Source organism: Oncorhynchus kisutch, linkage group LG15, assembly GCF_002021735.2.
Source record: "Oncorhynchus kisutch isolate 150728-3 linkage group LG15, Okis_V2, whole genome shotgun sequence".
Taxonomy (NCBI): domain Eukaryota; kingdom Metazoa; phylum Chordata; class Actinopteri; order Salmoniformes; family Salmonidae; genus Oncorhynchus; species Oncorhynchus kisutch.
Genome location: NC_034188.2, coordinates 8,572,118 through 8,641,151, shown reverse-complemented (window position 1 = coordinate 8,641,151; position 69,034 = coordinate 8,572,118). Strand labels below are relative to the sequence as shown.

The 69,034-nt window shown below is 44.5% G+C and overlaps 4 protein-coding genes across 19 annotated transcripts in view; all 4 read left to right on the top strand.

Annotated features, from left to right (window-relative positions):
* LOC109878028 (transforming growth factor-beta-induced protein ig-h3-like) overlaps nt 1-966 on the top strand; it is a 24,749-nt gene extending 23,783 nt beyond the window's left edge. The window contains 2 exon segments of the mRNA XM_031789586.1: nt 82-109; nt 192-966. Of these exon segments, the coding sequence (XP_031645446.1) occupies nt 82-109; nt 192-253 (90 nt within the window). The 3' untranslated portion in view covers nt 254-966.
* Nucleotides 967-8,898: 7,932 nt separating this feature from the next.
* LOC109878031 (mothers against decapentaplegic homolog 5) lies at nt 8,899-33,911 on the top strand. Of its 13 annotated transcripts, none has more exons than XM_031789576.1 (10): nt 8,899-9,083; nt 13,392-13,721; nt 13,936-14,133; nt 22,637-22,852; nt 23,576-23,848; nt 25,299-25,421; nt 28,568-28,669; nt 31,896-32,117; nt 32,469-32,725; nt 32,999-33,911. In XM_031789576.1, the coding sequence occupies exons 3-10, from the start codon at nt 13,947-13,949 to the stop codon at nt 33,140-33,142; spliced, it is 1,524 nt and encodes a 507-aa protein (XP_031645436.1). In that variant the 5' UTR covers nt 8,899-9,083; nt 13,392-13,721; nt 13,936-13,946; the 3' UTR covers nt 33,143-33,911. The 13 variants fall into 13 exon arrangements, with proteins under 13 accessions (XP_031645436.1, XP_031645438.1, XP_031645439.1 ...); XM_031789573.1 differs by having other exon boundaries at nt 8,948-9,083; nt 23,576-23,854; XM_031789577.1 differs by having other exon boundaries at nt 8,952-9,083; nt 13,392-13,482.
* Nucleotides 33,912-34,691: 780 nt separating this feature from the next.
* Nucleotides 34,692-47,464, top strand: LOC109878035 (E3 ubiquitin-protein ligase synoviolin). Of its 4 annotated transcripts, XM_031789570.1 has the most exons (17): nt 34,768-34,816; nt 34,945-35,018; nt 35,615-35,760; nt 35,862-35,954; nt 36,274-36,426; nt 36,596-36,644; nt 37,197-37,300; nt 37,456-37,582; nt 39,195-39,294; nt 39,463-39,528; nt 39,693-39,809; nt 40,434-40,594; nt 44,126-44,275; nt 44,518-44,655; nt 44,852-45,035; nt 45,123-45,226; nt 45,459-47,464. In XM_031789570.1, the coding sequence occupies exons 3-17, from the start codon at nt 35,629-35,631 to the stop codon at nt 45,641-45,643; spliced, it is 1,863 nt and encodes a 620-aa protein (XP_031645430.1). In that variant the 5' UTR covers nt 34,768-34,816; nt 34,945-35,018; nt 35,615-35,628; the 3' UTR covers nt 45,644-47,464. The 4 variants fall into 4 exon arrangements, with proteins under 4 accessions (XP_031645431.1, XP_031645429.1, XP_031645430.1 ...); XM_031789571.1 differs by lacking the exon at nt 34,945-35,018 and having other exon boundaries at nt 34,692-34,816; nt 45,459-46,884; XM_031789569.1 differs by having other exon boundaries at nt 34,755-35,018.
* Nucleotides 47,465-59,842: 12,378 nt separating this feature from the next.
* Nucleotides 59,843-69,034, top strand: part of LOC109878036 (glutathione peroxidase 3-like) — a 12,533-nt gene continuing 3,341 nt past the window's right edge. Inside the window, exons 1-4 of the mRNA XM_031789568.1 lie at nt 59,843-60,007; nt 65,058-65,208; nt 66,818-66,935; nt 68,089-68,188. Coding sequence (XP_031645428.1) covers nt 59,918-60,007; nt 65,058-65,208; nt 66,818-66,935; nt 68,089-68,188 — 459 coding nt within the window. The 5' untranslated portion in view covers nt 59,843-59,917. The remainder of the gene's footprint in view (nt 60,008-65,057; nt 65,209-66,817; nt 66,936-68,088; nt 68,189-69,034) is intronic.

Here is a 69,034-nt window from a genome sequence, read left to right as displayed (position 1 = left end):
TAAATCCGCAGCTATGTGAATGTTCATTATCTTGTATTTGTAAATGTATATCTAAATATTGTTGTATTCCTTTCTTCACAGACGGACTCAAGAATCGGAGTAAAAAATGGTAACTACTCTCTGATCTATATCTCTCAGTGTCTTTTGTTGAACTGGTGTTAAATGTTGTTATGATCTTTGTTTTGTTTCAGATGATCTCTTCCAGAAGGTCAGGAAAAGTCTCTCCAGCAGGACGATGAGTCGCGTCCAGTAAAAACACATTTAAGAGGAGAGAAAAAACAACATAATTTCCTACAGTACGTCAACACAAAATCACGGGGGTTGTTACTTTTGTTTATGGAAAATATTCTTATTTGGAACTCTAAAAGGGAGTCTTATCGATCTAATTTAGTCAAAGAGGATCAATAATAACCCAGCATTAGATGAACACAGAGATGGGATATCTCCTAGTGGAATGTGTTATATAATTGCTTTCATTTACCAAAAACCGAAGATTAGAATTGAAATAGAATTAACTTTGTCTGTTTTCTTTCATGTAAAAATTGTCAATCCCCCCCCCCCAAAAAAAACAGCAACTAGCTATGACTACATATACTGTAGTTTCATCAGTGTTTTGAATGTTCACACGTGACTTCTGTTTTTAAATGTAAACGCAGAGCAGATTTTTTGTTGTTGAGAAATGTATACTGTATTTTGTTTTGATATGATAGATGTAGCATGTTTTGCATGTTTAAGCTGGAACGGAAAAGCTATTCGTGCAACACGCAAATTAAGGTTGAAGTCATGGCCTCTTGAGTTCTGATTCTCTTTCACTTTTTGTTGTTGTCATTAAACCTAATGAAAACAATAATGCACCCACAGTCAAGTCACATGCTTTCCATGTGTAACATACTGTAGCAATATATTTTTGTGTGGAAACCAAAGAGCAATGGTCGCACATTTCAAAAATAAAATGTTCATTTTGTAGCCCCGGAATTTGTTTGAATTTCTTAAAACTTCTATCCATGACAACACGTCAGTGTTTCAAGATATCCATGACAACACGTCAGTGTTTCAAGATATTGGGACAGCAATTGTGTATATTATATCATATTATCTGTGTTCCAAATGGCATCCTATTCCCTTTATAGTGTACTACAAGGGCTCTGGTCAAAGGCAGTGTACTGTATAGGGAATAGGGTGCCGTTTTTTGGGTTCCAAATGGCATCCTATTCCCTTTATAGTGTACTACAAGGGCTCTGGTCAAAGGCAGTGTACTGTATAGGGAATAGGGTGCAGTTTGGGACATAGCCTATCCAATGTCTGAGAACAATGTCTTCCTTCGGTTTGAATTAAACTAACTCCTGCTGAAAACCGCCCTCACAGATCCTTCAGTAGAACAAAGTCAACACCTCAGGGTACTGGAACTGAAAATGACATTTTTTTTCTCATCCATGTGATTGTGATATCAATAATACTTGAATCCAAGACCAATACTTTCAATCCACCACTCACTAACATTGACTTTAATGTTAAGGTATAACATCTTTTTGAAGTTTATGTATTTTCTCTGGAGGGAGAAACGGAAGAATTGTTATCTGTCAAGAAATTAGAACATAGGAACCCTTACTGTGAGTTCCGGTTTCTTGGTTGAGCCTCAGGAGAGGGACTGTGTATAAGAATGTTGTAAGGTAGAGCGAGAGAGAGAGAGATATATGTGTGCAATAGCCAGCTCCCAGTTGGCAGGCCTCCCGGCAAATGATCCGGAACAATGAATGAAACATTCCAAAGTGTTTTACACTCTGGAGCAGACACTACCAAGCTGTTGGAGCTACAGGGGGCAGAGAGACCACTGGCTAGGAGCCCTGGTCAGGAACTGAAGGCCACTGACTGGTCTGGATGCCAAGAAACAATTTAACAAGTCTAAATATTGTGAGACAAATTATGGAGGTCACGGCACTTATTAGAGTTCTGGAATTCCTACCGGATTCTGGAACTCTCTCTAATGTCAGAGTTCTGATTTGATAAGAGACTTGTTGCTCAAGGTAACAGATGGAGCAAAGAATGTCAGGAAGAGTCGTTGTTGTTACATCCTTACTATTACATCAGTAACTAAACATGTAGAGACTTAATGTTGTTGCTGGATGTCATGTAGTTTATTACATGCTACTAGTAGCCTACAGTATATTGTTTCAGCAAGACATGGTAGATTGGCACACCATTCTAAATGCAAAAGTCATGCAAGTTCAGAGGGTTTTCTATGTCAATGTACCCATTGTTTAAGTTCAATCCTCTGTTTCAGTCCTTCTTTACCTAAACTGTGCCCTCCTGGACCATGAGGAAGTCAGCCTAGCGCCCGTTATTCCCCTGTAATATGGAACACATGTGGTACTATTACAAACACATTGGCTTTAGTACTGCTTTCACCTCATGTATTCCTCTACTGGTCCTGTTCCCGTGGCTTTGACACTTCTTCGAGACACCCAGCCATAACATTATCATCCCTGAAGACAGCTGTTACCCTTACTAGGGGAGGAAAGACAGGTAGCTTACTAAGCCTAAGAGCTTTGTTCTTCCTATATTAAAGTTGTAATTCCAACAGTGATTACTCATCTCTGACAGAGCAGGATGTTTCACCGACATCAGCGAAGAGGGTGTCTTGACCTAACATTCACCAGTTGTACCTACATATCTCTCTATACACTGGTCCAAAATCTGTTTGTGCTCTATTTCCAACTCCTAAAGGTCATTTTGATGACCATTTTGATGATCATAAAAGTTGGCAAGAGAGCACAAACAGATCCTTGTTATAATAAGATCCTGTCATTCTCTCTGTATTGATAGAGGCAGATGTTTCTCACCGGAACAGAAGGCCTTCAGCCCCTGTACAATGGTTGACCTGTGGTCCATCTGTTACCCCCCTGATACACCCCTATTAACATGACCAGGCTTGACCTACAGTGCCCACTTATGTCAAGAGGAGAACACCCAAGATGCAGCCGGCAATTTGGGGAACAGATCGAATGGGTATTGTATCTCCTGCGTTACATGTGAGAGCTGTCAATAAAGATCTACAAACCAATTAATTTCCTTTCATCAAAGGGAGAGTATCTGTCTATGGGTGATTTGTAGAGTATGGAGCTTATAGGCTAAAAGCAGAGCCTATGGGCTAAGTAAATAGATGAGGACTTAAGAGTAAACTGTAGGCCTATTTTAAACCTTGAATGGAAGAATCGAACTTAAAGGAGTGATAAAGGAGATGAGTGAAAACAACAAGGCAAAATAGGTTTTCTGTTCATCAGGTCTTGAAATACAGTATCACCATGTCCCTTCCATCTGTTATTGACATTGCTGTGTACTTACATTCTGATCCAGGAACGCCTTCCCTCGCAGTTCTGTTTCCGCCTGTTGAAATTCTAGACCCGTTGTAGGGGGTTGGTTTCCTCCGTCTCCCCAAGAGCATTGCCCGGACTGCTTTTCATTCTGAGGAGACAGTGGATACATGGTTCTCCCATAGGTTACTGCTGTAACATTGTTCTTGTCTTATGTCTCTCTTTATTTTATTTTATTTAACCTTTATTTAACTAGGCAAGTCAGTTTAGAACATTTTATTTGATTTACAACGACGGACTACACCGGCCAAACCCGGACGACGCTGGGCCAATTGTGCGCCGCCTTACGAGACTCCCAATCACGATCGGTTGTGATACAGCCTGGAGTGTGGTGTTGTCTCTCAAATCAAATCTAACTTTATTTGTCACATGCGACAAATACAAAATGTGTAGACCTTACCGTGAAATGCTTTACTTACAAGCTATTAACTAACAGTGCAGAGTTAAGAAGAGTTAAGAAAATATTTACCAAATGATCGAAAGTAAAAAATTATAAAAAAGTAACACAATGACATAACAATTACGAGGCTATATACAGGACACACATCTCATTGTCCTGATGTGTGTTTTGTCCTTGGGGGGCTGGGAGTACATTTAAAATATATATATAATTATTTTTTGTATTCCCAGCCCCCCTCCCCGCAGTGAGTAAAGACCTTTAAAAACAGGTTGACATTCACAAGGCCAGATGGAATACCAAGGCACAGTACTCAGAGCATGCGCTGACCTGGGATGATGGCAAGTGTCTTCACTAACATTTACAACCTATCCCTGACCCGGTACTTGTTTTAAGCAGACCGCCATAGTCCCCGTGCCCAAGAACACCAACAGTCATTTAGGCTGGTTATCGCCAGCAGTCATTTGTTCTTAACTGACTTGCCTAGTTAAATAAAGGTTCAATCAAAAATAATTAACTGTCCATTATCTGATTAAAACATCAATTCATCTATATACTTGGTTTTTATAACTTCAATATTCCAATGTTTTTATTTTATTTATTTAACTAGAAAATTCATATTCCAACGTCTAATATACTGCTGTCTGCCTTCTCCTTCCTCCCTGTCTTTCTGTCTGCCTGCCTCCTCCTTCCTGTCTGTCTGCCGCTGCCTGTCGGCCTGCTCCTTCCTGTCTGTCGGTCTGCTCCTTCCTGTCTGTCTTTCAGCCTGTCTCATCAAAAAAAGAACTTGCTACGTGTGAAGGAAGACTGCCCACTAGTGGCGGATCCTTCCAGTTGCATCTTTTGGAGCGGCTGTAGCCACTGTCTTAATGATGAACATACGCCGATTGGACGTGTCGAATCAGACAAACCACAACCCAACAAACACAGACGAGCGGCGCACACTTCACCACCTCTGCTTTTTGGTCGGTGGTTGTTCCGTTGCGTTTGTTGTGAGTGTGTGTAAGCGGTTTCACGTGATTCTAACTTGTCCACACATGACTTCATAATTTCATTCTAAAATGGAAAGACAAGTGCCATAGAAAAGGTAGCAGCTGGAAAACGTGTTTGTCGCGGGAACACAAGTAATTCATTTGGTAGGGAGAGCAACATTACTGCGGGACACACTTTCCATTGGTAGCCTCTCTCTCGTGAAGTGAACCCCAGACAGACTGGAGCCAACTTGTGTGACGTACCAGAGCCGAAGCACAACCCTAGAATTCAAAGCTTGAAACATTGTTACAATGTAGCCTAGCTAAACTATATACTCTTACAATGAATGGAGCCTATTGTATGTATGTATAAAATATATAGTCAAACATGAAAAGCAATGCAATTCACAATTTATTCTAGCTAGCCCTATTCTTGAATAAAAATCTATTGCTTCCTCATTTTTATCAACTCAAATGTTATTTGTCACATCCTTCGTAAACAAGAGGTGTAGACCAGTGTTTCACCAATTAGGGGTACTAGGAACCCTGGTGTGTACATGGCCTATCCACAGGGGGTACTTGATGAGACTCATGAGACCATAGGTCTACTGGTAAAATGCACACGAGGGGCTACTCCGGGGTTACTCTGGGTAGAGAAAAATGTACTTAGTCGTACATCAACCGAAAATGGTTGGGAACCACTAGTGTAGACTTATATTGAAATGATTATTACAGGTCCTTTTCCAACAAATTAAAGATACAAAAAATACATTTAAATAGTGACACAAGGAATAAATACACAGTGAATAACGAGTAAAAATGTGCACAGGTAAGAGGTAATTGAGGTAGCTACCATATGTATCAGTGGAGGCTGACTGGAGGACGGGCTCATTGTAATGTCTGGAATGGAATAAACTGAATGGAGTCAAACACATTATACATATGGAAAGTGTTCCATTGATTCCATTCCAGACATTACAATGAGCCCGTCCTCCGGTCAGCCTCCACTTATAGCTCCTCCCACCAGCCATCATTTGCTCACATTGTATATAGACTTGTTTATACTGCATTATTGACTGTATGTTTGTTTTTACTCCATGTGTAACTCTGTGTCGTTTTATCTGTCGAACTGCTTTGCTTTATCTTGGCCAGGTCGCAATTGTAAATGAGAACTTGTTCTCAACTTGCCTACCTGGTTAAATAAAGGTAAAATAAATAAAAATAAATAAATAAAATCACTGGTGTGTACATGGACAGAAAAGAGCAGAGGCTCTGAGCTGTCTGATCAGGTCCATTGTCTACTACTACTAGAGAACAGGATAGTTAATAGACAGCAGTGGTGCCAGTGAGTATGGTGTCAGTGTGTCTGTGTCGGTGTGTGTGTAGAGTCCGTGCAAGAGAGGTCAATGCAGGTAGTCCAGGTAGCCATTTGATTAGCTATTTAGCAGTCTTGTTTAGCAGACTTATGCCTTGGGGGTAGAAGCTGTTCAGGGCCCTCTTGGTTCCAGACTTGGTGTACTGGTACCGCTTGCTGTGCGGTAGCAGAGGGAACAGTTTATGGTTTGGGTGGCTAGAGACCTTTTTTGTTGTTGTCCTTCCTCTGACACCGCCTGGTATGAGGTCCTGGATGGCAGGGAGTTCGGCCCAAGTGATATACTGGGCCGTACTCACAACCCTCTGAGGGTGTCTTGTAGTTGCCCATATCAAGCGGTGATTCAACCAGCCAAGATGCTCTTAATGGTCCAGCTGTGGAACCTTTTTGAGGATATGAGGGCCCATGTCAAATCTTTTCAGCCTGCTGAGGAGGAAGAGGTGCTGTCGTGCCCTGTTCGCAACTTTGTGGCTGGGTGTGTGTGGACCATGTTAATTCCTTAGTGATGTGGACACTGAGGATCTTGAAGCTTTGGACCTGCTCCACCACAGTTCTATTGATGTGAATGGGGGGGGTGGGGGGGTGCTCACTCCTCCGTTTCCTTTGTTTTGTCGAGGGAGTGGTTGTTTTCCTGGCACCACACGCTCAGGTTTCTGATCTCCTCCCTATAGGCTGCCTCATCGTCGTCGGTAATCAGTCCTACCGCTGTTGTGTCATCAGTAAACTTGACGATGGTGTTTTGAATCGTTTGCGGCCACACAGTCGGGGGTGAACAGGGAGTACAGGAGACTAAGCACACACCCCTGAGGGGCCCCCATGTTGATGGTCAGCGTGGTGTGTAAGTTGTTGCCTACCCTCACCGCCTGGGGGCGGCCTGTCAGGAAGTCCAGGATCCAGTTGCAGAGGGAGGTGTTCAGTCCCAGGGTCCTGAGCTTGGTGATGCGCTTGGAGGGGACTATGGTGTTCCTTTGTCCAGGTGGGTGAAGGCAGTGTGGGAGTGCAATAGAGATTGCGTCATCTGTGGATCTGTTGAGGTGGAATGGAAATTGGAATGGGTCCAGGGTGACTGGGATGATGGTGTTGCTGTGTGCCATGACCAGCCTTTCAATGCATTTCTTGGATATAGATGTGAGGGCTACGGGGCGATAACCAGCCTAAATGACTGTTGGTGTTCTTGGGCACGGGGACTATGGCGGTCTGCTTAAAACAAGTTGGTATTACATACCGGGTCAGGGATAGGTTGTAAATGTTAGTGAAGATACTTGCCATCATCCCAGGTCAGCGCATGCTCTGAGTACTGTGCCTTGGTATTCCATCTGGCCTTGTGAATGTTAACCTGTTTTAAAGGTCTTACTCACATCGGCTACCGAAAGCAAGATCACCCAGTCATCCAGAACAGCTGCTTTGCCGCAAAGCAAAGAAGGCATTTAGTTTGTCTGGTAGGCTAGCGTCGCTGGAAAGCTTGTGTCTGGGTTTCCCTTTGTAATCCTTGCTAGTTTTCAAGCCCTGCCACATCTGTGGAGTGTCAGAGCCGGTGTCGTAGGATTCGATCTTAGTCTTGTATTGACACACTTGCTTGTTTGTTAGCTCGTCAGCAGTCATATCTGGGTTTCTTATAGATGTCTGGATTAATATCCCGCTCCTTGAAAGCAGCAGCTCTACCCTTTAGCTCAGTGCGGATGTTGCCTGTAATCCATGGCTTCTGACTGGGGTACATAGTCACTGCACCTGTACATAGCCCATCTGTAAATAGTCCATCCAACTACCTCATCCCCCATACTGTTATTTTATTTATTTCGCTCCTTTGCGCCCCAGTATCTCTACTTGCACATCTATCACTCCAGTGTTTTAATTGCTATATGGAGTTATTCTGCCACTATAGCCTATTTATTGCCTTTACCTCCCTTATCCTACCTCACTTTCACACACTGTATATAGACTTTTTTTCTATTGTGTTATTGACTGCATGTTTGTTTATTCCATGTTTAACTCTGTGTTGTTGTCTTTGTCGCACTGCTTTGCTTTATCTTGGCCAGGTCGCAGTTGTAAATGAGAACTTGTTCTCAACTAGCCTACCTGGTTAAATAAAGGTGAAATAAATAATTGAACTGTGGGGGTGACATCGTCGATGCACTTTTTAATGAAAGTGTGGTAAACTCCTCAATGTTATCAGATGAATCCCAGAACATATTCCAGTCTGCTAGCGAAACAGTCCTATGGTTTAGCGTCTGCTTCGTCGGACCACGATGTACGATTATAATGATTTTTATTTACGACATATTTCTTTACAAACAGCTCATGGGCAATTCCATAGAAACAGAGTGATTCTGAGACTCAGATTGTTCACTTTAAATTGTCAAACAAAGAGAAATGATTGCAAAGTTAACCAAACCATAGAACTCTATAAAATTATACAAAAACACATTTTATTTGTAATTTAAAATGGTTTATATTTGTTTTTTATTTTATGCACTTTGAGATTGTCCTGTATAATGAAAAGCGCTTTACAAATGTAGTCAATTATTATTTACTTGGAGAACAGTGCGGATACAAAATTTGGGAACAGAATTATGGCACAAACTCATATTCTGTTACCAAACTTTGCATCTGCACTGTTCTTCAAATAAATGTTTTAGTAAAATGTTCTACGGAAATTGTATAAAGTAGTCATTGTGCATAGAGTTGTATGGTTGCAATGATTGTTTTTGTCTCAGCATCACTTTTTTTAAATATATTTTTAAAACGTGGAAAAGCTCTCATTTGAAGAAGACTGTGACAAAGTGTTTTAAAAAAAGAAGAGAGTAAAAATCGGTCATTTCGCGGAGGGATATGCGCTCCGCCTCCCAGGCGTGACGCCAGGACGGAGGAGTCGGGAAACAAGTCGGAAATTAAAAAACACAACTCCATGTCGGACTGCTTTAAATAGAGAGAAATTAATAAGGAAGCGACCAGCCTGACTCAATTATTCAAAGGTATGCGACGGAAAAACTATAGTTTTATCTACTAGATAAGCATGTTTCCAATAGGAAATGACCAAGTTTTTAATCAGTGAAGTTAGGCTTGGGTAGTTTTTCAGATTGGTGGGGGGTGTTGTAGCTAGCCAGTTAGCTAGAGAAGGGATTGCAAAAGTTATCTGGAGAGGGGAAGAGGTAGCTAGCTAGACTTCGAGTGGGGTAAAAAAAAAACGAGATTTGTGGTCAAAATAGGACGTGTTAACGTCAGCCATGTAAAACCACACGAATAACTTTTTGATTTGTAAACATCAATTCGGTTCAACAACGATAACCCAACAGGCTAGCTAAGTTAGTTAATGAACATGTAACGTGTTGAGCAAGCTAACGCTACTTGGCTAAGATTAGCTGAACAAAACGTAGTTAGCTAAGTTCACGTTAGCGAAATTGGATGAGTTTTTATTTGATATGTTTTCCACTCTTCATAGCCATAACTAATCACATAGCTACATACATAATTTATAGATATAGCTAGCTAACTATGTGTATAAACATCAAGTGGAATTTTAGGTACCTATGCTTTCGAGTTAAGTTAGGCATGTCATGTTGTTGTGTACCTTGATAGTTAAATTTGTAAAGTTGTTCAGTAACTAGTTACGTTTATATGGGCATCGGAACATGTCTTTTGTGCTGGTTTCAAGCTTCAGTGGTATAATGGTTGTGATTATGGGTCAAGTAAGTTCGTTTTTGATTTATCATCCTGCAGTGAAGATGTCAGTGTGGGTTTCTGGTGTCAAATGATCATCCATTTGGCAATTAGGCAATAATCCTCTTGAGTATCACCTTGGATGGGGAGACATCTCATGTTTAGTTACCTGACTCATCCTTTGTCTTCTCCATTTTTCACTTTTACCCTGTAGCCAGAGCATGCCATGTCAGAATTTGTCTCAACATGCACACTGTTTGTTGCTTCCTGACCCTGCTTTACAGGACAGACAGACAGGAAAATACTGAGGTGTGATGTGATCAGTTGCTGGACTCTGGGGATCTGTGCACGTTTCCTGTCATTACAGTTATTGTATCGCTGTCATCGGTCACATGGCATTACAGCCTCACAGAAACCAGCATATTATTTGGTCAGGCTGTGTCTACAGAGCTTGCTTGTCCATATCTTCATGGATGAAACAGGCCTACGTGCATCTTTAGAGTCAGTAAATGGCCTACCTAGTCTCTTCTACATTTTTGTTTTCCTTGTATGCCCTGTCATCTCACTTAATCATGACACATGCAAAGGTAATTTATTTTTCCTGTGGTGACTGAAGTGTAGGGTATACTGTATTGCCTATAGAGCTCAATTAGTGCTTTTTCCCTATTGTACCAATGAAGGGGTAAACTGCCTGGTGCTGTTGACCAGCTGTGTGCTGTAAGGGAGGGATATGATGGGAAAGGATGGGAGAGGAAGCAGCTTTCAGTGACCTCACATCCTCTGCTAGGGCTGTTTTCAACAGCTGTGCGGCCATGCCTGTGTTTTGTCGTCTTTCGGTCTCTGTCCACCCAGATATGTCTGCGTGTCTATCGGCCGGTTTTCCCCTGCCTGTCCACCCAGAAGGCTGTCTACCGGTTTTCCTGTCTGTCTACCCAGAGATCTGTCTGTCAGGCTTGTCTATCCCATCCATACATCGCTCAGAGTGGGGCTTTGTGGTGCTGTTGCTTAGATAACTATCCCAAGCATACCAAACTCTTTGGTCTTTTAAAAAACCTGCTGTATGTGAAATATTGTGTGCTATAGCGTGGTAGATAAATACATGTGACTCTAGATCAGGGTTTTCCAAACATTTTCACTCAAGCCCCCCCCCCCCCCCCCCCCCTCCTGCTTGCTCCAAGTCTATTTCTATGACAACAAGCACTGTTCATGACACAAACAGTTCACACCCCTCTTGTTGGTTGGGAGAATTTAGCAGGTTTAAAGCTTATTTTCTGCTGTTCTACACATTTAGTCAAGGGGCACAAAGAAAATGTTGCCGTTTTTAAGCACATTTTCTTGCAATTCTATACAATTTGGTGTATTCGTGATATTTGAGTGACAAAAAAAATTACAACAATCTATGGGCATTTGACAGTTTTTTTAAATAATAAGCTCTCTGAAGTATGCAATGACAAGCATGACAAAAGGAACGGATGATGCACTACCCAGTTTTGAAATGGCACCTTGTGCATTTTCCTATTACGACTTTCAAGAGTAAGTTTCAAGCCAGACTGAGTTCCTTTTTAAAAACAAGGTGACTCGCCCCACAGTTTGGGAACCACTCTAGATGACATTGCTTTTATTTATTTTATATTAACCAGGTCGGCCAGTTGAGGACGAGTTCTCATTTACAACTGCGACCTGGTCAAGATTAAGCAAAGCAGTACAACTGCGACCTGGTCAAGATTAAGCAAAGCAGTACAACTGCGACCTGGTCAAGATTAAGCAAAGCAGTACAACTGCGACCTGGTCAAGATTAAGCAAAGCAGTACAACTGCGACCTGGTCAAGATTAAGCAAAGCAGTACAACTGCGACCTGGTCAAGATTAAGCAAAGCAGTACAACTGCGACCTGGTCAAGATTAAGCAAAGCAGTACAACTGCGACCTGGTCAAGATTAAGCAAAGCAGTACAACTGCCACCTGGTCAAGATTAAGCAAAGCAGTACAACTGCCACCTGGTCAAGATTAAGCAAAGCAGTACAACTGCCACCTGGTCAAGATTAAGCAAAGCAGTACAGCTGCGACCTGGTCAAGATTAAGCAAAGCAGTACAACTGCGACCTGGCCAAGAAAAAGCAAAGCAGTGAGACACCAACAAGAGTTACACCTGGAATAAACAAACATCCACACAATAGAAAAGTCTAAAAACAGTGTGTGGAAATGAGGTTAGGCAATAAAAAGGCCGTAGTGGCGAATTAATTACAATTTAGCTATTAAACACTGGAGTTATAGATGTGCAGAAGATGAATGTGCAAGTAGAGATACTGGGGTGCAAAGGAGAAAATGTTTTTTTTTTTTTTTACAATATGTGGATAAGGTAGGTGGATGGGCTATGTGCAGTGATCTGTGAGCTGCTCTGACAGCTGATGCTTAAAGTTAGAGGGAGATATAAGGCTTCAGTGATTTTTACAATTCGTTCCAGTCATTGGCAGCAGAGAACTGGAAGGAAAGGCGGCCAAAGAAAGGAATAGTTTTTGGGGGTTGACCAGTGAAATGTACCTGCTGGAGCGTGTGCTACGGGTGGGTGCTGCTATGGTGACCAGTGGAGCTGAGATAAGGCGGGGCTTTACCTAGCAGAGACTTATAGATGACCTGTAGCCAGTGGGTTCAGTGCCGACTTTGACGCGAGGGCCAGCCAACGAGGGCATACAGGTCACAGTGGTGGGTAGTATATGGGGCTTTGGTGACAAAACAGATGGCACTGTGATAGACTGCATCCAATTTGCTGAGTAGAGGGTTGGCGATGTCATTTACAAAATTGCCTCAAGTCAAGGATCGGTAGGATAGTCAGTTTAACAAGGGTATGTTTGGCAGCATGAGTGAAGGAGGCTTTATTGCGAAATAGGAAGCAGACTCTAGATTTAATTTTGGATTGGAGATGCTGAATGTGAGTCGAATGAGAGTTTACAGTCTAACCAGACACCTAGGTAGTTGTCCACGTATTCTAAGTCAGAATAGTGATGCTAGCCGGGTGGGCAGGTGCGGGCAGCAATCGGTTGAAGAGCATGCATTTAGTTTTGCTTGCATTTAAGAGCAGTTGGAGGCCACGGAAGGAGAGTTGTATGGCATTGAAGTTAATCTGGAGGTTTGTTAATAGAATGTCCAAAAAAGGGCCAGAAGTATACAGAATGGTGTCGTCTGTGTAGAGGTGGATCAAAGAATCACCAGCAGTGAGAGCGACATCATTGATGTGTACAGAGAAGAGAGCCGGCTTGAGAATTGAACCCTGTGGCACCCCCATAGAGACTGCCAGAGGCCCGGACAACAGGCCCTCCGATTTGACACACTGAACTCTATCTGAGAAGTAGTTGGTGAACCAGGCGAGGCAGTCATATTGAGAAACCAAGGCCGAGTCTGCCGATAAGAATGCGGTGATTGACAGAGTCGAAAGCCTTGGCCAGGTCGATGTTTCTGACATTAGTTCTGTTTTCCTAAAGAAGTTAAACACTTTGTTTTGTTTCCTTGCCGCGATACTAAGGTGTATGGTAATGCTGTTATCGTCCCAGTCCTAGATGTCACCTAACCTGAGGATTCTGTTTTGCAATATATTTCTAACAGCTGCTGATCTTTTCCCCCCCCCCCAGGTTCTACACTAGACCTTAACCGAGGCGCTGGTCACCACATATGGACTAAACCAGAGACTCAGAAAGAGAGAGGGAGAAGAGGAGAGAATAGGTCCTTTCCCCCCCCCCCCCCTCTATTTTATATCTGCCTATCGACTAGCTACGTTTGTAAATCCTCTGGGCTGTTGTGTCCCAGAGGGGGGGATCTCAGCTGGACTTGTTCCCCAAACTGCACTCCCCTCAGTGGGGTTGGTTGTGACCCAGTGCCAGGGTACATCCCACCTCACGGCAGGCTTTCCTTTCCTGAGCAGCTGTGTCCTGCCTGCGTCCTGCCTCTATTTCCTGTCCTTGGTGTGCAAGGCTAAGCCTCCTCTCTCCACCCCCCCAACCACCACACACACACACACACACACACACACACACACACACACACACACACACACACACACACACACACACACACACACACACACACACAAACATTCTCCCTCCCTGTTGACTGTGATCCAAGAAGAGGACTCGTCAATCACCTAACTTTCTGGTAAATTTCTCCCTCTCACCACAGACAGCAGCACCATGACCTCTATGTCCAGCCTCTTCTCCTTCACCAGTCCAGCTGTGAAGCGTCTGCTGGGGTGGAAGCAGGGGGACGAGGAGGAGAAATGGGCTGAGAAGGCTGTTGACGCTCTGGTCAAGAAACTGAAGAAGAAGAAGGGAGCCATGGAGGATCTGGAGAAAGCCCTCAGCAGCCCAGGACAGCCCAGTGAGTGTCCCTGTCTGTAGTAATCAAATTTATTTATATAGCCCTTCGTACATCAGCTGATATCTCAAAGTGCTGTACAGAAACCCAGCCTAAAACCCCAAACAGCAAGCAATGCAGGTGTAGAGGCACGGTGGCTAGGAAAAACTCCCTAGAAAGGCCAAAACCTAGGAAGAAACCTAGAGAGGAACCAGGCTATGTGGGGTGGCCAGTCCTCTTCTGGCTGTGCCGGGTGGAGATTATAACAGAACATGGCCAAGATGTTCATAAATGACCAGCATGGTCGAATAATAATAAGGCAGAACAGTTGAAACTGGAGCAGCAGCACTGTCAGGTGGACTGGGGACAGCAAGGAGTCATCATGTCAGGTAGTCCTGAGGCATGGTCCTAGGGCTCAGGTCCTGAGCGAGAGAGAGAATAAATACTTAAATTCACACAGGACACCGAATAGGACAGGAGAAGTACTCCAGATATAACAAACTGACCCTAGCCCCCTGACACATAAACTACTGCAGCATAAATACTGGAGGCTGAGACAGGAGGGGTCAGGAGACACTGTGGCCCCATCTGAGGACATCCCCCGGACAGGGCCAAACAGGAAGGATATAACCCCACCCACTTTGCCAAAGCACAGCCCCCACACCACTAGAGGGATATCTTCAACCACCAACTTACCATCCTGAGACAAGGCCGAGTATAGCCCACAAAGATCTCCGCTACGGCACAACCCAAGGGGGGGGGCGCCAACCCAGACAGGAAGATCACATCAGTGACTCAACCCACTCAAGTGACGCACCCCTCCCAGGGACGGTATGAAAGAGCCCCAGTAAGCCAGTGACTCAGCCCCTGTAATAGGGTTAGAGGCAGAGAATCCCAGTGGAAAGAGGGGAACCGGCCAGGCAGAGACAGCAAGGGCGGTTCGTTGCTCCAGAGCCTTTCCATTCACCTTCCCACTCCTGTGCCAGACTACACTCAATCATATGACCCACTGAAGAGATGAGTCTTCAGTAAAGACTTAAAGGTTGAGACCGAGTTTGCGTCTCTGACATGGGTAGGCAGACCATTCCATAAAAATGGAGCTCTATAGGAGAAAGCTCTGCCTCCAGCTGTTTGCTTAGAAATTCTAGGGACAATTAGGAGGCCTGCGTCTTGTGACCGTAGCGTACGTGTAGGTATGTACGGCAGGACCAAATCAGAGAGATGGGTAGGAGCAAGCCCATGTAATGCTTTGTAGGTTAGCAGTAAAAACCTTGAAATCAGCCCTTGCCTTGATAGGAAGCCAGTGTAGGGAGGCTAGCACTGGAGTAATATGATCAAATTTTTGGTTTCTAGTCAGGATTCTAGCAGCCGTATTTAGCACCAACTGAAGTTTATTTAGTGCTTTATCCGGGTAGCCGGAAAGTAGAGCATTGCAGTAGTCTAACCTAGAAGTGACAAAAGCATGGATTAATTTTTCTGCATCATTTTTTGACAAAGTTTCTGATTTTTGCAATGTTACGTAGATGGAAAAAAGCTGTCCTTGAAATGGTCTCGATATGTTCTTCAAAAGAGAGATCAGGGTCCAGAGTAACGCCGAGGTCCTTCACAGTTTTATTTGAGACGACTGTACAACCATTAAGATTAATTGTCAGATTCAACAGAAGATCTCTTTGTTTCTTGGGACCCAGAACAAGCATCTCTGTTTTGTCCGAGTTTAAAAGTAGAAAGTTTGCAGCCATCCACTTCCTTATGAATGATAAACACATGATTCTAGCGAGGGCAATTTTGGGGCTTCAACCTGTTTCATTGAAATGTACAGCTGTGTGTCATCCGCATAGCAGTGAAAGTTAACATTATGTTTTCGAATGACATCCCCAAGAGGTAAAACATATAGTGAAAACAATAGTGGTCCTAAAACGGAACCTTGAGGAACACCGAAATTTACAGTTGATTTGTCAGAGGACAAACCATTCACAGAGACAAACTGATATCTTCCCGACAGATAAGATCTAAACCAGGCCAGAACTTGTCTGTGTAGACCAATTTGGGTTTCCAATCTCTCCAAAATAATGTGGTGATCAGAGCCTCGGTCATTTACCACCTTCACAAGTGCAGTCTCAGTGCTATGATGGTGTCTAAAACCAGACTGAAGTATTTCGTATACATTGTTTGTCTTCATTCTTCTCCAAGGTGGCATAGCAGTTCAGACGTCTTTTGTCCTCGTCTTGTTGTGTCCTGTATATATATATATATATTTACAACTTTTTCACATACATTTAATTTTTATTTTCCATCAACTCATCTTCAAAACACTCTCCTGCAACCCGCCTCACCAATGTATATTTATAAAAAAGTATTATTTACCTCAGATCTGTAATCCTCCAAGAAGCTAGCCAGAAACTCCAGGAGGCTGGCCTGAAACTAGCCAGTAGCTAATCCAGAAGCTAGTTCAGAAGCTAGTTGGCTCCTTTACTGGCAAGTCGTTGGTGTTCAGCTAACCACGGTTTGTGGTCATCGGCTATCCTTTGGCTCGAAAGTCTATCGCCAGTTCTGTACGGCGCGGCTCGGAGCGGAGCATACCGGACCAATTTTTCTCTCCATGTCCCTGGATTTCGACTGCTCTCTGGACATTCATGCCCGGATCTCACAGCTAGCTAGCTGCTATCCGTGTGACTATCGGCCATCGTCGATTCCGGAGCAAACATCAATTGTTCCGGAGCTAGCAAGCTCCGTCAATCACTCCTGAGTTCCATCAATCGCACCTGGGCTGCAGTCGCCTATCCGGACCCGTTTTGCTGCCTTCGCGGAGCCCCACCGGGCCTTCACAACTGGACTGCCGACGTTATCTACCCGAAGGAGTTATTCGGCTGGCTCCTCCGTCGCGACGTTACCTGAACGCCCATCTGCGGCCTGCTAACCGTTAGCTGTCTTACCGGCTGCTATCTGAATAGACAATCGGGCAATTTTTTTATATTTTTTTAATTATTTTTTTATTTTTATTATTATTATTATGTTTTCTTCTTGGGCCTCTATAACTATATCTATTGTTTTTATTTTTGTTGTTGTGTGATTTGGATTGATCCCCTCTACCACACGGAACCCCACTAATCTACTGACGGAGCGCAGGAGGTGGCTAACAACAGACCTCCATCCTATGCTAGCTTGCTACCGATGCCCTGGCTAGCTGTCTAAATCACCAACCAACCTCTCCACTCACCGGACCCTTTTGATCACTCGACTAAGCATGCCTCTCCTTAATGTCAATATGTCTTGTCCATTTCTGTTCTGGTTAGTGTTTATTGGCTTATTTCACTGTAGAGCCTCTAGTCCTGCTCACTATACCTTATCCAACCTATTAGTTCCACCACCCACACATGCAATGACATCTCCTGGTTTCAACGATGTTTCTAGAGACAATATCTCTCTCTTCATCACTCAATACCTAGGTTTACCTCCACTGTATTCACATCCTACCATACATTTGTCTGTACATTATACCTTGATGCTATTTTATCGCCCCCAGAAACCTCCTTTTACTCTATGTTCCAGACGTTCTAGACGACCAATTCTCATAGCTTTTAGCCGTACCCTTATTCTACTCCTCCTATGTTCCTCTGGCGATGTAGAGGTGAATCCAGGCCCTGCAGTGCCTAGCTCCACTCCTATTCCCCAGGCGCTCTCTTTTGACGACTTCTGTAACCGTAATAGCCTTGGTTTCATGCATGTTAACATTAGAAGCCTCCTCCCTAAGTTTGTTCTATTCACTGCTTTAGCACACTCTGCCAACCCGGATGTTCTAGCTGTGTCTGAATCCTGGCTTAGGAAGACCACCAAAAACTCAGACATTTTAATTCCAAACTACAACATTTTCAGACAAGATAGAACTGCCAAAGGGGGCGGTGTTGCAATCTACTGCAAAGATAACCTGCAGAGTTCTGTCCTACTATCCAGGTCTGTACCCAAACAATTTGAACTTCTACTTTTAAAAATCCACCTCTCTAAAAACAAGTCTCTCACCGTTGCCGCCTGCTATAGACCACCCTCTGCCCCCAGCTGTGCTCTGGACACCATATGTGAACTGATTGCCCCCCATCTATCTTCAGAGTTCGTGCTGCTAGGCGACCTAAACTGGAACATGCTTAACACCCCAGCCATCCTACAATCTAAACTTGATGCCCTCAATCTCACACAAATAATCAATGAACCTACCAGGTACCTCCCCAAAACCTTAAACACGGGCACCCTCATAGATATCATCCTAACCAACTTCCCCTCTAAATACACCTCTGCTGTCTTCAACCAAGATCTCAGCGATCACTGCCTCATTGCCTGCATCCGTAATGGGTCAGCGGTCAAACGACCTCCACTCATCACTGTAAAACGCTCCCTGAAACACTTCTGCGAGCAGGCCTTTCTAATCGACCTGGCCGGGGTATCCTGGAAGGATATTGATCTCATCCCGTCAGTAGAGGATGCCTGGATATTTTTTTTAAATGCCTTCCTAACCATCTTAAATAAACATGCCCCATTTTAAGAAATTTAGAACCAGGAACAGATAGAGCCCTTGGTTCTCCCCAGACCTGACTGCCCTTAACCAACACAAAAACATCCTATGGCGTTCTGCATTAGCATCGAACAGCCCCCGTGATATGCAGCTGTTCAGGGAAGCTAGAAATCATTATACACAGGCAGTTAGAAAAGCCAAGGCTAGCTTTTTCAAGCAGAAATTTGCTTCCTGCAACACTAACTCAAAAAAGTTCTGGGACACTGTAAAGTCCATGGAGAATAAGAACACCTCCTCCCAGCTGCCCACTGCACTGAAGATAGGAAACACTGTCACCACTGATAAATCCACCATAATTGAGAATTTCAATAAGCATTTTTCTACGGCTGGCCATGCTTTCCACCTGGCTACTCCTACCCCGGACAACAGCACTGCACCCCCAACAGCAACTCGCCCAAGCCTTCCCCATTTCTCCTTCTCCCAAATCCATTCAGCTGATGTTCTGAAAGAGCTGCAAAATCTGGACCCCTACAAATCAGCCGGGCTAGACAATCTGGACCCTTTCTTTCTAAAATTATCTGCCGAAATTGTTGCCACCCCTATTACTAGCCTGTTCAACCTCTCTTTCGTGTCGTCTGAGATTCCCAAAGATTGGAAAGCAGCTGCGGTCATCCCCCTCTTCAAAGGGGGGGACACTCTTGACCCAAACTGCTACAGACCTATATCTATCCTACCGTGCCTTTCTAAGGTCTTCGAAAGCCAAGTCAACAAACAGATTACCGACCATTTCGAATCTCACCATACCTTCTCTGCTATGCAATCCGGTTTCAGAGCTGGTCATGGGTGCACCTCAGCCACGCTCAAGGTCCTAAACGATATCTTAACCGCCATCGATAAGAAACATTACTGTGCAGCCGTATTCATTGATCTGGCCAAGGCTTTCGACTCTGTCAATCACCATATCCTCATCGGCAGACTCGACAGCCTTGGTTTCTCAAATGATTGCCTCGCCTGGTTTACCAACTACTTCTCTGATAGAGTTCAGTGTGTCAAATCGGAGGGTCTGCTGTCCGGACCTCTGGCAGTCTCTATGGGGGTGCCACAGGGTTCAATTCTTGGACCGACTCTCTTCTCTGTATACATCAATGAGGTCGCTCTTGCTGCTGGTGAGTCCCTGATCCACCTCTACGCAGACGACACCATTCTGTATACTTCCGGCCCTTCTTTGGACACTGTGTTAACAACCCTCCAGGCAAGCTTCAATGCCATACAACTCTCCTTCCGTGGCCTCCAATTGCTCTTAAATACAAGTAAAACTAAATGCATGCTCTTCAACCGATCGCTACCTGCACCTACCCGCCTGTCCAACATCACTACTCTGGACGGCTCTGACTTAGAATACGTGGACAACTACAAATACTTAGGTGTCTGGTTAGATTGTAAACTCCTTCCAGACCCATATCAAACATCTCCAATCCAAAGTTAAATCTAGAATTGGCTTTCTATTTCGCAACAAAGCATCCTTCACTCATGCTGCCAAACATACCCTTGTAAAACTGACCATCCTACCAATCCTCGACTTTGGCGATGTCATTTACAAAATAGCCTCCAATACCCTACTCAACAAATTGGATGCAGTCTATCACAGTGCAATCCGTTTTATCACCAAAGCCCCATATACTACCCACCATTGCGACCTGTACGCTCTCGTTGGCTGGCCCTCGCTTCATACTCGTCGCCAAACCCACTGGCTCCATGTCATCTACAAGACCCTGCTAGGTAAAGTCCCCCCTTATCTCAGCTCGCTGGTCACCATAGCATCTCCCACCTGTAGCACACGCTCCAGCAGGTATATCTCTCTAGTCACCCCCAAAACCAATTCTTTCTTTGGCCGCCTCTCCTTCCAGTTCTCTGCTGCCAATGACTGGAACGAACTACAAAAATCTCTGAAACTGGAAACACTTATCTCCCTCACTAGCTTTAAGCACCAACTGTCAGAGCAGCTCACAGATTACTGCACCTGTACACAGCCCACCTATAATTTAGCCCAAACAACTACCTCTTTCCCAACTGTATTTAATTTTTATTTATTTATTTATTTTGCTCCTTTGCACCCCATTATTTTTATTTCTACTTTGCACATTCTTCCATTGCAAAACTACCATTCCAGTATTTTACTTGCTATATTGTATTTACTTTGCCATCACGGCCTTTTTTGCCTTTACCTCCCTTCTCACCTCATTTGCTCACATTGTATATAGACTTGTTTATACTGCATTATTGACTGTATGTTTGTTTTTACTCCATGTGTAACTCTGTGTCGTTTTATCTGTCGAACTGCTTTGCTTTATCTTGGCCAGGTCGCAATTGTAAATGAGAACTTGTTCTCAACTTGCCTACCTGGTTAAATAAAGGTAAAATAAAATAAAGGAAGGCAGTGAGTTGTTGCGCAACAGCCTTTTCAAAAATTTTAGAGAGGAATGGAAGATTTGATATAGGCCGATAGTTTTTTATATTTTCTGGGTCAAGGTTTGGCTTTTTCAAGAGCGGCTTTATTACTGCCACTTTTAGTGAGTTTGGTACACATCCGGTGGATAGAGAGCCGTTTATGTTCAACATAGGAGGGCCAAGCACAGGAAGCAGCTCTTTCAGTAGTTTAGTTGGAATAGGGTCCAGTATGCACCTTGAAGGTTTAGAGGCCATGATTATTTTCATCATTGTGTCAAGAGATATAGTACTAAAACACTTGAGCATCTCTCTTGATCCTAGGTTCTGGCAGAGTTGTGCAGACTCAGGACAACTGAGCTTTGAAGGAATACGCAGATTTAAAGAGGAGTCCGTAATTTGCTTTCTAATAATCATGATCTTTTCCTCAAAGAAGTTCATGAATGCTGAAGTGAAAGCCATCCTCTCTTGGGGAATGCTGCTTTTTAGTTAGCTTTGCGACAGTATCAAAAAGGAATTTTGGATTGTTCTTATTTTCCTCAATTAAGTTGTAAAAATAGGATGATCGAGCAGCAGTGAGGGCTCTTCGATACTGCACGGTACTGTCTTTCCAAGCTAGTCGGAAGACTTCCAGTTTGGTGTGGCGCCATTTCCGTTACAATTTTCTGGAAGCTTGCTTCAGAGCTCGGGTATTTTCTGTGTACCAGGGAGCTAGTTTCTTATGAGAAATGTTTTTAGTTTTTAGGGGTGCAACTGCATCTAGGGTATTGCGCAAGGTTAAATTGAGTTCCTCAGTTAGGTGGTTAACTGATTTTTGTCCTCTGGCGTCCTTGGGTAGACAGAGGGAATCTGGAAGGGCATCAGGGAATCTTTGTGTTGTCTGAATTTATAGCACGACTTTTGATGTTCCTTGGTTGGCGTCTGAGCAGATGATTTGTTGCAATTGCAAACGTCATTAAATGGTGGTCCGATAGTCCAGGAATATGAGGAAAAACATTAAGATCCACAACATTTATTCCATGGGACAAAACTAGGTCCAGAGTATGACTGTGACCGTGAGTGGGTCCAGAGACATGTTGGACAAAACCCACTGAGTCGGTACCGTGTGCAGCAATCATACTTGGTCCGGGCCAGGTGTGAGAGAGACACTGTCTGTTTGGATGAGAGCGTCTGCTAGATGACTTTATAGCAGCATCATACTTGGTCCGGGCCAGGTGTGAGAGAGACACTGTCTGTTTGGATGAGAGCGTCTGCTAGATGACTTTATAGCAGCATCATACTTGGTCCGGGCCAGGTGTGAGAGAGACACTGTCTGTTTGGATGAGCGAGTCTGCTAGATGATTTTATAGCAGCATCATACTTGGTCCGGGCCAGGTGTGAGAGAGACACTGTCTGTTTGGATGAGAGAGTCTGCTAGATGACTTTATAGCAGCATCATACTTGGTCCGGGCCAGGTGTGAGAGAGACACTGTCTGTTTGGATGAGAGAGTCTGCTAGATGACTTTATAGCAGCAATCATACTTGGTCCAGATATTTTCAAACCTTTCCCTAAAAACACGTCTGTCTCTCTCCTGCCAGGTAAGTGTGTGACCATCCCTCGGTCTCTGGACGGTCGTCTCCAGGTGTCTCACAGGAAGGGTCTCCCCCACGTTATCTACTGCAGAGTGTGGAGGTGGCCCGACCTACAGTCTCACCACGAGCTCAAACCTCTGGAGGTGTGTGAATACCCCTTTGGCTCCAAGCAGAAGGAGGTCTGCATTAACCCCTACCACTACAAGAGAGTAGAGAGCCCAGGTACGTAACCACTAGCTTGTAGCTAGTACACACTGGCATCTAAGTCATGTTCGTTCCTACTATAGTATTGATCTGATGCATTGAAAGACCTAGCCTATACGTGGTGGCTGTTGTGCACATCCTTCTACAGGGACTGAACATGTACACAGTAAGGAGAATCTGACTTAAGTTACCGTTTAACTAATTGAAATAGAGTACTACATTCTTGACCAGTTAACCAATTGAAGGAGAGTACTGAATCCTTGACTACTTGTACAATTTTTTTTTTAAATTTCCAAGAAATATGTCTCAAGGTGATTTTCCTCCAAAACAATATGGGGCTATTCTGGCTGCTACCCTAAAGATGGATGTGTTGTGTCTCGTCTGAGTGACATGATATCTGCTCTTGGATTGGGTAAAACAAAGCTGTCAGTCACATGTCGTGGGAGGAGCAGAGCGCAGTTACAGATGGTCTGATCAGTAGGATCTGCATCATATTAGCATGTTTTTGGAATTAAATGGGGACAACTGGTATTGACAACATGTAAATCCTTGCAGTGGACATGCATCACAGCCACCGATGACAACGAGTCATGAGAATATTCCTTTATTGGTGTGTAGTCCCTTTGTTTTCACTGGTTTCAAATTAAATACCTGTGTCCCAAGGTATTTTAAATGGTGTAATATAAAAGGTGCTGCAAATCCATATGTATATTTATTTTAAAAAAAAATCTTCTCCACCAGTGCTGCCTCCGGTGTTGGTGCCTCGCCACAGTGAGTTCAACCCCCAACACAGCCTCTTAGTCCAGTTCAGGAACATGACTCACAACGAGCCCCACATGCCCGTGAACGCCACCTTCCCAGAGTCCTTCCAGCAGCACAGCGGGGGCAGCGGCTCCTCCTTCCCAATCTCCCCCAACTCCCCCTACCCTCCCTCCCCAGCCTCCAGCGGAGGGGTGGGCACCTACCCCAACTCGCCTGCCAGCTCCGGACCCTCCAGCCCCTTCCAGCTTCCAGGTAGATGTCAGTATTCACTCCTATCCTTTATCATGCACCTATGTGTTTATTGATAGCTGCTTTTACAATATAATAGGCTAAAAGGATATGTTATGTATTCACACTGGGTTTTCACACTTGTCCACGTCACCTGGTCTCACACTGCCTTTGGCCTCTGTACACGTCACCTGGTCTCTCACTGCCTTTGGCCTCTGTGATGTACACGTCAACTGGTCTCTCACTGCCTTTGGCCTCTGATGTACTGTCCACGTCACCTGGTCTCACACTGCCTTTGGCCTCTGATGTACACGTCACCTGGTCTCTCACTGCCTTTGGCCTCTGATGTACACGTCACCTGGTCTCTCACTGCCTTTGGCCTCTGTGATGTACTGTCCACGTCACCTGGTCTCTCACTGCCTTTGGCCTCTCTGATGTACTGTCCACGTCACCTGGTCTCTCACTGCCTTTGGCCTCTGTGATGTACACGTCACCTGGTCTCACACTGCCTTTGGCCTCTGATGTACACGTCACCTGGTCTCACACTGCCTTTGGCCTCTGTGATGTACTGTACACGTCACCTGGTCTCTCACTGCCTTTGGCCTCTCTGATGTACTGTCCACGTCACCTGGTCTCTCACTGCCTTTGGCCTCTGTGATGTACACGTCACCTGGTCTCACACTGCCTTTGGCCTCTGTGATGTACTGTCCACGTCACCTGGTCTCACACTGCCTTTGGCCTCTGATGTACTGTCCACGTCACCTGGTCTCACACTGCCTTTGGCCTCTGTGATGTACTGTACACGTCACCTGGTCTCACACTGCCTTTGGCCTCTGTGATGTACTGTACACGTCACCTGGTCTCTCACTGCCTTTGGCCTCTCTGATGTACTGTCCACGTCACCTGATCTCTCACTGCCTTTGGCCTCTGTGATGTACTGTCCACGTCACCTGATCTCTCACTGCCTTTGGCCTCTGTGATGTACTGTACACGTCACCTGGTCTCTCACTGCCTTTGGCCTCTCTGATGTACTGTACACGTCACCTGGTCTCTCACTGCCTTTGGCCTCTGTGATGTACACGTCACCTGGTCTCACACTGCCTTTGGCCTCTGATGTACACGTCACCTGGTCTCTCACTGCCTTTGGCCTCTCTGATGTACTGTCCACGTCACCTGGTCTCTCACTGCCTTTGGCCTCTCTGATGTACTGTACACGTCACCTGGTCTCTCACTGCCTTTGGCCTCTCTGATGTACTGTACACGTCACCTGGTCTCTCACTGCCTTTGGCCTCTCTGATGTACTGTACACGTCACCTGGTCTCTCACTGCCTTTGGCCTCTGTGAAAATGTAAAAGGCAAATAAGATTGCCATTTAAAATAACCTTTTTCCCCTTTTTTTCTGATGAAAATGGAATTAGAAATCAGTGGAGAACAATTTGGTTAGATTTTTCTAACCATTTCTGATACGAACCAGGGTCTTCTGCCAGCCATGGGGACAGTCTAAAGTGTAGACCAACGGTCTGCATCAGGGTGACTGGTGAGCGCCAGTCAGTGCACCCATCTCTGGACACAGCATGGGGTCTGACCTCCTTTTCTGGTGAATATATCCCCAGCCAGTGACGTTTGCTGCTGCACTTATCCACAACAGAGTCATGGGCCGTTGTAGTCAGGCAGAATGGCAGGGTGGGAAAGAGGGTTGAATTGCCCCCCAGGTCTGAATCACTGCAGTGCTTTCATTTCTATGCAGTGGTGGAAAATATACTCCATGCTCCAACTTGAGTAAAAGTATCTGGGTTTTAAATATACTTAAATGATCCGTACTTTTGATACTTACCATTCCTCATATTAAGAAAAGCAAAGCACCACACTACTTTTTTTCCTTCTTTTTAAAAATGTACAGATAACCAGGGTCATACTCAAACACCATTTTAAAAACATTTGTGTTGAGTGAGTCCTCCAGATCAGGCTGATGACCAGGGATGTTCTGTTTAGTGTGAGTTGGACCATTGTTTGTCCTGCTAAGCATTCAAAATGTAACGAGTAATTTTGGGTGTCAGGGAGAATGTACATTTTCTTTAGAAATGTAATGAAGGAGAAGTTAAATGTTAGTACAGAAACACTGCAGTGCTATCACTTCTGTGTGCCCCCCCCCAGGTATGAAACACTGCAGTGCTATCACTTCTATGTTGAATTGCCCCCCCCCCCCAGGTATGAAACACTGCAGTGCTATCACTTCTATGTTGAATTGCCCCCCCCCAGGTATGAAACACTGTAGTGCTATCACTTCTGTGTTGAATTGCCCCCCCCCAGGTATGAAACACTGCAGTGCTATCACTTCTATGTTGAATTGCCCCCCCCCCCCCCCCCCCCAGGTATGAAACACTGCAGTGCTATCACTTCTGTGTTGAATTGCCCCCCCCCCCCCCCGGGTATGAAACACTGCAGTGCTATCACTTCTGTGTTGAATTGCCCCCCCCCCCCCCCCCCCCCCCAGGTATGAAACACTGCAGTGCTATCACTTCTGTGTTGAATTGCCCCCCCCCCCCCAGGTATGAAACACTGCAGTGCTATCACTTCTATGTTGAATTGCCCCCCCCCCCAGGTATGAAACACTGCAGTGCTATCACTTCTATGTTGAATTGCCCCCCCCAGGTATGAAACACTGCAGTGCTATCACTTCTATGTTGAATTGCCCCCCCCCCCCCGGGTATGAAACACTGCAGTGCTATCACTTCTATGTTGAATTGCCCCGCCCCCCAGGTATGAAACACTGCAGTGCTATCACTTCTATGTTGAATTGCCCCCCCACCCCACAGGTATGAAACACTGCAGTGCTATCACTTCTATGTTGAATTGCCCCCCCCCCCCCCGGGTATGAAACACTGCAGTGCTATCACTTCTATGTTGAATTGCCCCCCCCCCCCCCCCGGTATGAAACACTGCAGTGCTATCACTTCTATGTTGAATTGCCCCCCCCCCCCCGGGTATGAAACACTGCAGTGCTCTCACTTCTATGTTGAATTGCCCCCCCCCCGAGTATGAAACACTGCAGTGCTATCACTTCTATGTTGAATTGCCCCCCCCCCCCGGGTATGAAACACTGCAGTGCTATCACTTCTATGTTGAATTGCCCCCCCCCCCCCCCCCCCGAGTATGAAACACTGCAGTGCTATCACTTCTATGTTGAATTGCCCCACCCCCCAGGTATGAAACACTGCAGTGCTATCACTTCTATGTTGAATTGCCCCCCCGAGTATGAAACACTGCAGTGCTATCACTTCTATGTTGAATTGCCCCACCCCCCAGGTATGAAACACTGCAGTGCTATCACTTCTGTGTGCCCCCCCCCCCCCCCCCCCCGGGTATGAAACACTGCAGTGCTATCACTTCTATGTTGAATTGCCCCACCCCCCAGGTATGAAACACTGCAGTGCTATCACTTCTGTGTTGAAATGCCCCCCCCCCCCGGTATGAAACACTGCAGTGCTATCACTTATGTGTTGAATTGCCCCCCCCCCCCCCCCCCCCCCCCAGGTATGAAACACTGCAGTGCTATCACTTCTATGTTGAATTGCCCCACCCCCCAGGTATGAAACCCTGCAGTGCTATCACTTCTGTGTGCCCCCCCCCCCCCCCCCCCCCCGGGTATGAAACACTGCAGTGCTATCACTTCTGTGTTGAAATGCCCCCCCCCCCCCCCCCCCCGGGTATGAAACACTGCAGTGCTATCACTTCTGTGTTGAAATGCCCCCCCCCCCCGGTATGAAACACTGCAGTGCTATCACTTCTGTGTGCCCCACCCCCCAGGTATGAAACACTGCAGTGCTATCACTTCTGTGTTGAAATGCCCCCCCCCCCCCCAGGTATGAAACACTGCAGTGCTATCACTTCTGTGTTGAATTGCCCCCCCCCCCAGGTATGAAACACTGCAGTGCTATCACTTCTGTGTTGAATTGCCCCCCCCCCCCCCCCGGTATGAAACACTGCAGTGCTATCACTTCTATGTTGAATTGCCCCCCCCCAGGTATGAAACACTGCAGTGCTATCACTTCTGTGTTGAATTGCCCCCCCCGTCCCCCCCAGGTATGAAACACTGCAGTGCTATCACTTCTGTGTTGAATTGCCCCCCCCCCCCCCAGGTATGAAACACTGCAGTGCTATCACTTCTATGTTGAATTGCCCCCCCCCCCCCCAGGTATGAAACACTGCAGTGCTATCACTTCTATGTTGAATTGCCCCCCCCCCCAGGTATGAAACACTGCAGTGTTATCACTTCTGTGTTGAATTGCTTTGTCTGTAGGAAGATTAGCCTTCTCATTAAAAAACAAACATTACCGATTGTCCCCACCCACACCCCATTTTTCTCAATTTCTGTCTGTATAAGTGGTTGTGTAATACAAAACAAATGGGACTGTCCATAGGGGACTGTCCATAGGGGACTGTCCATAGGGGACTGTCCATAGGGGACTGTCCATAGGGGACTGTCCATAGAGCCACACATTAGAGTTCCATGTGATGGATGTGTGTGAAACCCTACACCTGTTTCCGGGTAGAGAAAGATCCTGTGGTGGTGGCTGGGTTTTCACTCCTCTTGGGAGTTGTCGGAGAGTGTGTGTGTGTGACTGTGGACGTACGTTCGACTCTTGTGTATGTGTCCGTCCGCTGTAAGTGTGTGGACAGCCATTTGTCATCTGCAGCAGCTGGTCTCCTTAACTATCCGTCCATTGTGGTCTTCTCTTCCAGCTGATACCCCACCCCCGGCTTACATGCCCCCTGACGAGCAGATGGGACAGGAGGGGTCCATGGAGACCGGCAGCAGCGGGCCCAGGAACATGCCTAGTGGGGGTGAGGAGTCGGACTTGAAACTTTATTTAACATGGGATGATTAATTTATTTCTGATCACAGGAATTCCTGCTTTCAGACATTATCCGTCATTCATTGGAACTGATTCATCCTAATTGTCTGCGTCGTCCTGATCACATAGCAGTCAATACAAATTGAAATCGTAACGATATGACTAACTACTGTTCCCTGAAGGAAGGGGAAACGATGTAAGTCATACTCTTGCGACTTCTGTTGAAGGATCTACAATCACTCATGACAAGGCCAATGAAATCCACGCCTCGCTGGAAGCCCCGCCTTCCACAGGTGATAAGTGGCTCGATTTAATTCTTTCAATTTAATACCGTTCTTCCCCAGAGCCCAGAAATGGGTCTCATGGCCAAACAAGTGTTATCTCTCGTTTCCCTCCTTCAGGGAACAGTAGTTAGTCATAAGGTTTTGTTCTCTTTCAGTCCGTTAACTTCGCTACAACATACCTTGGAGAAATATATCATCTCTCCCCAAGCCGACCCCAACAGATACTAAATGAAACGGCCCATGACGAACCATCCATACCCGACCCAACCAGATGTGGCAGTCTGGGTATTGAGCACACTGAGTGCTCCTTAGTGACCCTTTCCCAGTCGTAAGCACACTGGCCCTACACTGAGGGCAGTGATATTCAGGCGATAACCTTGAGGACGTGTGTATTGATGCCCAACTCGTCTCCTATAGTCAACTCTTTAAACAACTACCCGAGACGCTGCCAGACTCCTGGTGGAGTGGACACACACACCGCTAGGTGACCTTTAACCTTTTGCTGCTGTATGACAGGGAAATGGCCTCCACAGTCCAGGTGGAGAAACGCTGCTGAAGGAGCGCCCTGCCGCCAGCTGGATTAGCATAACAGACCCCAAAGCTGGTCACAACAGTATAGCTTGGGTCCGTTCAATGTACGTGCATAAATCTTGCACCAGACACAGGGCATGCAACCTCCGTTGTTCTTCAGAAGGAGGGCCGTGGAAAAAGAAAATGGCTCAAAGCTAAGGACATAGCCGTGACTTTTGTGTCGAAGGCTGCATTTGGACACCTTAGTCTCCCCGGGCGAACTGAGTACAGGAAGGGTGTACGGATAGCATGTAGAGGTCTCGAACTCGTTTATCTGTTGCATGCGAGCTGTTATGCATGCGAGCTGTTATGCATGCGAGCTGTTATGCATGCGAGCTGTTAAGCTAGGTTAGCTATCCTATTTGACTGCAGCACGGTCCGTTTAGAATAACCAAGTGATTAAAAAAATAATGTAAATATATATATATTTTTTTCCGTATACTAAATAAGTGGGCTAACCTAGCAATTTCACCATTAGGAAGCCGGAATAGCTAGCAGTAACTAGCTCGCCTCAGCAAGTTGGCTAAACTGGCTAGCACGCTATGCAACGCTTGTTAGCTAGCTTGGTGTCTACGTAGGACCGGATGGACCCAGACCCTTCTGGGAGGAGTCAAGCGGTGCTTAACCAAGGCAGGTGGTGGGGGGATACTCACAGAACCTGGTTGCCCTCTCTTGGAGTAGCCTCTCATAACCCGATGACTGAGCTCACAGGAGCTGCGACCAGACCAACAACCCAAACCATCGCCGCATCCCTCAACTTAGACTCAGCTGAGGTACGGGCACCCAGGAGAGGAAGTGACTATCGGGAACACCAAGCCCCCTAAAGAAAGCTACACGATTGTCAAGAGAACCTGCACCGCGGACTAGTAAGGGAACAGTGCCAGCTGTGCCCTAGTCTCCGCAACGAAGTGATTGGAGCGAGGCTAGCCTGAGCGCCGAGACATTCAGAAAGTATTCAGACCACATTTAACATTACAGCCTTATTCTAACATGTATTCAATCTACACACCAGCCCACAATGACAAAGCAAAAACTGTTTTAGCTTTTTTTATGTGCTAATTTATACAAATAAACTGAGATCACAGGTATTGGCCCTTTACTATGTACCATCTTTGCCATAATCATAAATGAAAGGGAACTCTTATATGGCGGCAACTGGTGAACTTGACAGGGTAGCCTAGTGGTTAGAGTGTAGAGGCGGCAGAGTAGCCTAATGGTTAGAGTGTAGAGGCGGCAGGGTAGCCTAGTGGTTAGAGTGTAGAGGCGGCAGGGTAGCCTAGTGGTTAGAGTGTAGAGGCGGCAGGGTAGCCTAGTGGTTAGAGTGTAGAGGCGGCAGGGTAGCCTAGTGGTTAGAGTGTAGAGGCGGCAGGGTAGCCTAGTGGTTAGAGTGTAGAGGCGGCAGGGTAGCCTAGTGGTTAGAGTGTAGAGGCGGCAGGGTAGCCTAGTGGTTAGAGTGTAGAGGCGGCAGGGTAGCCTAGTGGTTAGAGTGTAGAGGCGGCAGGGTAGCCTAGTGGTTAGAGTGGGCAGGGTAGCCTAGTGGTTAGAGTGGGCAGGGTAGCCTAGTGGTTAGAGGCGGCAGGGTAGCCTAGTGGTTAGAGGCGGCAGGGTAGCCTAGTGGTTAGAGGCGGCAGGGTAGCATAGTGGTTAGAGGCGGCAGGGTAGCCTAGTGGGTAGACCAGTACCAGGTCATACCAGGAGAGGGCATAAGAACAGTGCATATAAGCCTTGAATAGAGACGTAACATCTTCTAATTCCTTCCCTTTTTAGAATGAGAATATAATATTTTGAAGAACTTAATATAAATACTCTACATGCAGGTGAAAATTGTTCCTGCTACATTAGGCTTTGTCATTTCGGTCGCATTAGCCATCTTACTTATTGCTGTAGCCAGGCCAAGCAATTCTAAAGATAACTAATTGTTTGGTTCTTATGTTTCCTAATCACAAACCTCCGGAGGGTGAGCACTCTCTACCACTAAGGGACAGTTTAGTTGGCGCAACGTAAGACTGGCTCGTTTTCCAGTGTGTTTTCAAAATAGCGCGACTCGTTCGTGTTCACACCGAGCTGAATAATTAAAGTAATGAATACGAGCCTCACGCTTATCACCTGTGCGAGGCTGGGCTCCCAGCGAGGTGTGGATTTCATTGGCCTCGTTAGGTGTAATTGTCGCGATAGTAGGAACCATGGGCACAATGAATGCACCACGTCGTTCATGAATTGATCAAATTAAATTGTACATTTTCAAGATTACGCGTCCCTTTTCCTTTACAACACAGAAGGACCCCTGTAGATGTGGAGTATGAGAAACCTGGCCACTGGTGCAGTATTGTGTTGAACGACCTCTCCACCTTCTCCCTGTAGATGTGCAGCCAGTGGAGTACGAGGAACCAAGCCACTGGTGCAGTATTGTGTACTATGAGTTGAACAACAGAGTGGGTGAGGCCTACCATGCTTCTTCTACCAGCGTCCTGGTGGACGGCTTCACCGACCCCTCCAACAACAAGAACCGCTTCTGCCTGGGGTTGCTCTCCAACGTCAACCGTAACTCAACCATAGAGAACACACGCCGCCACATCGGCAAAGGTGAGCAGGGCAACACATTGAGATGAATAGATTCGTTTTAAAGTGGTTATGAGGTTCAGAGAAAGTGTGGGGAAGGAATGGTGAAGAACATGCATGATATTCTGTTGAAACATGCATTTCTTCATTTATGGAGGTTTCATTTTTTTTTATTACTGTTGGCGCCAGAAATTTAGCTAGGTGTCATTACTCTACTGGTGGAGCTAGAAACACCTAGCATTTAGCTTCTTTTTTAATTTGCTCTCTCGCGGCCCCCTCAGGGGTCCACCTGTACTGTTGGAGGTGTATGCAGAGTGTCTGAGTGACACCAATATCTTTGTTCAGAGTTGTGACTCTCGTTCTTTCTCTCCTCAGGGGTCCACCTGTACTACGTAGGAGGTGAGGTGTATGCAGAGTGTCTGAGTGACACCAGTATCTTCGTTCAGAGTCGTAACTGTAACTATCATCATGGTTTCCACCCCACCACGGTGTGTAAGATCCCTAGTGGCTGCAGTCTGAAGATCTTTAACAACCAGGAATTTGCTCAGCTACTGGCCCAGTCTGTGAACCATGGCTTTGAGGCTGTCTATGAACTGACCAAGATGTGCACCATCCGAATGAGCTTTGTAAAGGTGATATACAATTTACATTTTGATTTGAACGTTTCTACTAGTTTCAGTACTATGTACAATTCACTGCTTTTATCATCTTTTTGTGGAAATGACAATTTCATTGAGAGCAAATCTGCAGTGTTGAGAATAACATTAGGGCACATTGTAGCATAACATTGTGCAATAGAAAATGAGGATTTCTTATTGGACAATTTGCTGTTTCACTCCTTTTCTGACCATTTACTTCCTTTCGTGAATATGACCCAGCTTTATCTCTTTCTCCCCCCCCAACAGGGCTGGGGAGCTGAGTATCACCGACAAGATGTCACCAGTACCCCCTGTTGGATAGAAGTGCACCTTCACGGCCCTCTGCAGTGGCTGGATAAAGTGCTGACACAAATGGGCTCTCCTCTCAACCCCATCTCTTCAGTGTCCTAATGGTTACCCCACAGACCAGACTCAACCCCCCCCATCTCGTCAGTGTACTAATGGTTAACCCCCCCCCCCCCCCCCAACAGACCAGACTCTCAACCTCTCATCTCTTCAGTGTCCTAATGCCCCCCCACCCACAGACCAGACTCTAAACCTCAATCTCTTCAATGTCCTTTAGGTGGCTTGCCAGGCTGGGAGATTCTTTCACATTTTTTCCAAACTTAACTTTATAATTTTTTTGCAATGTTTAATGAGCAAAAGCAGGTCTTCAAAGGCTGAACTGTTTCCACTATCTGACAGCAGAAGGGGTTTTGAACCCAGAGCAGCAGAATTATGTTGAGAAAGAGCAGAAGATAGACTTAAAAACCGACAGAAGAATATTCAGAGTAGCGGCACAAAATATTGGACAAACTACTGCTCTGAGTCATCACTACCAACCATGTGCTGCTTCTATTGAGAGTAGTAGGACTTGGAAGCATGTACCTTAAATGTTTCTGATTTTGCATAAAAAAAATGTTTCATTGTTTGGTAATGATTTTTCTTCAGCTAAAAGAAAATGATGTATCACTACTCTGCCTTTACCACAGTCAAACTACTTGTGATTTTACTCTAACTTTCATTTCTTGCCATCTTAAGGTATAGATATCATTATGTTCACTATTAGACCCAGATCTCATAACAAAATGTTAACTTTAAAAAAAATAGTTTCTATCGCTAGAAGAAAAAACAACAACACTGATTTACTGCCTTAAATAAAGTATGTCTAACTAATAAATATGATATGGTGGATTCATTTACTCAATGCTTTGAACAGGTGACAAGCTAGGAACATCACACTTATCATCAGATAACTTTACTGATGAAACTTTTCAATGTCGTCGATTCTCTGTACATATGTTCAAGTGACTCTGTTTTAATGAACCATTTCGTGCCCTCTTTAAAAATAAAAATAAATTGTGGGGGGGGGGGGGGGGAGATCCAGTGGAGGCTAGGTATATTTTGGTGTGTAGGGTACAGTTTCTGCCATTCTGATATATGATCAACTTCATTAGTGCAATGTGAACTTGTAATGGGCAACAATGACATTTTATTTAGCTGTTATTTTTGACTGGTTTTGTTCCTGCTTGCCTGTTAGGACAACTTCTGGAAAAAAACATGCATTGCTGTGTACCTTTTATGATGCTGAAATGTAAGGGTTGCGCCACTACAATCATTACGGTTAAGAAAACCCATCATTTGATTGGTGGTAGGAAGGCAATTTGCCAGATCCCAATAGGTAAAATATTTCTGCTTCATCTATTGGTCCGTTTTTTGTATTTTTTGTGCCGCATGTCTACTAAAAGATGGTCTATTAACGGTCACCAGGGTACACGAATCCAATGCCAAAACGCCACCGGGGTACGCCGGTGTGAAAACCCATGCACTCCCATTGAGGACCGTTAGTTAACTAGCTATTAGCTACAACAATGACACATTCTTCAGGTTGAGTGTCACAATTTATATTGTAATATTACGCCAGTTAACTTGCTATTCCAACAGATGTTTGTTTTTCTTCGTTTAATCATCCCCTTGAATGGCTGGGTTTACCTAGTTTAAATTTCCCCGGAAGTGACGTGGCAACTCGGAAGAGCAAGCCGAGAAACACGTATCCGAGAGACTCAGGCGTCTTTGGCACCTGGGGTGTGTATATATATATATATATATATGTTAGTAAACTAGACAGCAGAAATGTTCTGAAGAATGGGAACTTAATTGGTCGTGATATAGTGGAAGTCGATATATATATATATATATATTTGTAATCCTAGTGAACGCCCTCAATCAAGGCGTTTGGATCAAAACTCAGCAAGTTCATTTCGTGGCGAAAACGCCATCGGAAACCGTGAGTAGCTAACGTCAGCAAGGTAGCTAGCTAGTTGTCCAAATTAGTTTCGTACTTCAGTGACAGTAGTACAGCTAGGTAACGTTAGCTAAACTAGCTGGGTATGCAGAGAGAACAGTCCCTTCCAGGCCAGATTAGTTTACACAACCCTTCAACTACACTCTTAACTCGCTAATTATTAGCTTTATGTGGCTGAGTTGAATAGGGTACTAGTATGTTAAACTAGCCTGTCTTCTTTACTTGCTAACCGATACGTCTACCCAGCTTGATAGATACAACTTGGCATTTCAACAATGCAGGATTTAGTTTAAGCGAAATTAAAGCTAAATCAAATTGAGTGAATATGTAATTTTGTTGATGTCAAGTGTCAATCTAGTTCAATCATCGCTCTCTGTTTACACTTGCCCCCTAGGCAGCTGTCAACATGCATGTATATATTCACTGGCTGTTAGTTAGCTAGCGAGTTGTAAGGAAACAATTGGACAATTTCCACATTGGATTGTCCAACGACCAGGATTATGAAATGTCAAGGTCCTCGCCTGCTCTGTTCTGATTGCCTGACTGTGTTGCCCTGTCGTCCTACCACACCGCTTTAGATATTGCCTGCAAAATGGTGCGTGCAGCGCTGGTGACTGCCACCAGTCTGGCTCTGACTGGCGCTGTGATTGCCCATGCCTACTTGCTCAAACACCAGTTCTACCCCACTGTGGTCTACCTCACCAAGAGTAGCCCCAGTATGGCAGTGAGTACACACTAGTTCTCTACATTCCCCTGTTTGATTGACATGTTTATCGGATGTGTGGTCTGTAACGTGGCTTTCCCTCCCTCTCCTCTTCATGTCAGGTGTTGTACATCCAGGCGTTTGTGTTGGTGTTCCTGTTGGGAAAGTTCATGCGTAAAGTCTTCTTCGGGCAGCTGAGAGCTGCAGAGATGGAGGTATGGACCAATGATATGTTATTTCAGTATTTGTTTACATCCTGTTTGGTTTGCTAGTGTTCTAGATCGGTGTTGTTCAATGAACTACCACTGGACTTCTATGTAATTCTGCTAGTGCTTACGCCTGTGTTGCAACCATTATACCCTCTACACACAGCTGAGCCAAGCTGTGTTGTCTTGGTTACGCATTCACCATATTTACTAGACTCATGCCAGAAAGGAAAATCTGAAAATAAAATGTCAAAGCCAGTACACATTTGAGTCAGTATGATAGTGTTTTAAAAGGTTATCACTAAAATTCACCTTCCTCTCCGTTCAGCATCTGATAGAGCGATCCTGGTATGCTGTCACAGAGACATGTCTGGCCTTTACCGTGTTCAGGGATGACTTCTCTCCCCGCTTCGTAGGCCTCTTCACCCTGCTGCTCTTCATCAAGTGCTTCCACTGGCTGGCTGAGGACAGGGTGGACTTTGTGAGAGGCTGTTACATGTTAAACACATTTGTATAGATATTTCACATGGTTAAGACATTGAGTTTACCCTACCCTTAAACATGTTTACCATCCATAAAGTGGAAATGAATGTGAAAGGAAAGCACATGTCTGTCTGTTCTGATGGTATTTTCCCCAACTTCTCACTCAGATGGAGAGAAGTCCTAATATATCCTGGGTCTTCCACTTCAGGGTGTTCTGTGAGTATGGGTAATATCTCTTCAAGGTGTTAAAGGCCCACTCAGTGATTTACAATACCTTGTAATGGGCCCTTCAGTGGTTTACAGTACAGTATGTGTTATCTTTTAATTCAAATCAAATTTATTTATATAGCCCTTCGTACATCAGCTGATATCTCAAAGTGCTGTACAGAAACCCAGCCTAAAACCCCAAACAGCAAGCAATGCAGGTGTAGAAGCACGGTGTAATTGACCCTACAGTGTGTATATCAGTACTTTAGTTGTTACTACTTATTGGAGTGTGACTGATTTATTCACAGATATGTGAAACTTGTGTTTTTAGGACCAAGTGTGTTTCTTAAATTAATATGCAAATATATCAGACTGTTGCACCTGGTCCTGGATGCACATCATTTAAACTGAAACATGGACCTTGAAACTTGATAACACAACTGGCATATCTTGGCAAGAACCTCAAGGCCTATACTAGTGTGTTTAGTCAAAATGACTGGTAGGCATGGACAGAAACCCACTGACTGTCATTTTATCTAAATCATTGCATCTCTCACCTAGCTCTGATGTTGTTGCTGGGAGTCCTGGACTTCCTGTTTGTCAACCATGCCTGTCACAGTATCATCACACGAGGGGCCTCTGTCCAGCTGGTCTTTGGATTTGAGGTTTGTAAAACTATACGTTGTCATATGTGATGCTTTATTGGTACATGCATGCCACATTTTTTTGGGAAGTAATATTTGTTGACTTGATGAATCAAAGCAGTTGGTAATAATTCCGCGCATTTCTCTTCTTACCAAAATAATCACTGTTGTTTTAGTATGCCATCCTGATGACGATGGTGTTCACCACCTTCATCAAGTACACCCTCCACACTGTCGACCTCCAGAGTGACAACCCCTGGGACAACAAAGCAGTCTACATGCTCTACACCGAGCTCTTCACTGGTATGATACCTGTCTCACTAAATATACTCTACACTGGTATGATACCTGTCTCACTAAATATACTCTACACTGGTATGAATCCTGGTCTCACTAAATAGACTCTACACTGGTATGATACCTGTTATCACTAAATAGACTCTACACTGGTATGATACCTGTTATCACTAAATAGACTCTACACTGGTATGATACCTGTTATCACTAAATAGACTCTACACTGGTATGATACCTGTTATCACTAAATAGACTCTACACTGGTATGATACCTGTTATCACTAAATAGACTCTACACTGGTATGATACCTGTTATCACTAAATATACTCTGCACTTGCTGTACAACTTTAAAGGTCCAGTTTCTTGGATCCACATTAAGCCATATTTCAGAAAATGAAAAGCATGTTCATTGAACATGGTCACTTAGAAATGTCCTTGTTTTGTATTAGAAAATCATTTTTTTTTTGTCCATTTAAAATAACATTAAATTGATCATAAATACAGCGTAGACATTGTTAATGTTGTAAATGACTATTGTAGCTGGAAACGGCTGGTTTATGGAATATCTAAATAGGTGTACAGAGGCCCAGTATCAGCAACCATCACTCTTGTGTTCCAATGGCACGTTGTGATAGCTACTCCAGGTTTATCATTTTAAAAGGCTAATTGATCATTAGGAAATGCTTTTGCAACTATGTTCGCACAGCTGAAAACTGTTGTGCTGCTTAAAGAAGCTTAAAACTGGCCTTTAGACTAGTTGAGTATCTGGAGCATGAGGATTTTTGAGTTCGATTACAGGCTCAAAGTGGCCAAGAAACAAATAACTTTCTTCTGAAACTTGTCAGTCTATTCTTGTTCTGAGAAATTAAGGCTATTCCATGTGAGAAATTGCCAAGAAACTGAAGATCCCAGTTGAGGACATCTGTTTCCCAAACTAGACACTAAGGTACTTGTCCTCTTGCTCAGTTGTGCACCGGGGCCTCCCACTCCTCTTTCTATTCTGGTTAGAGACAGTTTGCGTTGTTCTGTGAAGGGAGTAGTACACAGCGTTGTACGGCAGCTTCATTAAATAGTACCTGCAAAACACCCATCTCAATGTCAACAGTGAAGAGGCGATTCCGGGATGCTGGCCTTCTAGGCAGAGTTGCAAAGAAAAGGCCATATGTCAGACTGGCTAATAAAAAGAACACAGTCTGAGATATGGCCTTTTCTTTGCAACTCTGCCTAGAAGACCAGCATCTGACTCGCCTCTTCACTGTTGACGTTGAGACTGGTGTTTTGTGGGTACTATTTAATGAAGCTGCCAGTTGAGGACTTGTGAGGCGTCTGTTTTTCAAAACAGACACTCTAATGTACTTGTCCTCTTGCTCAGTTGTGCACCGGAGCCTCCCACTCCTCTTTCTATTCTGGTTAGCGCTAGTTTGCTCTGTTCTGTGAAGGGAGTAGTACACAGCGTTGTACGAGAGTTCCAGTTTCTTTGCAATTTCTTGCATGGAATAGCCTGAGAAATGTTTTTGCCATGTGACTCCAAACTTTTGTGTGTGTGTGTATATATATATCTCACACACACACACTGAAGTGGGATGCTTAAGACATTAAAATCCCCCCCCCCCCCAGGTTTCATCAAGGTCCTCCTGTATATGGCGTTCATGACCATCATGATAAAGGTGCACACCTTCCCCCTATTCGCCATCCGGCCCATGTACCTGGCTATGAGGTGAGCAACACAGCTGCTCTAAACCCTAAAATAAAGATACCATTCTAAATTCTTTGAGCCAGGGCTCTCTGAAGACTCCATATGTTACCATGCCAACAGATTGTTTTGTTGTTATTAGAGGCAGGTGTAACCATTAGAACACTTGAATTTCTGGATTCTATTCTTTAGGCAGTTCAAGAAAGCTGTTACGGACGCAATAATGTCACGGCGAGCTATCCGCAACATGAATACACTGTGAGTGTGCTATGCATCTGTTTTTTATTTGTTATTTTGTGTCTCCACAATGGGAAAAAAATCATTCCTCTTACCATATTCATCTTTTATTAGGATGAATATATATTTTTAAATAAACATTGATGGACTAGTCCATGGTCTATTAACTCTTTGTATCTCTGCAGTTACCCAGATGCCACTCCTGAAGATCTGCTGGCTTCAGACAACGTATGTATCATCTGTCGTGAAGAGATGGTGACTGGAGCCAAGAAACTTCCTTGCAACCATATCTTCCACGCAAGGTATTTTATGGATACTTACTATACTATTCCTGTTTTAGACAGAACGGTATCAGAAAGTAGAAAATACAATGGTTTTTATATATATATTTTTTTACATTTGTCTAGTCATATGGGGCGGCAGGGTAGCCTAGTGGTTTCGAGCGTTGGACTAGTAACCGGAAGGTTGTAAGTTCAAACCCCCGAGCTGGCAAGGTACAAATCTGTCGTTCTGTCCCTGAACAGGCAGTTAACCCACTGTTCTTAGGCCGTCATTGAAAATAAGAATTAGTTCTTAACTGACTTGCCTGGTTAAATAAAGGTTACATTAAACATATGAATACATCTCATCACCATTTCTGTCCCATTAGTGTGTTTGCTGGTCCTGTTGGTTTTCTGCTTTTTATGTCACTAACTAACCGTTTCCTTCATTTTGTGTCCCAGTTGCCTTCGCTCCTGGTTCTAGAGACTCTGTGTAGCTAACTAACCGTTTCCTTCATTTTGTATCCCAGTTGCCTTCGCTCCTGGTTCTAGAGACTCTGTGTAGCTAACTAACCTTTTCCTTCATTTTGTATCCCAGTTGCCTTCGCTCCTGGTTCTAGAGACTCTGTGTAGCTAACTAACCTTTTCCTTCATTTTGTGTCCCAGTTGCCTTCGCTCCTGGTTTCAGAGACAGCAGACGTGTCCTACATGTCGTATGGATGTCCTCCGGGCCTCTAACCCCAACCAGCCTCCCGCCCCAGCGCCTGCCCAGCCTCCTGCCCCGGCAGCACCTGTCAACGCCCCTGTCCCTGGTCCACCTGGGAACGGTGGGTAGCACCACACAAAACAACACGCCCATTGTCTAACGTCAAATGTAGTTTCATTCATTTGATTTAAATGTTTTATTTTAGTTTAATTTATTAACCCCTCTTTGGAGGACAAATATATTCACTTTTTTTTGGACAGCTTTTTTGCTATGATACTTTTATATAAAGCAGTCACATAACAATAATACATTACCAAACATCAACATCCCACCTATCACCATAGAGCTCAGCTCTTTAATCCCGCCTCCCTCAGCCCATCCCACCTATCACCAATAGACCTCAGCTCTTTAATCCCGCCTCTCAGCCCATCCCACCTATCACCAATAGACCTCAGCTCTTTAATCCCGCCTCTCAGCCCATGACTCAACTCCAGCCACTTTAATAATGGGAATTGATGGGAAATGATGTAAATATATCACTAGCCACTTTAAACAATGCTACCTTATATAATGTTACTTACCCTACATTATTCATCTCATATGCATACGTATATACTGTACTCTATATCATCGACTGCATCCTTATGTAATACATGTATCACTAGCCACTTTAACTATGCCCCTTTGTTTACATACTCATCTCATATGTTATACTGTACTCGATATCATCTACTGTATCTTGCCTATGCTGCTCTGTACCATCACTCATTCATATATCCTTATGTACATATTCTTTATCCCCTTACACTGTGTATAAAACAGTAGTTTTTTGGAATTGTTAGTTAGATTACTTGTTCGTTATTACTGCATTGTCGGAACTAGAAGCACAAGCATTTCGCTACACTCGCATTAACATCTGCTAACCATGTGTATGTGACAAATAACATTTGATTTGATCCCACCTATCACCAATAGACCTCAGCTCTTTAATCCCGCCTCTCAGCCCATCCCACCTATCACCAGACCTCAGCTCTTTAATCCCGCCTCTCAGCCTCTCTCAGCCCATCCCACCTATCACCATAGACCTCAGCTCTTTAATCCCACCCCTCAGCCACTCTCAGCCCATCCCACCTATCACCATAGACCTCAGCTCTTTAATCCCGCCTCTCTCAGCCCATCCCACCTATCACCAATAGACCTCAGCTCTTTAATCCCGCCTCTCTCAGCCCATCCCACCTATCACCAATAGACCTCAGCTCTTTAATCCCACCCCTCAGCCTCTCTCAGCCCATCCCACCTATCACCATAGACCTCAGCTCTTTAATCCCGCCTCTCTCAGCCCATCCCACCTATCACCAATAGACCTCAGCTCTTTAATCTCACCTCTCTCAGCCCATCCCACCTATCACCAATAGACCTCAGCTCTTTAATCCCGCTTCTCAGCCTCTCTCAGCCCATCCCACCTATCACCATAGACCTCAGCTCTTTAATCCCACCTCTCAGCCCATCCCACCTATCACCAATAGACACCTCGTTTGGTTTCCATGGGCCATTTATCTTTCAATTGTGCTGTGATGTTTCACACCATTTACATAAAATGTACATCAAAATGTACCATTCTAATCATATAGTATCCACAGATTGTGAGCTAAAGATGAAAACCTTTCCTACGAGTATTATTGTTATTTATTGACTGGCTTTCCAGATCGCCCGACCCTGCTATTTGTAAGATTAACTTGAAGTGCATGTTGTAATTTTTATATAATAGTTGAACTGGGAAAAACTCAGTGTTGAATCAAGAGTCGTTTTTTTTTGTACCAGTTCATGTGCCATGGAATCGGTACATCACAAATCTCTTCCCATTTATTTTGCAACCTGTATGACACAGCTGTCAACATTTTTGTCCTCAAATGAAACCGGTATATTTTTATGCCAGCTCATTTCAGCCAATTAGTATCGTTTAATATATGGCAAACAAGGTCCCTCGTTTCAGGTGGTTACTAGATATGTGATATGAACCTAGTAATGGTTTCATGATATTACTAGATATGTGATATGAACCTAGTAATGGTTTGATGATATTACTAGATATGTGATAGTAACCTCGTAATGGATTCATGAAGTTTCTAGATACCTTTGTATGTGGTGTATGTGGACACCTGCTTGTCGAACATCTCATTCCAAAATCATGGGCATTAATATGGAGTTGGTCCCCCTTTTGCTGCTATAAACAGGGGAAGGCTTTCCACTAGATGTTGGAACATTGCTGTGTGGACTTGCTTCCATTCAGCCACGAGCATTAGTGAGATCGGGCACTGATGTTGGGTGATTAGGCCTGGCTCGCAGTCAGCTTTCCAATTCATCGTAATGGTTTTAGATGGGGTTGAGGTCAGGGCTCTGTGCAGGCCAGTCAAGTTCTTCCACACCAATCTCGACAAAAATTCTGTATGGACCTCGCTTCTTTGTGCACAGGGGCATTGTCGTGCTGAAACAGGAAAGGGCCTTCCCCAAACTGTTGCCACAAAGTTGTAAGCACAGAATCGTCCAGAATGTCATTGTATGCTGTAGCATTAATATTTCCCTTCACTGGAACTTAGGGGCGAAGAACCATTAATAAACAGCCTCAGACCATTATGCCTCCTCCACCAAGCGTTACAGTTGGCACTATGCATTGGGGCAGGTAGCGTTCTCCTGGCATCCACCAAACCCATATTTGATGTTGGACTGCCAGATGGTGAAGCGTGATTCATCACTCCAGAGAACGCGTTTCCACTGCTCCAGAGTCCAATGGCGGCGAACTTTACACCACTCCAGCCAACTCTTGACATTGAGCATGGTGATCTTAGGCTTATGTGCGACTGCTCGGCCATGGAAACCCATTTCATGAAGCTGCAGACGAACAGTTATTGTACTGACGTTGCTTCCAGAGACCGTTTGGATCTCTGTAGTGAGAGTTGCAACCGAGAACAGACTATTTTTATGTGCTTAAGCACTCTGCGGTCCCGTTCTGTAAGCTTGTGTGGACTACCACTTTGCAGCTGAGCCGTTGTTGCTCCTAGACGTTTCCACTTCACAATAACAACAGTTACAGTTGACCTGGGCAGCTCTAGCAGGGCAGACATTTGACTGACTTGTTGGAAATATGGCATCCTATGACGGTGCCACGTTGAAAGTCGCTGAGCTCTCCAGTTAAGGCCATTTTACTTCCAATATTTGTCTATGGAGATTGCTTGGCTGTATGGCCCGACTTTATACACCTGTCAGCAACAGGTGAGGCTGAAATAGCCAAATCCACAAATTTGAAGGGACATTCACATACTTTTGGCCATGTAGTGTATCTGATACTAACCCAGTAATGATTTCAGGAAGTTACTGTGTATCTGATACTAACCTAGTAATGATTTAAAGAAGTTACTGTGTATCTGATACTAACCTAGTAATGATTTCAGGAAGTTACTGTGTATCTGATACTAACCTAGTAATGGTTTAAAGAAGTTACTGTGTATCTGATACTAACCTAGTAATGGTTTAAAGAAGTTACTGTGTATCTGATACTAACCTAGTAATGGTTTCATTAAGTTACTAGATATAAACTGGGTTGACTCCCAAGCAAGCAGCTGACTGACATGCGTCTCCCTCTTGTCTCCTCTAGTTGGCCCTGGAATGATGCCCCACTTCCCCCCAGGGCTGTTTCCTTTCTGGGGGCCCTTCCCTGGAGCGGCCCCCCCTGCTGGTGCTGCTGGAGCCCCAGGGGCCACAGAGACCCCAGGGGCCACAGAGGCAGCTCAGACTCAGGGAGCTGGTGAGTGTCGTTTCTCCTCTCTGGTACTTGGACTGGCATTTTGACATTCTATTATAATAGCTAGCTATTAACCAATTGAAGAAGTAGTTTCCCGGACCTAGATGACAAAATGGCACGTTCAATAGAGATTCTCAATTGAGCATGCTTTTTTTGGTCCAGGACTAGACTTCCTCTGGGTCTGGGAGACCAGCCCTAAAGTGTCCATGTGAACATTGAAGTCATAATTTCTCTGTGTGAATCAGGCACCACTGGGGCCAGTACAGTCGGTGCTGCTCCTGCTCCAGGAGGCCCTATGCCTGGGTTCCCCTTTCACTCCTTCCCACCCCCACCATTCCCCTCAGCTCCATGGCTGACTATGCCACCACCACCTCCACCGTTTGGTAAGAGCTAGAGTCATTCTTACTCCTTCACTTATAAATGAAACCTCCATCATGATATACTGTAGATTGGCCACCATTTTCAACATTCTTATTTACCAAGTTGCCGGGGGGATGGCTGTTGCCGGGGGAGGGCTGTTAACAAATCTGTAAGGCTGGCATCTTCAATAACCTTGTCATGCTGTGTGCTCTGTTCCAGTGTCATCCATGCCCCCTCCTCCCCCGGCCCTGTCCACCATGTCAGAGGCTGAGCTGAGGGAGCTGGAGCAGGAGGGCCGTAGAGGCCTGGAGGCCAGACTGCAGTGTCTCCACAACATCCACACTCTACTGGACGCTGCCATGCTCAACATCGACCAATACCTCACTACCGTCGCCACACTCATGTAATGATGCCTTGTTTTCATTTTTGTGGGTCAACATTTACCTTATTGTTTGGCATATGATTATCATGCTTCTCCTTTGCTCCTCAGTCCTCCTCAGTCAGAAACCAGCAGCGCGGCTGGAGAGGCCAGCGGATCATCTCCTCCGTCCACTAGTGCAGAAACCCAGGAGAACGACTCTCAGAGCAGTACAGGTGCAGTGCATTCTTGTTGCTAATTTATAAAAAAATAAATAATGGAAAATGTCAAGGGGTCTGAATACTTTCCGAAGGCACTAAGTCTCCACTAGTGCAGAAACCCAGGAGAATGACTGTCAGGTAAGTCTTCCCATTCACTGACAGATATTGTGAAACAGAATTATTCAGTTAGGAATCCGGACTAGCCGTTAGTGGGATTTTAAAGCGCTCCTATGTCTCTTCTCTCCAGCCGCTGAACCTGAAGCTGTGAATGGGGCCACAGGTTTCTCCCAGCCAGACTCTACCACGTTGGGTGACAGTGAAGACCAGGGGGATGGAGAGGAAGTCGGGGAAGACGGAGAGCCCAACCCTTCAGAGCTGAGGCGCCGTCGTCTCCGCAAACTCGAGACCACACCCCCTCCTCCTGACCACTAAAACATGCCAACTGGTGCATTCTGGGAACTGACTTTATCAATCAATACATTTGATGACCAATTAATAATTATAGCTGTATTTTATTTCTCTCCTTTCTCCTCCTGACTCTGTTTTGTGTTTAAACTCAGACAGCCAAGAGAGAGGAGGAAGGACCAACTTGTTGTTCCACAACCTTTTTGTTGTTGTTGGAACACATAAAAGATTAGAAAAAGAAAATACTACCTGACATCTTATGATCCATATGCAGGTTTTGTCCCCCCCCCCCCCCCCCCCCCTCCCGTTTACCCAATACTGAGGAGTCATATTCAACACACAGACCGGACTTCTTCAAATACACACCTGGCTTGAGATCGGACTTCTTCAAATACACACCTGGCCTGAGACCGGACTTCTTCAAAGACACACCTGGCCTGAGACCGGACTTCTTCAAAGACACACCTGGCCTGAGACCGGACTTCTTCAAAGACACACCTGGCCTGAGACCGGACTTCTTCAAAGACACACCTGGCCTGAGACCGGACTTCTTCAAAGACACACCTGGCCTGAGACCGGACTTCTTCAAAGACACACCTGGCCTGAGTTCTTGTTCAGTGACGACTAATTGAACAGTGCTTCTACATCTCAGGTCACTGGTACTTGTCCTTCCAACTGTGAAAGGTTACTTCTTCTTTCCCCCGTGACTATAAAATTGATCCTCCTTATTGTCCAGCTTGTCAGACCGTGTTACAGGGAGGTCTGACCCATTGACTTAAAGGAAGCAATGTTAAATTTCAATCTGGCTTTGTCTGTAATGGTACCCTATTCCCTATGTAGTGCATAGGTGTCTGGTCCAAGTGGTGCACTACCTAGGGAATAGGGTGTAGCCATAGCGTCCCGAGTGATGGATGACTTAATAGCCTCTCTGGGATATCAAGATTTTGCTGCAGGCGTGAGCATTATAACTTAATAAGAAATTGGGTTGATTTAACCTGTACATACTGTATAAAAAAAATAGTTTTACTAGGGATGACCTGTACATACAGCAGAATAAACCATTGAAATGTAACGTTGCTGTTATCAGAGCTCAGCATGCATGTCTTTGTTGGTATGTACTACATGGATGGGTTCACTATCAGGAATATTCATCTCTGCTGTCTAGGAAAGACAGACCAACACGAACTGTACTCCGCTGGTGGGAAAACCTATCGCATCTGTGTTTCCCCTCTTAAATGTTTTCACACTTACTATAGTGGTAGTGTACGGGCTCTATTCAATCAATACGTAGCACTGTCGATCCGCTTTGTAGCGCGATTTGACTAAAGGCAATGTTCCCGCAGTCGCAGACACTGCTTTCACGGTAGATGCTGCGTGTCTCGGCTCAAACGGAAATGATCTACATTTTAACGCGGATCTTCAGCGATTAAAAAATATATATATATATTTTTTTTTATTGATTGAATCCAGCCCTAAACTGGGGAAAGGCGCACCAACCTAGAAGAAATGGCCCATTACAAGATTAACAACACCGATCTCAGTATATTCCGTTTAAGCTATAAAAAGCCCCTAGAAAATTCCAGTATAAAATGGATGCCGGTGAGAATGACGAGGTATTTGTTCCATAAATGCTAAAACAACAGGTGATATCTGATTTTTAAATAAGTTAACTTCAATGTACAATCACAGAAAATGACAAATCTACTGTTGTAGATTACTTATGGAAGTGGTCACATACCTCCCACTTTTAGCTTGCCGACAAGTAGGAAACAATACCTGTAAAAAAAAAAAAACTTTTGGTCCTGTCAGAAAAGTTTAAAATAAACTTTCCATAGTGGAATGAATATAGCCTGAGTGTCAGTGTTTTGTCCTCTTGCCAACTCTGTTGCTCATTGTCAAGCCAAACATTTGACGTGACAAGGAGTTGACATGAAATCGCACAATCAAGCTAATGAATACAACGGTCAGTTGACAAAACACATTGTGACCAATCAAAGGAATAAAACGAGAGACCCCTCCCCCCTTTGCTGATGTCAGTCATCTGTTGATCAGATTAAACGTTGCCTAGTTACTCTATTCAGTGAGGGCGTTCTGAACGTTTTTTTTTTGTTGTTGTGCAAAAATGCATCAGTCTATTGGAATGAGGTGTTGACTGTCTGCAGTTGTGAGTGGTCAGCAATCTGAGAGAGAGCACTTCAAAAGACCGACAGCATCAGGGCCTGTCCAAAATGGCATCCTCTACCTTGTATTGTGCACCATGTCAGATAGAGGGTCATGTTAGTTCTGTAGTGTTGGTTCTGGTCAGGGGGGTTACTGGCAAAGACGAGGTGTCGTCTCCTTGATGGATCCATACCAGCTGCTGAAAAGAGACAAGTGTAAACAGTAAAAAAAAATGTAACCTATATTTAACTAGGCAAGTCAGTTAAGAATCAATTCTTATTTACAATGACGGCCTAGGAACAGTGGGTTAACGGACAGTTTTCTCAGTGACATCTTGCCGATGGTGCTGATTCAATTTAAACCATGTTGTATTTCCGTGGAGGCTGGTGGGAGGAGCTATAAAAAGGACGGGCTCATTGTAATGGCTGGAATGGAATAAACTGGAACGGAATCAAACGTGGTTCCCCTATGTTTGATACCATACCATTAATTCCATTCCAGCCATTACAATGAGCCGGTCCTTCTTATAGCTCCTCCCACCAGCTTCCACTGTTGTATGTTAACTATTATGAATGAAGCTCTTTAAAAAATATATATTTCACCTTTATTTAACCAGGTAGGCTAGTTGAGGACAAGTTCTCATTTGCAACTGCGACCTGGCCAAGATAAAGCATAGCAATTCAACACATACAACAACACAGAGTTACACATGGGATAAACAAAACATACAGTCAATAATACAGTAGAACAAAAGAAAACAAAAAGTCTATATACAGTGAGTGCAAATGAGGTAAGATAAGGAAATAAATAGGCCATGGTGGTGAAGTAATTGCAATTAAACACTGGAATGGTAGATCAGCAGAAGATGAATGTGCAGGTAGAGATACTGGGGTGCAAAGGAGCAAAATAAATGAATAAATACCAGTATGGGGATGAGGTAGGTAGATAGATGGGCTGTTTACAGATAGGCTAGGTGCAGTGATCTGTAAAATGCTCTGACAGCTTGTGCTTAAAGCTAGTGAGGGAGATGTGAGTGTCCAGCTTCAGAAATGTTTGCACTTCCAGAGAACTGGAAGGAAAGACGACCAAAGGAGGAATTGGCTTTGGGGGTGACCAGTGAGATATACCTGCTGGAGCGCGTGCTACGAGTGTGTGCTGCTATGGTGACCAGTGAGCCGAGATAAGGCGGGGCTTTACCTAGCAGAGACTTGTAGATAACCTGTAGCCAGTGGGTTTGGCGACGAGTATGAAGCGAGGGCCAACCAATGAGAGCGTACAGGTTGCAATGGTGGGTAGTGTATGGGGCTTTGGTGACAAAACGGATGGCACTGTGATAGACTGGTCAGAGATGTTGTCTGGACTCCACTCTGTGATTCTGGGACTGTATGAGAACAGGCAGGTTGTAGCATGCTCTACTTGTCAAGAGCAATATTACATCTGCTCCTAGTACTGCAGTCTGGCATACTGTTGTTCCCTGGGGGAAGAAGATACATACCAATCTCCACGTAGTACTGATTCAATTGGAACTACTCATTCAACTCCAAAATAAACTAAATTAAAATGATGCTGACACCATTTAAAATATAATTTCCACCTCCAGAAATAACTTCAATAATATATTGGTAAAATTCTTTGTTAAAGTTTAATGTACATATTTTGACCATGTATATAGCCTGTGCATGGTCCAGATGATCAGGTATGCTATTAGCAAGAACCATGATCTCCTGTAGCCTAACTGATGCAGCATAGTAGCTATAACTAAATAGGCTGAAGCATGGGGTTGTCTATCTGTATTCATCCTAATGGGCTAATCATTAGCTAGTTCCCAAATGTGATATTTTAACTAGTCAGCATCCTAATGATGAATTTATGTCCTCCCAAAAAACCTGCATAAACACAGTGAATATTAGGTAGGTCTACCTGTTAGGATAGTAGGTCCACTGCCTGTACTTCTCACAGAAACCACTGAATGTCACCATTTTCCTCCCCAACACTTTCCCTGGTTGCCATTACTCTTGCTCAACGAAAACTGTCACCTGTCTCATCACAATATTTTTTTAAGTCACTCCCCCCAAAAAATTTGGGAGGTAAGGGTGGCGTTTTACCCCATGTGACCCTACAATTGACATTTATCCCCACTCTCCCCTTGCGGGCGGTTTTAAAATAGTATTTTTTCCAGCAGCGCTGTCACAGCCAACACTGTCAGCAGCGCTCACAGCCAATTGCAAGTGGTAACGTGCTTAAAAATGACGCTGCTAAAAACTCCGGGTTTAAAATGGTGCAGTTCGCGCATATTTAGGAGTTGAGAAATAACGTAGTGGAAAGCTGGGAAACCCCACTCTTTAACAAAGGCCATCAGAACGTCTGTTTTCCCCGCGATTGCATGAATTGTTGTGCATCGACTGCTTGTCAGAAGGCAGGTTTCCCTTCCTTTGGAACTCGTAACTTTAAATGCGCCTCGAGAGGAATATTTCTAAGACAACTAGGGAGTGGTGTAAAGTACTTAAGTAAAAATACTTTAAAGCACTACTTTAAGTAGTACTTCACTATTTATATTTTTGACAACTTTTACTTCACTACATTCCTAAAGAAATGTATGTACTTTTTATTCCCATACATTTACCCTAACAACCAAATATTGCTCCCAGCGTTGATCAAAGGTCAGAACGCTTATATTCCCGATCTGAGTGCATTTTAATAGTACCTGCCCTCTGTCCAAACGAGTTGAATCATTAGGTTCGCCTGCGCCAACCGGATTTGCCTCCCGGATTTGTCTGTTGGCAGCACATTCATCTCTTTCTCTAACGGCTCTCCGCCCTCTCGCAGCCCAGGCGGAGGGCCTGAGGTGTGAAACGAACGACCCCAGCTCGGATTCGGTTCAAGGAGGGAACTAGCTAGAGGCGCTGCTGACAGTGTTTGTAAGATGCTGGAAAAAATACTATTTTAAAACCGCCCGCAACTTCTGCGGTGTCTATAGACATCCCGCAAACAAACAAAAGTCGACTCTTGGAGCTTGAGAGTGCACAACTGGTAAATAGTCGCTTATAGATATGCCAGTCAGTCAGGTGGCCAGCTGCACCTGTGTGAAGCTTGACACAATGAGGATTAGCCACAATAGTGGAATTTGGACTAGATAAGGTTGGAATGTTGTAATATAACTTACAAATAAATACAATAATTAATACATTTTACAATAAACAAACAAATTGTTCAAATCCCACTGTGGATTTATTAGACAGGATAATTGCATTGGGGTCATACATACGGTATATGCACTGTATAGCCTTACCTGTGGAGTGTGCACCCATTAAATGGGGTATTAGCCTACTCGGTGACAACTATGTAGAGTTTACACAAATATTAGCATCTTAGCTCACTGTGAAATTAGTCATATTAGCTCAGTCTGCCTGCCAGCCTGTTTGTCTGTCTGTCCATCTGTCGGCCTGTATGTGGGAGGGCAGGGGAGAGAGATGAGAGGAGGGGGAGGCAGAGAATGGAGGGGGGGAGAGAGAGAAAAGGGGGAGAGTGAGTGAGGGAGGGGGAAGGAGGGATGGGGGAGGAGAGGGAGAGAGAGATGAGAGGGGGGAGGGAAAAATAATGGAAAGGCAGGAGGGAGAGAGAAGGGAGAGGGGAGAGAGGAGAGAGAGAGTCAACAGCCAGACAAGAGGTGTGAGAGGGGAGGGAGAGTGAGAGAGGGGAGGGGGAGGCAGGGAAAGAAGGACGGAGAGAGAATGGAGGGTGTGAAGGGGGAGAGTGAGTGAAGGAGGAATGGGGAGAGAGGAGGGAAGGGGGAGAGTGAGTGAAGGAGGGATGGAGAGAGAGAGTGGGAGGGAAAGAAAGAGGGAGCGTGAAGGGGGTGAGAGAAGAGAATGAGGGATAGATAAAGATGAGGTAGAGAGAGACAGACATACATAAACAGGAAAAAGATCATCCCTGTGACATCTTTTCCCATTGACTACAATGTATTGAGGAAAACAATTGACCTTTTTGCAAAAACATGTCAGGATGACATTTTCCTATGATATCATGTTGCGTTATCCTATTGAACCATTGACCACTTTTTCCATTCCTTTCTTTTTTTTTCTTGTTTGAGGGTGGGGAGCTAAAGGCACAACACACACATTAAAATCTAATAAAATAAAAAAGAAGGCATTTCATTTTTCCAATCTGCAACTAGATGAGCCTCTCTGATGCCCGAGTCCTTCAGTCTGTGTTGCCCGTCTCCTGGTTCTGTTGTTTTGTTTACATGTTCTGGTGTCTCTCTGGGCTTTCCCCTGCCTTCTCCGTCTGTTTATTACTGATACCTGAGGCGTCCTTCAGTCTGTGTTGCCCGTCTCCTGGTTCTGTTGTTTTGTTTACATGTTCTGGTGTCTCTCTGTGCTTTCCCCTGCCTTCTCCGTCTGTTTATTACTGATACCTGAGGCGTCCTTCAGTCGGTGTTGCCCGTCTCCTGGTTCTGTTGTTTTGTTTACATGTTCTGGTGTCTCTCTGGGCTTTCCCCTGCCTTCTCCGTCTGTTTATTACTGATACCTGAGTGGGTCTGGAAAGAGTCGTGTTCATTAGGGCACACAACGGAAAACATTTTAATTAGTTTCGCTATGGAAATTGGGTGTTTCTTATCGGACAAGTCCAGGGACAAGTCCCTCCCTGTTTCAGTCTGCATTCTTCCATTTTCCAGACAGAGTAACTGCAGTGAAGACATGGAGGACTGGAGCAGGAGGAGAGGGGATGGGGGGACGGGGGGGTCCAGACAGAGTAACTGCAGTGAAGGCATGGAGGACTGGAGCAGGAGGAGAGGGGATGGGGGGACGGGGGGGGTCCAGACAGAGTAACTGCAGTGAAGGCATGGAGGACTGGAGCAGGAGGAGAGGGGATGGGGGGACGGGGGGGTCCAGACAGAGTAACTGCAGTGAAGGCATGGAGGACTGGAGCAGGAGGAGAGGGGATGGGGGGACGGGGGGGTCCAGACAGAGTAACTGCAGTGAAGGCATGGAGGACTGGAGCAGGAGGAGAGGGGATGGGGGGACGGGGGGGTCCAGACAGAGTAACTGCAGTGAAGGCATGGAGGACTGGAGCAGGAGGAGAGGGGATGGGGGGACGGGGGGGTCCAGACAGAGTAACTGCAGTGAAGGCATGGAGGACTGGAGCAGGAGGAGAGGGGATGGGGGGACGGGGGGGTCCAGACAGAGTAACTGCAGTGCTCCCAAGGGGAAGGCAGTTCTCTCTTACATGGGTGGAACGTTGTTAAAGGCCGGAGCGAAATGCAGCTTTAAATAAATGAAAAGGCATGTTGGAGGAGCCTTTGTCTGTCGTACTCAGCCTATATGTACTACCCAAGAGTATTGGCTGGATGCACTAAGGAGTGGTAATGCTTCACTCTCTGTCTCTCTCTGTCTCTCTGTCTCTCTCTCTCTGTCTCTCTGTCTTTCTCTGTCTCTCTGTCTCTCTGTCTTTCGCTGTCTCTCTGTCTGTCTCTGTCTCTCTGTCTCTGTCTTTCTCTGTCTCCCTGTCTGTCTCTGTCTCTCTGTCTCTGTCTCTCTGTCTCTCTCTGTCTTTCTCTGTCTCTCTGTCTCTGTCTCTGTCTCTGTCAATTCAATTCAAGGGCTTTATTGGCATGGGAAACGTGTTAACATTGCCAAAGCAAGTGAGGTAGATAATATATAAAGTGAATATATAAACTGAAATAAACAATAAAAATTAACAGTAAACATCACACATACAGAAGTTTCAAAACAATAAAGACATTACAAATGTCATATTATATATATATATATACAGTGTTTTAACAATGTACAAATGGTAAAGGACACAAGATAAAATAAATAAGCATAGATATGGGTTGTATTTACAATGGTGTGTGTTCTTCACTGGTTGCCCTTTTCTCGTGGCAACAGGTCACAAATCTTGCTGCTGTGATGGCACACTGTGGAATTTCACCCAGTAGATATGGGAGTTTTTCAAAATTGGATTTGTTTTCGAATTCTTTGTGGATCTGTGTAATCTGAGGGAAATAAGTGTCTCTAATATGGTCATTCATTGGGCAGGAGGTTAGGAAGTGCAGCTCAGTTTCCACCTCATTTTGTGGGCAGTGAGCACATAGCCTGTCTTCTCTTGAGAGCCATGTCTGCCTACGGCGGCCTTTCTAAATAGCAAGGCTATGCACTGAGTCTGTACAAGGTCAAAGCTTTCCTTAATTTTGGGTCAGTCACAGTGGTCAGGTATTCTGCCGCTGTGTACTCTCTGTGTAGGGTCAGTCACAGTGGTCAGGTATTCTGCCGCTGTGTACTCTCTGTGTAGGGTCAGTCACAGTGGTCAGGTATTCTGCCGCTGTGTACTCTCTGTGTAGGGTCAGTCACAGTGGTCAGGTATTCTGCCGCTGTGTACTCTCTGTGTAGGGTCAGTCACAGTGGTCAGGTATTCTGCCGCTGTGTACTCTCTGTGTAGGGCCAAATAGCATTCTAGTTTGCTGTTTTTTTGTTAATTCTTTCCAATGTGTTAAGTCTCTGTGTCTCTGTCTCTCTCTCTCTCTCTCTGTCTCTCTGTCTCTCTCTCTCTCTCTCTCTCTCTGTCTCTCTGTCTGTCACTAAGGAGTGGTAATGCTTCTCTCTCTGTCTCTCTGACTCTGTCTCTCTCTGTCTCTCTCTCTCTGTCTCTCTGTCTGTCAGTGTGTGTGTGTACAATTGGACTTTTCCTCTGATCCCTTTTACTCTCTCTTATCTCTCTCTGTACACTTGGCTTTGCATCGGTCCTCATCTCTGTACTCTTCATCACGTGTTGAATGTCTTCTGAAATGTGATTTTAGTTTGATAGGGTTTCCTTTAAATAACTTGTATTCATATGATTCTGCCATTCTTCTCTGCAGATCTTCTCAAGCTCTGTCAGGTTGGATGGGGATCGTCGCTGCACAGCTATTTCCAGGTCTCTCCAGAGATCGGGTTCAACTCCAGGCTCTGACTGGGCCACTCAAGGACATTCAGATACTTGTCTCAAAGCCACTCCTGCGTTATCTTGGCTGTGTCTTAGGGTCGTTGTCCTGTTGGAAGGTGAACCTTCATCCCAGTCTGAGGTCCTGAGAGCTCTGGAGCAGGTTTTCATCAAGGATCTCTCGGTACTTTGCTCCGTTCATCTTTCCCTTGATCCTGACTAGTCTCCCAGTCCCTGCCGCTGAAAAACATCCCCACAGCATGATGCTGCCACCACCATGCTTCACCATAGGGATGGTGCCAGGTTTCCTCCAGACGTGACATTTGGCATTCAGGCCAAAGAGTCTTGGTTTCATCAGACCAGATAATCATGTTTCTCACGGTCTGAGAGTCCTTTAGATGCCTTTTGGTAAACTCCAAGCGGGCTGTTATGTGCCTTTTTACTGAGGAGTGGCTTCCATCTGGCCACTCTACCATAAAGGCCTAATTGGTGGGTACGGTTTCGGGAAACATAAGGATCATATCTTTCACATTAGCAAAATGTTAAATTACTTAAATTACTACACATAGGGTTAGTGGGGTTAGTGTACCAACACAGCGATAACTCCATGTTTACATCACTTGTTTAAGGAAGACACAGGCAGCCATCAGTGCTAATTAGCGATCTAGCATGCTCTGAACATGTGTGTGCCAGCCAACTGGAGCCACACACAGTATATGAATCTGTGCCAAACTGCTACAGTTGGTGTAATATATTTTTACTTAAAAGATTATTTTGAAATCGTCACTTTCGAAAACCAGTTTGAAAACGATGATTATTGACATTTCTAAACGTTATTAAAACGCACCGTCTGAATTGTAGTTCAAAATCATCTTTAAAGTAAAAATATCTTACACCAACTGTAGCCGTGGGCGGATGTCACCGCTGAAAACACTACATACGGAGAAGAAAGGTTTTCGCGAGCTAAAGTGATCTAGATCAGCACTCGTAGTATTGAATACTCTAGCCTAGCGGTTAGAGTGAAATGTTGCAAGATCGAATCCCCGAGGTGACAAGGTAAAAAAAGAAATCTGACGTTCTGCCCCTGAACGAGGCAGTGTTCGTAGGCCATCATTGTAAATAATAATTTGTTCTTAACCTAGTTAAATAAAATACCTTATAAACATGGGTGGGTGAAATGATAGTTATAGGAAATAAATGCAATTATAGTGAATAACTGAAATTATAGTGAATAACCCACAAACCAGTATTTCCCTGGGTTAGTCATTTGCCTTCGGAGAAGGCTCCGAAGGCAAAAAAAATACGCATGGAATTCATGATCTGCCATAATGAAAAAAGAAGCTTCCCTGGTGGCGCACAGGATGAAAGACCTGGTTTGGGACCAAACATTACAGGTTTAAACCCTATGTACAGATAGTCAATATATGAAGTGTAAAGGAAAATATGTTTTTTTGTTTGTAGGATTAAATGCTGTCCAAATGTCCATCGTGTTTTGGGAACAATCTCGTCGTCATGTCCACATATTCCCACAACCGAATGAAACAACATTCTGGGAACCTTTTAAAGACTGACAACATGTGTTCTGGAAACGTTCTTGTAAAGTCAGGTGAATGTTTTTTTTGCACCCTAAAATAATATTTTGTGATGTCCCCACATTGTTCTCACCAAACTGTTCCCAAAACATAATGAAACATTATAGGAACCTTTTATGTGTTCTAAGAATGTTCTTGCAATAACAGACACATGTTCTATACAAACAATCTATAATCATCACCATGACTGGGCAGTTTTTTGTCTAATGAGAACATTTGCCCATACCTAACAAATGTTCTAGACACGTTCAATAGGCTCAGCTCACCATGGTAACAGCAGAAAACTGAAGGAGGCAGTTAAATATATTAGTGACATGATGTATTCTGGTAGGCCTACTTCTCCCAACACATTCTTGTAGGCCTACTTCTCCCAACACATTCTGGTAGGCCATCTTCTCCCAACACATTATGGTAGGCCTACTTCTCCCAACACATTCTGGTAGGCCTACTTCTCCCAACACATTCTTGTAGGCCTACTTCTCCCAACACATTCTGGTAGGCCATCTTCTCCCAACACATTCTGGTAGGCCATCTTCTCCCAACACATTATGGTAGGCCTACTTCTCCCAACACATTATGGTAGGCCTACTTCTCCCAACACATTATGGTAGGCCTACTATCTCCCAACACATTCTGGTAGGTCTACTTCTCCCAACACATTCTGGTAGGTCTACTTCTCCCAACACATTCTGGTAGGTCTACTTCTCCCAACACATTCTGGTAGGTCTACTTCTCCCAACACATTCTGGTAGGTCTACTTCTCCCAACACATTCTGGTAGGTCTACTTCTCCCAACACATTCTGGTAGGTCTACTTCTCCCAACACATTCTGGTAGGTCTACTTCTCCCAACACATTATGGTAGGTCTACTTCTCCCAACACATTCTGGTAGACCTACTTCTCCCAACACATTATGGTAGGCCTACTCTCTCCCAACACATTATGGTAGGTCTACTTCTCCCAACACATTATGGTAGGCCTACTTCTCCCAACACATTCTGGTAGGCCTACTTCTCCCAACACATTCTGGTAGGCCTACTTCTCCCAACACATTCTGGTAGGCCTACTTCTCCCAACACATTATGGTAGGTCTACTTCTCCCAACACATTATGGTAGGTCTACTTCTCCCAACACATTATGGTAGGTCTACTTCTCCCAACACATTCCGGTAGGCCTACTTCTCCCAACACATTCCGGTAGGCCTACTTCTCCCAACACATTCTGGTAGGCCTACTATCTCCCAACACATTCTGGTAGGCCTACTTCTCCCAACACATTCTGGTAGGCCTACTTCTCCCAACACATTCTGGTAGGCCTACTTCTCCCAACACATTATGGTAGGCCTACTTCTCCCAACACATTCTGGTAGGCCTACTATCTCCCAACACATTCTGGTAGGCCTACTTCTCCCAACACATTATGGTAGGCCTACTTCTCCCAACACATTCTGGTAGGCCTACTATCTCCCAACACATTCTGGTAGGCCTACTTCTCCAAACACATTATGGTAGGACTACTTCTCCCAACACATTCTGGTAGGTCTACTTCTCCCAACACATTCTGGTAGGCCTACTTCTCCCAACACATTATGGTAGGTCTACTTCTCCCAACACATTATGGTAGGCCTACTTCTCCCAACACATTATGGTAGGCCTACTTCTCCCAACACATTATGGTAGGCCTACTTCTCCCAACACATTATGGTAGGCCTACTTCTCCCAACACATTATGGTAGGCCTACTTCTCCCAACACATTATGGTAGGTCTACTTCTCCCAACACATTATGGTAGGCCTACTTCTCCCAACACATTATGGTAGGACTACTTCTCCCAACACATTATGGTAGGCCTACTTCTCCCAACACATTATGGTAGGTCTACTTCTCCCAACACATTATGGTAGGTCTACTTCTCCCAACACATTATGGTAGGCCTACTTCTCCCAACACATTATGGTAGGTCTACTTCTCCCAACACATTATGGTAGGCCTACTTCTCCCAACACATTATGGTAGGCCTACTTCTCCCAACACATTATGGTAGGTCTACTTCTCCCAACACATTCTGGTAGGTCTACTTCTCCCAACACATTATGGTAGGTCTACTTCTCCCAACACATTCTGGTAGGCCTACTTCTCCCAACACATTATGGTAGGCCTACTTCTCCCAACACATTATGGTAGGTCTACTTCTCCCAACACATTATGGTAGGCCTACTTCTCCCAACACATTCTGGTAGGTCTACTTCTCCCAACACATTATGGTAGGTCTACTTCTCCCAACACATTATGGTAGGTCTACTTCTCCCAACACATTCTGGTAGGTCTACTTCTCCCAACACATTATGGTAGGTCTACTTCTCCCAACACATTATGGTAGGTCTACTTCTCCCAACACATTATGGTAGGCCTACTTCTCCCAACACATTCTGGTAGGCCTACTTCTCCCAACACATTATGGTAGGCCTACTTCTCCCAACACATTATGGTAGGTCTACTTCTCCCAACACATTATGGTTGGTCTACTTCTCCCAACACATTCTGGTAGGCCTACTTCTCCCAACACATTCTGGTAGGTCTACTTCTCCCAACACATTCTGGTAGGTCTACTTCTCCCAACACATTCTGGTAGGTCTACTTCTCCCAACACATTCTGGTAGGTCTACTTCTCCCAACACATTCTGGTAGGTCTACTTCTCCCAACACATTCTGGTAGGTCTACTTCTCCCAACACATTCTGGTAGGTCTACTTCTCCCAACACATTCTGGTAGGTCTACTTCTCCCAACACATTCTGGTAGGTCTACTTCTCCCAACACATTCTGGTAGGCCTACTTCTCCCAACACATTCTGGTAGGTCTACTTCTCCCAACACATTATGGTAGGTCTACTTCTCCCAACACATTCTGGTAGGTCTACTTCTCCCAACACATTATGGTAGGTCTACTTCTCCCAACACATTACGGTAGGACTACTTCTCCCAACACATTCTGGTAGGTCTACTTCTCCCAACACATTCTGGTAGGTCTACTTCTCCCAACACATTATGGTAGGACTACTTCTCCCAACACATTATGGTAGGCCTACTTCTCCCAACACATTCTGGTAGGCCTACTTCTCCCAACACATTCTGGTAGGCCTACTTCTCCAAACACATTCTGGTAGGCCTACTTCTCCCAACACATTCTGGTTGCTTATTTAGTAGAATGAATTAATTGTAAATGTATCTCTGCCACATCAAACATGGTGATGATGATAGACATCAGATTTTGATTAGAAGAGAAAAAGACTAAAAATAACTGCTGATGTGCTGCTGTGAATAGCGTGTGGTGACTGACCTCTCTCGATATCTATTTTGTCATTTGTCAGTGTGTGTGGCGACTGACCTCTTTGGATGCCTACTCTATGTCAAAAGGCAGTCTTCAGCACTATAAAAGTGATAAATAACAACACGAACCCCAGTGAGAGAAAAAAAAAACATTGGAGACTGGGCTCTGGATTTGTATTGGCTGAGAGTGAAATGTGCGTCAGCCTGTTGTCACTGCGTGGAGAGATCACACTGAATAGATGATTAACCAGGTCCCAGGGGAAGGAGAAGGAGCGGACAGGTCCCTCTCACTTTCACGATGCGGGGCATGCAGGAGAGTATGTGGGTCCTACCTCTGGTTCTACTGGGGCTGTTAAAGCCTTGGGCTGCAGGCGACTCACTCAGTCAGGTAATTTCCCTTCTGTAAATTGATTAATATATTATATAGCCTAGTGATATTACGATTGACACAATATAATTTCATTTGACAAATATGGTTGGGAGAACTAAATTGCTACATAGGCTAATATATTACAGGTGGCACTTTGTTTTTATCGTTTTGGTGTAGTCAGTTATGATTCTGTTTATTTCACAATCCAGTGGATGCTGTTAAATTTATTATTTCTATCGGGGGGACTAAACATTGACTCCAATCCTTGGAGCGTCACGCGAACCATTACGCAAAACTCGGCTGTTATCTTACTATCATTGTAAGTGACACGTCGTTGGAATGGACGTTTCCAGAAAACCACTGGCCACCTGATAATCGTAATAAAAAAAAAACACCATCCGACAGATACAATTAGGGCTGACCCTGTTTAGTCGACTAGTTGATTATTTGGTCAATAAACTGTTGGCTGACTGAGATTTTTTTGTTGTTGTCAAGCAGTCGCAATTTATTAAATTTTTCATGGCACATGAGATACCTTTCCTGACAGATTTGCGCCAGTCTCAGTGGACTAATCCATTGCGTATGGAACAGTCCGTGAAGCACGCGTGCCGCGAGACTATTTGTCTTGGTAGCCAAGTAATTTGATAAAATTGATAAGTGAATTGCATTCGTTTCTCAATTGCATTGCTTTTCCATAAGTGACTACTGCTTTGGACCTGACACCGTTTGTGAGAGTATTCCTTAGGCCTACAGTAAGCCTGTGTGTGAAGATAATTTTCCTTGGGTATAATTTAAAATGTTGAGTCAATAAGGTGAGTGCAGCTAAAATGCACAAGGCACGTCTCTCTCCAGAGTGCGCTCTCTCCCGCCATTTCACTCGCATTCATTGTTTCATAACTTAATTGTGTGAATCTACAATGTTTGTTTGGTTACGTAATTTATCCAATATACACTACATGACCAAAAGTATGTGGACACCGGCTCGTCGAACATCTCATTCAAATATCGTGGGCATTTAAAATGGTATTGGTCCCCGCTTTGCTGCTATAACAGCCTCCACTCTTCTGGGAAGGCTTTCCACTTGATGCTGGAACATTACTGGTGGGACTTGCTTCCATTCAGCCACAAGCATTAGTGAGGTTGGGCACTGATGTTGGGCGATTAGGCCTGGCTAGCAGTCACCGTTCCAATTCATCACACAGGTGTTTGATGGTGTTGAGGTCATGTCTCTGTGCAGGCCAGTCAAGTTCTTCCACACCGATCTCAACAATCCATTTCTGTATGGACCAAGCTTTGTGCACACGGGGCATTGCCATGCGAAACAGAAAAGGGCCTTCCCCAAACTGTTGCCACAAAGTTGGAAGCACAGAATCGTCTAGAATGTGATTGTATGTTGTAGCGTAAATACTTCACTGGAACTAAGGGGCCAAGGCCAAACCATGGAAAACAGCCCCAGACATGATTCCTCCACCACACTTTACAGTTGGCACTATGCATTTGGGTAGGTAGCGTTCTCCTGAGCATCTGCCAAACCCAGATTCTTCCGTCAGACTGCCAGATGGTGAAGCGTGATTCATCACTCCAGACAGAGAACGCGTTTCCACTGCTCCGGTGTCCAAAGAACGGTACCGTTCTGGCAGCTTGTGTGGACTACCACTTCGCGGCTGAGCCTTTGTTGCTCCTAGACGTTTCTACTTCACAATAACAGCACTTACAGTTGACCTGGACAGCTCTAGCAGGGCAGAAATTTGACAAACTGACTTGTTGGAAAGGTGGCATTGTATGATGGTGCCACGTTCAAAGTCACTGAGCTCTTCAGTAAGGCCATTTTACTGCCAATGTTTGTCTATGGAGATTGCATGGCGGTGTGCATTTGTTTTTACACCTATCAACAATGGGTGTGGCTGAAATATTAGAATCCACTAATTTGAAGGGGTGTCCACATACTTTTGTATATATATATATATATATATATATATATATATATATGGTCATTCGGTCAAGGGCCAAGTGTCTGCGGGTTTTCAGTCTTCCCTTGTGGTTGATTGATGAATTAAGGTCACTGATTCGTAAGGAAATCACCTGGTTGTTTAAGTCTTAATTGAAGGGAAAAACCAGCAGACACTAGGCTCTCCATGGAATGAGTTGGACATCCCCTGGTTTAAAGCATCAGACAAGCTCAGTGCATATATAATACAACACATAGGGTGTGTATATATATATATATATATGGAAAACATCTATTGGTCGAAAGAACAGACGACACTCGGTTGACCTATAGCGTACAGTCCTTTACCATTCTCATTGTGGACACTTTTGAGCTCACAACCTACAGTGCCTTGCAAAAGTATTCATCCCCTTTGGCGTTTTTCCTATTTTGTTGCATTACAGCCTGTAATTTAAATGTATTTGGATTTCATGTCATGGACAAAATAGTCCAAATTGGTGAAGTGAAATGAAAAAAATGACTTATTTTAAAAATGAGAAAAAATAGAAAAAGTGGGAGTATGTATTCGGAAATATGTATTCACCCCCTTTGCTATGAAGCCCCTAAATAAGATCTCATGCAAACAATTACCTTCAGAAGTCACATAATTAGTTAAATAAAGTTCACCTGTGTGTAATCTAAGTGCCACATGATATGTCACATGATCTCAGTATATATACACCTGTTCTGAAAGGCCCCAGAGTCTGCAACACCACTAAGCAAGGGGCACCACCAAGCAAGCAGGACTATGAAGACCAAGGAGCTCAAGGAGCTCAAACTGGTCAGGGAAAAAGTTGTGGAGAAGTACAGATCAGGGTTGGGTTATAAAAAAATAACCGAAACTTTGAACATCCCACGGAGCACCATTAAATCCATTATTAAAAAATTGAAAGAATATGGCACCACAACAAACCCGCCAAAAGAGGGCCGCCCACCAAAACTGACAGACCAGGCAAGGAGGGCATTAATCAGAGAGGCAACAAAGAGACTAAAGATAACCCAGAAGGAGCTGCAAAGCTCCACAGCGGAGATTGGAGTATATGTCCATAGGACCACTTTAAGCCGTACACTCCACAGAGCGGGGCTTTACGGAAGAGTGTCCAGAAAAAAATAAGCAGACATGTTTGGTGTTTGCCAAAAGGCATGTTGGAGACTCCCCAAACATATGAAAGAAGGTACTTTGGTCAAATTTTGTTTTTTGGCCATCAAGGAAAATACTATGTCTGGCGCAAACTCAACACCTCTCATCACCCCAAGAACACCATCCCTACAGTGAAGCATGATGGTGACAGCATCATGCTGTGGGGATGTTTTTCATTGGCAGGGATTGGGAAACTGGTCAGAATTGAAGGAATGATGGATGGCGTTAAATATAGGGAAATTCTTGAGGGAAACCTGTTTCAGTCTTCCATAGATTTGAGACTGGGATGGTTCACCTTCCAGCAGGACAATGACCCTAAGCATACTGCTAAAGCAACACTCGAGTGGTTTAAGGGGAAACATTTAAATGTCTTGGAATGGCCTAGTCAAAGCCCAGACCTCAATCCAATTGAGAAGATTGCCAGGCCAGTGCGGCGAGGTGGAATAGACCGCACTGGGCTGTGCTGGCGAACCGGGGACACCATGCGTAGGGCTGGTGCCATGTACCCCGGGATGGTTCTCAATCAGAGGCAGGTGTCGTTAGTTGTCTCTGATTGAGAATCATACTTGGGTAGCCTTTTCCCACATGTGTTTTGTGGGTGATATATTTTCCGTTTCAGTGTTTGCACCATTCGGGACTGTTTCGGTTTTCATTTTGTTTCTCTTGTTCTTTTTGTATTCTGTATTCATTCTCATTAAATTACATTATGGATACATACCACGCTGCATTTTGGTCCTCCGATCCTTCCTACTCCTCCTCCTCAGACGAGGAAGAATAAAGCCGTTACAGAGGGCAACTTTGAGGGCCCAGAATAGTTAATACAATGTTGCAAGTTCGATAGCCTAGCTCAAGCCAGACCCAGTTGATAGTTGATACAATGTTTCAAGTTCATTGCAGACAGGAGTAGAGAGATAAATGCAGTTGAAGAACATGAACAAACCCCCATGCTTAGCCAGTGTGATTTATAGGATATATTTTCTACTTGCAATATTTTTATTTGTTGGCTTTATGTAGGCTAATTTGACCTAGTTGGCAATAGAACAGATACGTTATTATAATTTAAATTAAATTGTTCTACGAAAATGTGCACATGAACATCATAATTGGTTTGGTAGAAATGGTAAGATAAATTGGCATTCCACATGAAAAAGGTTGCCGGCCCCTAGTGTAGCCTATTACCCGCACCTTCAGGAGCGTATTGACAGGCCAGCAGCAGCGGGAGGAGGAGGGGGGGGGGTTGTGAATACCTTTTTCTTCTGGTTATCTTGATCTCTGGCTCCCTCTTGAGTCATTTATGTGTTTATTATTTTATCCAACGTGCTGAAAGCGCATGTCATTCGGTCAAGGGCCAAGTGTCTGCGGGTGTTCGGTCTTCCCTTGTGGTTGATTAATGCATTAAGGTCACTGATTTGTAAGGAAATCACCTGGTTGTCTAAGTCTTAATTGAAGGGAAAAACCAAAAACCAGCAGACACTAGGCTCTCCATGGAATGAGTTGGACATCCCCTGGTTTAAAGCATCAGACAAGCTCAGTGCATATATAATACAACACATAGGGTGTGTATGTATGTGTATATATATATACATGGAAAAATCTATTGGTCGAAAGAACAGACGACACTCGGTTGACCAAGATGTATTTTAGTCGAGGACCCTAGACAGAGAAATACACATTATTCATTATGTAAAGAAAGTAGAATACTAGTGGTTACATTCTTGGTTAATTAGGAGGCACAGATATCACTATTGGATGTCATTGATTAGTTTAGATTTTTGTTGAAGATTGAAAACTGGTTCTATGTGTTTTGACCTATTTTCTAAAGACGAACAGCTGATAGCACCACAAGAAAGTATATGCATAAATAAAGACACTTCAGGGAAAATGGCTATACAGCAGAGAATATGCATAACCCGTTTAAATGTGTGTGTGTTGATCCTCAGGTGTGTGATCCATCTAAAGATGGCACGATCTATAACTACAAAGCTAAGACACTGAATGGGAGTCGTTCAGTCTCCCTCAGTGAGTACATGGGGAAGACCGTCCTCTTCGTCAACGTAGCCACTTACTGAGGACTCACCTTCCAGTACCTGGGTAAGACTGTCTGGTTTAAGACTAACATTATAACAGTATACTAACAGTGGAGTTAGCAAGCTGCAGTAGGCTAACAGTGGAGTTAGCAAACTGCAGTAGGCTAACAGTGGAGTTAGCAAGCTGCAGTAGGCTAACAGTGGAGTTAGCAAGCTGCAGTAGGCTAACAGTGGAGTTAGCAAGCTGCAGTAGGCTAACAGTGGAGTTAGCAAGCTGCAGTAGGCTAACAGTGGAGTTAGCAAGCTGCAGTAGGCTGACAGTGGAGTTAGCAAGCTGCAGTAGGCTAACAGTGGAGTTAGCAGAATGCAGTAGGCTAACAGTGGAGCTAGCAGAATGCAGTAGGCTAACAGTGGAGCTAGCAGAATGCAGTAGGCTAACAGTGGAGCTAGCAGAATGCAGTAGGCTAACTCGAGGCTTCACAGTAGACTGGCCCCACGCTTATAGTCTTGGGCGGTATACCGTATACCAGGGAATTTCAAAATACCAGGCTGTATGATTTCCAATACCGACGTGCGTGCTACGCCACTGCTTATAACTAAGAGATAGAATAAATATAATCATAGATATAATCAAATCCTATTATATCCAGGTCAGGGCTCCAGCTATGCATCTGCTTTGCTAACCTACTAGCTAAGTGACTAGATGTCAAGATCAAGCTTCTTGATTATTATAGCAGACATTCAATCCCCTCCTGGTTCAAGATGCCTGTTGCCTATAAATAGTTTTTTTAATAGCACCGCTTGTGTGCAAATTCAATACTACCGTATACCCTAGTATGGTACAGGAAACATGAACATCTGGATACAGCCCAACCTTACCCACACTTCGTTTAATCCCCAAAACCATGTATATCCCTCTTACAATGAGCAAGTCCACACATAGACTAACAGGCTTGACTGACTGAGGCCTAGATTCAATCCGATCAAGCGTTAACCGGCGATAGCTGTCACCCGCATAGCTGACGTTTTGGCTGTTTTGGAGGTGGGAACTGCTTTGGAGCTGTCAGATCGGTGAGCTGCTGCTCTTGTAATCATTGTCAGGAAGCCACACCCAGAAGGAGGAAGTGTTCAGGCTATATAGAAATAATGACGTTCTAATTGAAAAATCATTAAACGAAATCATGAGGATTTCTATCAGCCTAATGGAGGTGCAGATTACATCTCACATTCCAGTGTTGGAGATTGTAAACAAAGGCTGTTAATGCGACTCCATGCGGCCAATGGCAATGTCCGCTTTAGGTATAATGCCGGGAGCCGCTTGTGGATTTGACAGAGCTAACGCAGTTTCAACTCACGACACATTTAAAAAACAACCGCAATGCAGATGTCGGTTCTGATCCTAGGAATGGAGCCCCTAGAGTGCTCAGCAACAAAGACAAAGGCTAGTCCATGTGTGATCAGAACAGGGGAACTGTAGTATATATACCTACCTACCTAACTGTAGTATACGCCCTACTTTAATGTACATTGTTTAGAAATCCAGATTTTTGACCTCAAGTTACCCAAAGGGGTTTATGGGATTGATCTTGTTGTTGTGTCATCTTTCTATTATAAAATCTTTAATCCAGCTGTGTGTGTGTATGTGTGTGTGTGTGTGTGTGTGATCTAATCAGAGTTGAATGCACTACACGAGGAGATGAAGGATTATGGGTTTACCATTCTCGGGTTCCCCTCCAATCAGTTTGGAAAACAGGAGCCAGGAGAAAATCATGAGATTCTGGCCACTCTAAAGTAAGTATTGTTTGTCTCTCAAAGACCCTTTAACAATTGAACAGTCATTCAAAATACATATAAAGTGGTCTAATGTATATGATATACTGTATGATATACTGTACATTACCAATGTTTTTATTATGAAGGTGAAATAAACCTGAAACTAATGCAAGTGTCTTGCATGCCAATAAAGGCAAATCCTCTGTCAATCAACAGAGCTTCATTTAGTTTGTGAAAAACATCCCAGGATTGGGAGATCAGTTTCTGAGATGCGATATACAGATCCCTAAAGTATAGCTCGCTCTGAGAATAAGCAACATTCCTATGGTATCTGGTCCCTCTAGCCCACCTTAGACTCTACCCCTGGCCAGCTTAAACCCCATGTTCACCAGACTGTTAACCCTGGTTTCACCAGTGTCTGCCTTCGGTATATTTGGGTTTATAACCTGGGTTGTTAACCTCTAGTAAAAGCAGAGATTGTATGTTTAAGAAGCTTAACAGTGTTGTGGTTTGTGTTCGTGTCACATAGTCTGTCTATCTAGGGCAATAGCTTAGTGAGTTTGGCACCCATTAAAAAGGTCCTTTAAGTTCTCAAAAGCATGTCTAGCCAGTGTTTGTGTCCCAAATGGCACCCTATTCCCTAAATAGCGTGCTACTTTTGACCAGAGCATTATGAGGCCTGGTCAGATCCTTATGGGGCCTGGTCAGATCCTTATGGGGCCTGGTCAGATCCTTATGGGGCCTGGTCAGATCCTTATGGGGCCTGGTCAAAGCCTTATGGGGCCTGGTCAAAGCCTTATGGGGCCTGGTCAAAGCCTTATGGGGCCTGGTCAAAGCCTTATGGGGCCTGGTCAGAGCCTTATGGGGCCTGGTCAGAGCCTTATGGGGCCTGGTCAGAGCCTTATGGGGCCTGGTCAAAGCCTTATGGGGCCTTGTCAGAGCCTGGTCAGAGCCTTATGGGGCCTGGTCAGAGCCTCATGGGGCCTTGTCAGAGCCTGGTCAGATCCGTATGGGGCCTGGTCAGATCCTTATGGGCCCTGGTCAGAACCTTATGGGCCCTGGTCAGAACCTTATGGGCCCTGGTCAAAAGTAGGGGACTATATAGGGAATAGAGTACAATTTGGGAGGCAGCCCAGTGATAAGTGTATCTTTCTCTCTCCTTGGGTTCCAGGCATGTCCGACCAGGAAATGGATTTGTTCCAAACTTCCTGCTGTTCCAGAGGGGGGATGTGAACGGAGACACAGAACAAGGAGTCTACACTTTCCTTAAAGTAAGCAAGTGTTTAGAGAAAGTGTTCAGGAAACGCACTCAATATTCCCAGGTTTTCCAGAAATCCCAAAACCTTCAACCAAGGACTTCTGGAAAACTTCAACATTGGAAAGTTATCAGAAACAAGTTGACTGATTGTTGTCATCCTAGTGTACAGGGGAGTCAATAACACTTTGTGGGCGATTTACCTGGTCAGATTCCCACTATAATCCTGACTGAATTATTGGACAGATACTGTGGCTGTGACAGCTGGCAAAATCACTCTGTAACAGAAACGGAAGTGGATTACACAGAGAGAACTATACCGTAACATTCACTGTGTCTATTGGGTACAGACATTGTTTTTAATAGGTCTAACAGTAAAGCCATGTCATTTAATGGTACAAATGTATTACATTTTTTATTGTGGCATGAACACAACCAGTCATGATGTTTTCATCTGATTGTCAAATAAATCACTTCAAAAAGTAGGCTACCTCCGGCTGCTCATGTTCGTCCACTCCAAATAATCCCAGCATCCAAACAGTGCACTGTGCACGTGCCATTTAATGAATGGAAAGAGACCTCTGTTACAAACAGGGTCATTTGTATTTCGTATTCCTCCCAAGGCAGCAGCTACTCTTCCTGGGGTTTATTATGGATCCCCATTAGTTCCTGCCAAGGCAGCAGCTACTCTTCCTGGGGTTTATTATGGATCCCCATTAGTTCCTGCCAAGGCAGCAGCTACTCTTCCTGGGGTTTATTATGGATCCCTGTTAGTTCCTGCCAAGGCAGCAGCTACTCTTCCTGGGGTTTATTATAGATCCCCATTAGTTCCTGCCAAGGCAGCAGCTACTCTTCCTGGGGT

Bases quoted from the DNA above. Each gene is read 5' to 3' on its own strand.
- LOC109878031 (XM_031789573.1), top strand. From the start codon at position 13,947: ATGACCTCTATGTCCAGCCTCTTCTCCTTCACCAGTCCAGCTGTGAAG. The intron at 14,134-22,636 runs GTGAGTGTCCCT...CTCTCCTGCCAG, and splicing joins CAGCAGCCCAGGACAGCCCA to GTAAGTGTGTGACCATCCCT. The intron at 32,118-32,468 runs GTGAGCAGGGCA...TTCTCTCCTCAG, and splicing joins ACGCCGCCACATCGGCAAAG to GGGTCCACCTGTACTACGTA.
- LOC109878035 (XM_031789569.1), top strand. From the start codon at position 35,629: ATGGTGCGTGCAGCGCTGGTGACTGCCACCAGTCTGGCTCTGACTGGC. The intron at 36,645-37,196 runs GTGAGTATGGGT...TCTCTCACCTAG, and splicing joins CTTCCACTTCAGGGTGTTCT to CTCTGATGTTGTTGCTGGGA. The intron at 40,595-44,125 runs GTGGGTAGCACC...TGTCTCCTCTAG, and splicing joins CCCTGGTCCACCTGGGAACG to TTGGCCCTGGAATGATGCCC.